The 72089-nt window shown below is 36.0% G+C and overlaps 1 protein-coding gene across 1 annotated transcript; it reads right to left on the bottom strand.

Moving 5' to 3' along the window:
• Positions 1-13883: 13883 nt before the first annotated feature.
• cntn3b (contactin 3b) lies at positions 13884-68899 on the bottom strand. The gene is made up of 22 exons (XM_081380383.1): positions 68768-68899; positions 63658-63802; positions 54434-54609; positions 50802-50897; positions 45278-45481; positions 43256-43358; positions 41500-41684; positions 37514-37650; positions 36199-36328; positions 35579-35729; positions 35369-35496; positions 32715-32890; positions 28559-28676; positions 27741-27899; positions 26979-27128; positions 26568-26638; positions 22890-23124; positions 21325-21434; positions 18938-19124; positions 17127-17239; positions 16005-16170; positions 13884-14128 (listed from the first exon to the last, which is right to left on the bottom strand). Exons 1-22 carry the CDS (start codon positions 68820-68822, stop codon positions 14034-14036), a joined length of 3090 nt encoding a protein of 1029 aa, XP_081236509.1. The 5' UTR covers positions 68823-68899; the 3' UTR covers positions 13884-14033.
• Between the last annotated feature and the right edge of the window lie 3190 nt (positions 68900-72089).

Below are 72089 nucleotides of genomic sequence, written 5' to 3'. Positions count from 1 at the left end.
AAATCACAAAAATTGTTGCTGAAATCTTGAGGCCTCAGCTGCTATAGGACATATTTGGATGTCTCCATTACTAATGCACTGACTGATAGCCTGTCAAATTCCAGGACCGAAACAAACTGTTGTGTAAAATAACTTAAATTGTTGTAGTCTAGTCGTGGCCATATACCACAGCCCTTCATCACACCACATATCAGTTATGCATTCATCTTTCCTACAAGAGTATTTGTCTATTGATCAAAACACCAGCACTATACTGTTTTAATGTATAATCTTGCTATGCTTCACCTCAATTTATTACACTGTCCTTTGTTCTTTGACCTGTGCCATCCAGTCTTTATTGGTACAGCTAAGCAGCAGGGGAGGAATATGTGTTTGTAGGCTGTGCTTTTCCCACAGTGGCTGAATAAAGAATTTTAAATATGATCAGCACCATGGGGACCAAATTTATGAAGGTGATTCAATTCGTTTCTTATTGACACTTGCGTTCCCCCCAGCAAGAATCCTTCCTTTTTATCGATCCAGTGTTTGTTTATGTCCCTTTGGGGTCACAGAATTTTGAAAGATATTGGTAGTCTGTGACCCTTTGCTGAAAATCCAATGTCATCACTTCTTTTGTGTCTTGTTTAACACAAATGACAGGAGACAAGCAGCACTGACCTTGCAAATAGAATGGAAAATGTCCTATGCATGCCCAAACCAGACTTGCTGTGTAGTGGTCATTTTACCCCTGGCTCAGTATGAATATCGTTCAACAGATTTAACTGCTTACATTTACATTTATTCATTTGGCTGACTATTTTATGCAAAGCAAATTGCAGTGAATTGAAGGTAAACATTAAGTTCAGCTTAAAGGAGAACTCCGGTCAATTTTAACATTGTGCTCATTTTTTTGTACAGAGTGCTGTCAATACAGAGAACAACGACAAAAATCGGTGTTGCCTACACCGTGTTATTGTATTTTTAAAATTTGCACCCTGTTGACTTCAATGGGGCAAGTACTAAACCTGCTTTTAGCCTCTTAACATCCTTGATGTGTCATTACAAGTGCACAGAAAATGTGAGTGATTCCTTCAGAGTGAACACGAGTGAATCTGACTGCAGTAGATGTGAAAGATATGTATAAAATATATATATAGGTAACTAAACCTATGCGCGTGAACTCGACAATCGACTACTTTGGACTTCAACCGAAAACAGGATGTAAACAGGTATTTGCGCTGGCTTAAATAACATCATTTTTATACATATCTTTCACATCTACTGCAGTCAGATTCACTCGTGTTCACTCTGAAGGAATCACTCACATTTTCTGTGCACTTGTAATGACACATCAAGGATGTTAAGAGGCTAAAAGCAGGTTTAGTACTTGCCCCATTGAAGTCAACAGGGTGCAAATTTTAAAAATACAATAACTCGGTGTAGGCAACACCGATTTTTGTCGTTGTTCTCTGTATTGACAGCACTCCAAATGTACAAAAAAATGAGCTCAATGTTAAAATTGACTGGAGTTCTCCTTTAACCCATAAGCTTGTGCTTGTGTACTTGTGCCATGTTCTACCACATCAGCTAAAGGTACACAGAACAAAAAATATGTAATGTTTCAAAAATGTGAGATTTTTTTTTTTTACTTAGCAATTGGACTTGCCTTTTTTATCTGGTAGTTACAGTATATGAAAATAACTGGCTTCCGGCAACGGTCGACGCGCGTTCACGGGAGATGGATGCCGGCGTATGACGTAGGACGTAGCGTAGGAAGCGTCGTGACGTACAACGAAGTATAGCTAAATCAAACGCTACATCCTACATCATACGCCGGCATCCATCTCCCGTGAATGCACGTCGACCGTTGCCGGAAGCCAGTTATTTTCATTTATAAAGTTTTAAATATGTATATTTTTACGAAAAAACCGCACAGATTACCCTCAGAAGGCCTTCGTTTATCCCCCTGGAGCCGGATGGATTACTTTTGTGAAGGATGCATGCACATTTTTGGGACTTGAAGGAGTGGACCCCATAACTTGACATTATAACCACTGAAAGATCTAAGACATTTTGTAAAATAACTGAAAATGTGTTTGTCTGAAAAATGATTGACATATGCATCTCGAACGGCTTGAGGGTGAGTAAATCATGAGTTTAATATCATTTTGGCCGAACTATCCCTTTAAAGGGACTTTGGACTGATTCAAACTGGCATGGTCTTTTTAAAATATTCATTTAAAAAACTGCTAATAAATGACTCAAGAGTTTATTGTTTTCACTATGAAAATATTCACTAATTATTCACTTCATTAAAACATCTAGTTTATCCGTATAATTCAGTTAGCATTATCCATGAACATCAGAATAAAATGACTAGCAACTTAAGTGTGCACTTAAATCATATACAAAAAGAAGAGATGAGAAATGCTCGCAGCCTATTAACCTCAGTACTTACACCTGTGTGCCGTGTGTGGCTTACTTTGCCCCGCGGTTAACATCACAGAATGCTCAATGGGATAACAGGCACGACCATTTTTAAAACAAGGCAGCTCTTTATGCCCTGGGAACAAGTGGACATGCCATGACTTGTACCAAGTACATTTTTTCACTTGGGAAATGTCCTTGGATTGTTTTATTGAGTTACGCAGCATGTCATAGCTAAGGACGGAAAGTTCAAGGCAGTCTAGGTTTGCCCTTGTTCAATGTTTTTCTGTTCTGTGCTGCCCAGACATAATTATTTCCTGGAAAACATTTTTTTTGTGTGTGCATCGTGCATTATTTATTTATTTATTTATTTGAGTGTTGCTATTTTGTACACTTCTTTAAGGTGGTGCACACGTACGACCTTCATCCTCAAATAACATCTGCCCTTAAGCAGATTGTAACAGACCCTGAGCGATTTCATAGGGGATAAAATTAACTCAAAGAGACGTTCAGCATCTGAATGGCTAAAATTGGTTCTGGTCCCGTTTAGATGTATGCATAGCATGTATCGACCTTAAGCAATATCAAGTTTTCATCCTTGTCAGTATGAGTTCATTGTGTGAGAATTGTTCTCTCTCTTGATTTAATGGTGCCAGCATGTTGTCAAGAAAGGGTATCAGGATGTCTAGCAAGAAGCAATCTGCAAGATAATTACCCTGGTGGGGAGTCTTTCAACACTCAATATGGTAAACTGCCTCCTTCATGTCAGCCAGAATAACATGCACAATGCTAAATCAGTATATTTATTGATGCTTCAAACTAAAACCTATGATCTGTATTAAGCCTTTGCTGTTGTTATATACAGGTCGCATCAGAGGGGACGGTAAATCGTAATGAAAACCCAGTAATAAAAGGCTTGACAGTAAATAAGGAGAAAGACAATTGTGATGAATTCACACAAACCGAGGCACATGTAAATGATTCCTCAGAGTAGCTCTAAGGAAAGTTCTTCTTAATTAAGATTTAATCTATCCCAAAAAGAAAATATATTGATTATGAAAAAGGGATTTGAATGATCTCTTTGGGATTCTGTATGTTCAAACACCCTCATGCGCTTTTACTCATAATGTAGGCTAATTTATTATAGGAATGTTTATTTAGAACTTAAAGTGTGACTTTGACGATTTTCAGCCCGCTTTGTATTGTTACAATTACGGTAGTATACGTAGTGAACTATATTTACTTATTCACGTTTATTTGTCAGCAAAATCCAGCCCTTGACAGCTCCAGGGCTTATGAAAGCTACAGATTAAACAGTATTTCTGCATTTTTGTATCCTGACCCAAGCGCTGACGGACAGTCGGATCAACAGAGGGTTATTAATAGAACAGTTATTGTAAGAGTAGGTTTGAAAACTGAAAACTGTATCGTATACTCTTTAAACCGCATTATGGTATAATGTAACGCTATAGTTTTCTTACCTGTTCGCGACAACATTTTGCTTCTGACTGAACGGCAGTTTCTTTCAGTTTTTCCCCTCTTTTTGGCCTAAAACACTGTGTTCATGGTAATACAGTTTGAAAATGCTGAGTACTAATGGAGGTTTTTCGGATCCATAACAAAGGGGAGAAAGAGTTGGAAGTACTAAAGTAGCTAAAAAAAATAAAATAATAATAATAATAGCCTATAGACATATTAATAAATGATAAATACAGTGCTATGCATAAGTTTAGACACCCATGCTAAAGTTGACTAAAAAGAGGAATAAAAAATCATCTTTTGGAAATTGAACTTAATGCCTTAATTAAAAAAAATAGGAAAAATCCAACCTTTAAGGACACCAATTTTCTTTGTGAATGAATAATGTATCGTAAATAAATAAATGTTCTTCCTTAAAATACAGGGTGCATAAGTCTGGACACCCCTATGTTAAATTCCCATAGAGGCAGGCAGATTTTTATTTTTAAAGGCCAGTTACTTCATGGATCCAGGATTCTATGCATCCTGATAAAGTTCCCTTGGCCTTTGGAATTAAAATAGCCCCACATCATCACATAGCCTTCACCATACCTAGAGATTGGCATGGTTTTATTTCAGATAGCCTAATAGCTGGTTTGATTTGCATTGAGAGATGATCTTATGGAAAGTACTCCATGCCAATCTCTAGGTATGGTGAAGGCTATGTGATGATGTGGGGCTATTTTAATTTTAACATAGGGGTGTCCAGACTTATGCACCCTGTATTTTAAGGAAGAACATTTATTTATTTACGATACATTATTCATTCACAAAGAAAATTGGTGTCCTTAAAGGTTGGATTTTTTCAATTTTTTTTAATTAAGGCATTAAGTTCAATTTCCAAAAGATGATTTTTTATTCCTCTTTTTAGTCAACTTTAGCATGGGTGTCTAAACTTATGCATAGCACTGTATGACAAAAACTTACAACAAAATTAATAAAATGTTAACTAAAATTAAAATGAAAAACAGAAAATATAAAACCAAAATCTAATTCAAAATTATAATAGTATATAAATTATAATAATACTGGTTGAATAATAAAATTAGGTGTATTAGCGAGCAGTTGTTAATTCAACAATAGAGTACAGTAAATGACAGGAATTTTATTGAGAAAAAATATTCCATTCATATTGTTCCTGTAAAGCAGTATCTCTTTTTTATCTATTAATTTACTCTGTTATAATTTTTTGTACAATACTTTTTTAATCAAAATGTTTATAAATACATAAAATACCAGAACATTGTAGACCTACAAAAAGGGCTTGAAGGGTTCCCACGTCCAAAATCCCAAATAACCTTTCACAGTAGTATCCATACTTTTTGCCATGAAATAAAATCAAACATGACTAGAATTTAAAGTAATTAATTTGAGTGATGGGTCGTCTGAGCAAATGACTGCCGATTGTCTCAATGCACATCAGGTACGCAAGCAGATCTTGTCTTGCAGAGTCAAACTAAAGATGTAGTTCTCTTAAAACCCACACTAAAGAGTCTCTCGCGCCAGATACGAACCAGTAAGCCATGATAACGAGGAGCATCGCCCCACGTTCCTCACTCATACGACTACTTCAAAGGATCTACGTCTGTGCCAGCAGACCATGTTGATTAAGAATGTTAGCCCTCACCCTAGCAGAGCCCTAAAGCAGCTCTCAAAACGCCAACATGTCAGGCTTTTTCCAAGAAAAACTGGTGCCAGCATATGATAGAATCTATCATGAATCATATGCTGAATTTAAACTGGAAGCAGAGTGCATGCCTGAAGACCTTAAGGCTAATGAGTGAATATATCTGTCCGTTGAGACAGACAGCGAAAGACTTACGAGAGAGATTTTATCTGGATAATAAGGACATTTGGGCAACTCACTTTGACAGCAGCGTGATGAACCACTCAATGTACTTTCACTCCGTAACACAAACTTGTTATAGTTTTGAGATGAAAAAATTAAGTGTACATATCATGTAGAGTAATTGTACAGTAAGATCAGCATGGAATGATACATCCATTATCATATGCAGTTCATTTTTAAATTTATAGTCATAAAAACCCTATGAAATTAGCTAACAATCACCATTCTCTTTGTTGACATTTTTGCTTGAACGGCGGGGGTGGGGGGGGGGGGGGGCTGGAATGGGACACACTGAAGGGCTTGTATTAGTTTATGTCAAAATTGGACTTGACAGCTTGTTCTGTCTAAATCAATTTAAACTGAATTTAAAATACACTTTTAAAATTTTAAAATACACTCAGTTTAAATAAATTCCAGCCAGTTATGTGCAACTGATCAATGGGTGGGAAATAAAGTCCAAGTGTTAATGTACCCAATGATGACACATCGACAAACTATGATTTGCTGATAGACTATTTATAATTTAGGGGGAGGAGATGTAGAGATCATTATTGGACAAAAGATTTTGTTGTGCAAGACGAGTCATTCATATTTTTGGTCCATTTTGAGAGACTGCACATTTTAAATGCATTTTCTTAATTTTTTTTATGGTGAAGTTCAGTATGTAGTTTCTGTGGCACCTAGCGGAATTACACAAATGCAGTTATCATTTTATGGTTTTTATTATATTCAGGAAACTTTTATATGTAAAACAGGAAACTTGTAAATGTCCTTCTATTCTTTAGACAGTTCACACACTTTTGGTTACCACCATTTTGTTATCATCTTTTTGTATATGTGATGAGAAAAATATAGATTTTGCCACCCATATCTGATTAGTGATGTCTGATTTGTGAATGAATCATTCTGTTGTTCAGATTCTGCTCTGTGAATCAGTTGAACTGGTTCACAAATTAGACCAATGTTTTGTTCAGATATTGTAGTTTTCCAGTTCATAGTCAATGATCTGACCATCATGTTTGACTTGAAATGAACAAGAAAAAAGTAAACTGTGAATAGGTTATAATGAAATGTAATTGAAAAATAATTTAATTAATTGAATATTAAGGATATAAAGGAGCATGACATAAAATAACTGGTTCACTGAAACAAACATTTTGAATGGAATGAGTTACCACCACCACCACTATTTATTTTCAATGCCAGTATTGACCAACTGCAGTGGTGCGTATGTGTTTCGTCAGTGTGTATTTGCAATTAGGGAAGAGATGCAGACTTCCTCCAGACATGCCGTTCAGTAATAAAATCTCTCGCTGGCATTAAGATGGAGCCTGGGCGTCTTCCTGACGAGCTTGGCATTTATACTTAATTAGGAAAACACTCTGGTCTGCTGAACCTTTAATTACATACCATTCATCCAGCTGCTGGAGATGACCCAGACCAACCCTTTCCACACTCATCTGAAATTAGGCTTGTTTGGGGAGTGATACATCACTGCATATCAAACAAAGCGGCGATAACTGGCCAAAAATAAGTCGGTGTGACTCAGCTTTATCTGCAGCGAAGGTTAGAGTCCAGACATCAGCTCCCAAGCTGCTTCAAATATTGATTAGCAAGTCCAGCTAATTAAATTACCATTAGTAGGCTATACTATTATCAGGATAATATCGCTTCTCAAAGGAGCTATTAAACTCTTTAACTACTCTTGACATTTAAAATGAATATAAGCGATCACATGACTCTTTGTTCTACTTTGTTGTACAAGCAGCCATGGCAAAGCTTAATCCAGTTTAAGTCCTGCAGATTAAAAAAAGGCCGGTGTATTATTCATGTACAGTTTGAGGCTGGCCCAGGAAAGATGCTCTGAATTAAACAATCTTGCATTAGATTACATCTAAGAAGCTACATATGAGCTAATTAGACATTGATTTCTCTGTCCTGCACAGGAAATATGGCGAATAAAGACATGACATCAGCGCTTAAGTGGATTTTCCCTTGATCAAATTTGTTTACAATACAGTGTTTTAAAAGTAGTGGTACTTTCCCCCAATTAATCATAATTTTATTATTTTAATACATGCTCAACATTTTAAGTCTTTTTTGTAGTAATGTACAAAATAATTTAAAAATAAAACTTATCAAAATGATTAATTATATAAATTAGTATTATTTTTTTAAATATTTCTTATCTTTATAATTTATTATTAATATTATTTAAAAGTGTTTTGAAATTGCAGAGTATTAAATCGAATGATGCCTGTAGTTACTGTTTCAGGTCTATTAGTTTTCTGTTTAATTGGTTGTATTTGGTGTAAAACAAATGGCATCACCTGAGATCCTCATTGTTTTTATACAAGATGAATACTGTTCTGATTGCAAAATAATGGATATAATTTCTTAAATGATATCCTCTTTTTAAAAAGAGGACAATGTCAATATGTTTGATCTTGGCAGAATATATGCTGCTGCAGAGCAAATACGGGACTTTCTACTGCAATGTATACACAGAACGCTGTTGTGAGCAAGTAAGACATGCTGCTGCACAATATAGTGTACATGAATTACCTGTAGCAGATCTATACTGGTGGAGCTGGGGAAGGTGGAGGGTTTCTGGAAGCAAATGCTGACCAAGTATTTAAAGGTTGAGCAGCGAGCTCATTGGCTACTGATACAGCAGGAACCAATCAGCTGTGATTGTAGGCAGATTGAGGTAAGGACCTATCAGCCTGCACCATCTAGAGTTTCAAGACAGAACTTTGTATTAGACCAATTGTTGTAATGTAACTCTAGCCGTTTACAGCCCCCAATGAGATGTGGCAAGCAATGAGCCAGGCTTTTGACATTTTTATTAAGTTTTTAACAGAATTATAAAATTCAACACATGTTCACCAAACATTTATCCACATGCACAGTTTTAGTATACAAGACAAAACAGTTACTTTTCAATGTGAAAATTTCATGTTATATGCAAGTCATCTCACAGAGATTATTCACTAATACATCAGTATTAAATTCCTAGGGCCGTGTGCAGTAGAAAACGTTAGGTTATCAATGCTGGCCGACTCTAAAAATATATAGTCACTATTTACATCAGGCCAAGGTCTCGTCATATTTCATTTTAGATTACTTAGAAACATAATTGGATTGTAGCGATAAGATCTGTCATTAACAGCTCAGATTTTCATATTATATCAAAAGTTTTGCCAAAGGGAAACCATAATGTGAAGAAATGAAACTCACTGATAATACAGCATACACAAAATTAGGCAAATTAGACGACAATTTTAAGAGTATCAAAGAAATCATTGCTATTAAACAACAATTATTGTTTCAGTGTTTATATGCATCATTAAGCAGAGACTGTAACTGAGGGTTGATGGGGCACATTAGTTGGAGAAAAACAGCAAATGGAAAAACTAACATGTTCTTTGTAAAGAGGGTGTCATAAGCAGCACTATTTTTTAAATTACTGTAATATGAAATACTTATAGTACATATCAAATATCTATTTTCACTTTCCTATGCTGAAAAAAAAAACAAAAAAAAACAAACAAAAAAACAACAACAATGAATGCTATGTCTGAAATAAGACAGCTGTAATTCCAAAGAGATAAACTCAACTACAGACCTGTAAAGAACACTTGGCCATAAAATAAATGTAAAAGTATTCATGATACTGGCTTTAAAATGAAAAGTGTTTGCAACTCACTTTACTTCTGTAATGTAACATAGGGCAGAATTGTATGTAATTTATCCATCAGGGATAACTTGGTGAGATCAGTCGAAATGGAAAGTTGTTGAATGAAACCAGGTATGTGTATTAAGAAATTATTAAATGACTTCATTGATGCTTAAATGCATACTGCCATTCAAACTTTTGGTGTCAGTAAGGTTTTCTTTTGAAAGAACTACTATTCAGAAAGGATTAATTACATTGATCAAAAGTGACAGCAAAACATTTACAATGTTACAAAAGTATTCTGTTCTTTTGAACTTCCTTGAACTTCATAAAAAAATCCAGAAAAAAATATCAAGGTTTCAACAAAAATGATAAGCAGGACTACTGTTTTCAACGTAGATAAGACATGTATCTTGAACACCAAATCAGCATATTAGAATGATTTCTGAAGAATCGTGACAGTGAATACTGGAGTAATGATGCTGAAACTTCAGCTTTCACAGGAATAAATCTACAATAATAAACAGTTATTTTAAATTGTAATAACATTTCACAATATTACTGTTTTTACTGTCTTGTCTGGTCAAATAAATGCAGCCTTGGTGAGCATACGAGCCTTCTTTCAAAAACGTTAAAAAAAATCTCACCAACCCCAAATTTTTGAATGGTAGTGTATGTCTGCGAATCCTGAAATGTACTTATTTTTCCCTCGCACTGACTTGTTACAGTATATGTATCTAATTCTTCTTCAAGAAACGCTTCTTTGTTCTCAGTGTCTTTTTGCCAAATTCAAGTCCATCCGAAAACTGAATGGGAGAAGAGGGCAAGGACATCTCAGACACTCAAAAGCACAAACTCCACACAAGATGGCTGACAGAAACACCGACATCAGTCAATCAAGAGTCTGCACTGTGACAGAGCAGAAAAATCAATATCCCATTGACTGGGCCACTGCAGCCTAATCAAGGTGCCCAGACCTTTATGAAAGCTTGAAGGAGAACAGATAGGCTGTCCTGATTTGGACTCTGCAGCCTCTCTTTTTTAATCTCCCTCACTAACTTTTTAAACATGTCTTCATGGGCTGTTCTGCACCTGTTCTGGAGTCTTGGACAGAAAGGCTATGTCACCGTGGTTCACTACCTTGTGCTTTCTTATGACTTTGAGAAGAACAAGTGCAAATTATGGACTCTACAGCCTGATACTGCCACAACATAATGTCCAGTGAAGGCACTATTCCTTGGCAGCGAACCTCAGCATTAAAAGGTCACCCCCTGAAGCGTCCCGGCCTCTTGTCTGTGAGAAATTCTGAATTCAAGGCGCATTATATGGGCATCAACATGAGATATGATCTCCATATTTTGGTAATGCAATATCATAATGTGACATTTGCACAGTGATACAGGATCAGGAAGGAGAATCACCTTGGTAGGGACCTCTGGGGGCTATCACACATTGTACTTGTTTGCAAGGCTTTCAAATCTTTTCACATCCGCAAGGCCATTAGAGCTATAAAAATTTAATACGAGTCCCACTTCCAGCAGTGTTCCACATCTTGTCACTTAGTTTTTGACAACTTGTTTTGCAGTTTATGCCAGTTTACTAACATGCACCGAGACAAGTACAGGTAGACATGTATGAGTGCCTGAACTGCCTGAAACAAGTCGCCAGTAATTCCAGTCTCACTTCCTGCACAAACCTCTGTAGGTTTGTAATACATTTGCATAATCCCAGCCTACCGTCTTCATTGGCTGCCATGCCAAATTTGCTCAAACACTATAGTTGTAGATGAGGCCTGGAAAAGTTTTTTTTGTGAAAGCAAATCAAAAAGAATAACGACTCAGGCTTGAATTGATATGGTAAAACCGACGCCATCATTACAGTTCCTATCACTGTGTATACAAGTGCTGAGAAAGCATCTGGATCAGAAATTCAGATATGGTAATTGTTGTTTCATTTCTGACACACGCTGTAAGCTGTAGATCAATCACAACAGACAAGGCCGTCTGACCAATCAGAGCATAGTAGGCTCACGGAAAAGAGCGAGAGACCAAATCCTTATCGAACCGTTTCAGACACTGTGATAAAAGAGGTGATGCTGCAATGTATATTTAGCCTGACAAGCCAGACCCACATCAAGATGTTGGGTCTGGGAACACACCATTGGCACGGCTCAATCCGAGGGGCGTTGATAAACGGTTGTCTTTCAAATTCCCTCTGCACACACTGTAAACAATTTCTAACCTCCCCAACTCAATATTTTTTAGTGACTGGTCACATCTAAATTTTTCAATTGGCCCAAGTGAAATTCTGTCAATTATAAAATTAAATTTACAGAATTTCACTTGGGCCAATTGAAAAATTTAGATGTGACCAGTCACTAGAAAATTTTGAGTTGGGGAGGTTAGACATTTTTTACAGTGCACAATAGGATAGCGCTACAACCAACCAAAGCGTTTTCCCACCAGCGGAGCAAGTTGATAGATTAAACTTTTGCCGTATCCGGTCGGCAAAACTCCGAACACATCTTCCTTTTTTAAGAATGACTTCAGTGCCGTTCTTTGTTCTTTTTTCAAAGAAAAGCTTAACTTCAAGTCTTCCAGAGTCGCGGCCAAAGCCGATCTGAAAGACCGCTGTTCGCCAGCAGCAGCCGTCTTCTTTGTTTTCAAGTAGCAGGGAATTCCCGCGGAACCGTCACAACTCTGCCGTCATTATGTTAAGTCCGCCCACCGACTTCATACACGATGTGATTGGCCTGACAAGAATTTGTTTTTTTCAAGTTCGCAAGCCAACGGAGAGTTGCTAGACGACCCTGGCTGCAAAATAAAATTTGCTGCTGCTAGGGTGCGTCTAGATTTCTAAGCTAATGTATATTATGTAAAAATTATAATTTAATAATATAATTTTATATATATATATATATATATATATATATATATATATATACCTTGGATGCATGTATACGGAGCCCCAAAAGTGACCTTTGCAAAAATAAAAATATACAGAATTTCACGTGCTCACAAGAAACTTTCGCATGCACATGAGAAACTATCGCGTGCGCATGAAAAACGTATCTCGTGAGCACGTATAATCTGTATATTCTTATTTTTGCAAAGGTCCCTTTAGGGGCTCCGTACATGTACTGTAAACCTATTGTAGGAGACCTCCAAAACTAAATTAGGAACCTTAAAATAGTATAATAGGGGCACTTCAAAAAGCATGAATGGATTGTGAATTGCAATATAGTTTGGCGGGACTAACAAAAGGAAATTAAAGTGTGAAACTGGTTCAGCTGGATGACGTATAAGGAGCAAATTCTCACAGGAAAAGTAAGCCTTAATTGTGCAGAGTGTCTAATGCTTAATGCATCAATAATTTAACTGTCATGAAGTGTCGAACAAAATGCTAATACCCATCAAAGAGACTGAGGGAGCCTTTGGAGTCGATGGCACTGTAATCAGGACGGGACAGCGACGCTCATTTCTTAACTAATGGAAGATTTCCATTTAGACAAATCAATGCTCAGCTTTGTTAACCCAGACCCAGAACTTAGTTCAGCACAAAAGAAGACACAAACAGATCCAAAAATCTGCATTATATTAGAGCAACTTCCCACCAACACTGGTTTCTTAGCCCTTGTCCTCAACTGCAAAACTATTTTCTATATCTACTTTGGTGTGAACATGAATTTAAGGCATTGATTGTTCTCAAAGATCAGAGGAAAAGATGTTGCACACATTGGCACACTGCATAAAGAAGCGTATTATACAAAAAACAAAAGCTTTTTTTCCCCCTGGTTTTAGAGTGCCAAAGAAACATCATATTATATGCAAAAAAATTATTTTCTTAAACTGTGTGTTTGTCTTGTTTTCCAATTATAAAAATATCTAAACACTCCGAAAACAAGATAATTTTAGCTGTGTAAAACAATACATAATATAATATAATATAATATAATATAATATAATATAATATAATATAATATAATATAATATAATATAATATAATATAATATAATATAATATAATATAATATAATATACATATACATATATATATACTTACCCCACTGAAAAATACATTTTCCTTGTTTTAAGCACAAAAAATTATGATAGCAAAAAAATTTAATAAAAAATTACCAGGGGGTAAGAAAATAATAAAAGCTATATAAAAAAGAGCTGTATTCTCTGTAAAGAAGTCTTATTTTATGGTTAAATTACTTTAATTTGAGATCATTTTAACTCAAGTTAATTTATCTTTTTTTTAAGGATGTTTAGATATTTTTACAGGAAAAAAAAAAAAACACCAAAAAAAATTCTCATTAAGAAAATATTTTTTTGCAGTTTGTTCTAGTCTATCCCAAAACCCCTAATTACTCTTGTGCAGGCCTTTGCCATGTTTACTAAAGATGAATTTCCCAAGATTCCCATGACATTTCAGTATCCGGCTCTTTCAGACATGTTGCCAGAGCTGGGGAATCCCATCAAGTCAGACTGTAATGAGAAACATAAGCATTGTATAAGCAAAGAGCAGAAAGTATGTTTTTCTTGGTGAGGCCTGGTCTGGTGCTCATGGGAGGTGAACATCAGGAGGCACTGAGCGTCGACAGAGCGCAGACGAGGAGCGGAGAGAGAGAAAGTGTGCACAGCCTTCCCGCTCTGGATCCACGTGCACCCATGCCTGTAAGCAAATGCAAACACAACCATTAAGAAACAAACACTATTTAACCTCCCAAAGGAGAGAAAGACAGACAGAGCTTTGTGGTTTCAATTCGCAGACAGCTCTTTCCTGAATCAAAGAGCAATTGTATATAAGGTCAGCTCCACAACCTAAATTATTAGGCAATTTCCAAGAACAAAAAGTCTTAAACAATTACTTTTTTTCTTTTCCAAATAAATGGTCAGAAAATTGTCAGTTTCAGGGAGTCAAAGCCAATATCAATTAATATATTAGAATTTACAAATATATATAATCATATATTTTCAAAATATATCTAAACACACACACACATATATACATTATATTTATTATTAACTTACATTGACCCGATGAAACGGACAATACAATGCACATTTTTGTTTACGTATTTTATTTGAAAAACTATATATATATTGTTGCAGGAATTATTTACATTATTTTAAATAATTGGAAATATATATATATATATATATATATATATATATATATATATATATATATATATATATATATATATATATATATATACAGTGCTATGCATAAGTTTAGACACCCATGCTAAAGTTGACTAAAAAGAGGAATAAAAAATCATCTTTTGGAAATTGAACTTAATGCCTTAATTTAAAAAATTAGGAAAAATCCAACCTTTAAGGACACCAATTTTCTATGTGAATGAATAATGTATCGTAAATAAATAAATATTCTTCCTTGAAATACAGGGTGCATAAGTTTGGACACCCCTATGTTAAATTCCCATAGAGCCAGGCAGATTTTTATTTTTAAAGGCCAGTTACTTCATGGATCCAGGATACTATGCATCCTGATAAAGTTCCCTTGGCCTTTGGAATTAAAATAGCCCCACATCATCACATAGCCTTCACCATACCTAGAGTTTGGCATGGAGTACTTTCCATTAGATCATCTCTCAATGCAAGTTAAACCAGCTATTAGGCTAACTGAAATAAAACCATGCCAAACTCTAGGTATGGTGAAGGCTATGTGATGATGTGGGGCTATTTTAATTCCAAAGGCCAAGGGAACTTTATCAGGATGCGTAGTATCCTGGATCCATTGGCCTTTAAAAATAAAAATCTGCCTGCCTCTATGGGAATTTAACACCCTTATACACCCTGTATTTTAAGGAAGAACATTTATTTATTTACGATACATTATTCATTCACAAAGAAAATTGGTGTCCTTAAAGGTTGGATTTTTCCTAATTTTTTAAATTAAGGCATTAAGTTCAATTTCCAAAAGATGATTTTTTATTCCTCTTTTTAGTCAACTTTAGCATGGGTGTCTAAACTTATGCATAGCACTGTATATAGCTGGATAGAATGGTAGAGCTTGACGAATGAAATGGAACATGATACTTTATAGATAGATGATAGTTTATCTAGCATATCTAATGGTTCTAACCACAACAATAAAAAAACAACAAAAAAAAAACGAGATTTCTGCCTCTAATGCTCATCATACCAATTCGTACCCTATTCTTGGAAAGGGCCATTATTGAGGAAAGTATCCCGTGATGATAATGCTCGGGTTGAATCTGTAAGCAGATATCTGTGAGAAAGGACGGGGAAGTAGAGCATGTTTTGATTGCCGCCTATTTGAGGGAATGAAGGAATTGGGGGTGATTCTCACTCATTTATATGCCACTCGGGCTTCGCAATGACAGAGATAGATAGCAGAGGAGTGTGCATTTCTTAAAAGGTCGGATTCTATGACTCGATGAAAGACTGAAACGAACAGAGCAAAATATTTAGGCGTCCAAACCGACTGAATCCCCATTAAGAGCTTATCAATGCCAGCGGAAGATGAAATAAAAGACGGCAACAGGAAATGAGAGACTTACTGAGTTGGTGAATGTGGATAGGTTCGCTTCCTTCCCCCAAGCCCCCTTCACTGAGGGTCTTGATCTGAATGACGTAGTTGTCATTTGGATTGAGGGTCAACTCCACCGAGGTTTTGTTGGTGATGACAGAGTACATGCCGTTATTCCGGTGTCTTCTGTACAGCACCTGCGGATGAAGGCACCCCAATCAATCAAAGTTTCATTCAAAAGAACTAAAACTAGGGCTGTTAATCGTTTAAAAAAATAATAATGAATTGCGTTATAAGTTCATCAATTAGATCTATTGTAATTCGTCACATATTTGCTGAGAAAAGCCCCCAAATGTATATAATTTTAAGACATTATTGTGGCATTATAATAGACATACCAGACTTGTAAAAGTGCTTATTATTATTTTTTATTATTAATTACACTGAATCAATGCATCAAATTGACAGCTCTAATAAAAACTGAAATGAATCACGTTCCTCCTTCAATACAAGCCTATTTTATGAACTAGCCCAAGTCAGATCGCTTTGAAAAATAATAACATACCTCTTCTCAAAAAGCTGCATGATTTGAGGCATCATTCGTGTCTGTAGCAGTTTAAGATTTAGAGAAAGTGGTTCATTAAAATCTCTATTCCTAAGTATAAGCAATAGCAGTTATGTTTGCCATGAAAGGAGTTAAACATATAGGTGATGCCCTGTTATTCTAGATAATGTTTACTGATGCTAATGGCTAGTACTTTTCCCCTGAGCTTCATGACTGTTTTCCCTTGTGGGGAAATTAGTACTGTGAGAGCTGTTAATTGCATGCATGTGTAATTAAGAGAGAGGTGGAACGAGACATGAAATAGCATATGCTATGCCCTTATCTATGAAAACACACAAATGAATGGGTTTCGGGCATGTAACTGCCATATCTTTGTAGCTAAATTACTGCACTCGACAACCCTTATTATGTATATCAATAGTATCAGACGCAATAATGCATTGTAGTTCCTGCCATCATTGTTTGGCTCACAATGTAGCAATGGATATGCCTGCATGCTAAAGGGAAAACAATGAATTACCTCCAGTAAAACTCTCATAAAACATCCTAATGCATTTTTTCCAGGTGCAAAGAGATAATGTCACTCACTATGTATCCGGTGACCTCAGATTCAGTTTCGAGAGCAATGACGGGATCCCACTGAAGCAAAAGCTGAGAGTCAATCAGATTCCACTCTACATTCTGAGGGGGCTGTCCAGGCGCTGAGGTTTGCGTGTGTGGGAAAGATATGGACAGAAGAAGAAAGAAAAGGTTCACAATGTGCAATCAATTGTGTTATTGCATTCAGTGACACAAAAATGTTTGACAAGCACATTAGTACCGTCAGCAGGGATAGTTATTTCAGCCCAAATCCATTGCTAAAACAGTTTATCTCATAGACGGACTTGGAAACTGTGATTCATGCCATACTAATTAGGCAGAATTGATTTTGGTTTTAAGCCTATACAGTTTGATACTGTCTGATATATATATCTCCTGTTCTGCCCTTTGGGTCAATTTCTGCTGCTTTTAAATGATTTATAAATAAACATGACTTGACTTCATTTGACTACTACAAAAATAGATGGTTGAAAACTCCTTCAGTAGGGAAAAAACACACCTTCAAGTCATGTCTCAGCAGTTTCTGTGAACGGTTTCAACAACAACACAATAGAAATTTACAAGCAATATGTAGATCTGTCCAAAAGTTATAAGTTATGAATATTTCACAGACATAACTCACAGCACAATTCTGCTAGTTTATCTACTACTCTGTGCCTCAAGCAAAAATGTCTTTGACAACTTTAAAAGATTTGATGATCCTTAAAAAAAAACTCTGCCAAATGTTATGGGAGTTTATTCCTGCAGCAGAGTAAATAAACAAAAAAGTTAATTGAGAGAAGATTAAAAAAGGGGACCAATTATTCTCCTTTTCAAAGTCTTGATTTTGTTTTTGGGGTCTACTAGAATAAGTTTTCATGCTTGAATGTTCAAAAAACACCTTATTTTTCACATTTTTATACTGTTGCTGCACCTCTCTTCCCCTTCAGTCAGTAACACTCTATTTAGTTCCTGTATCTATGAAGCCCCTCCTTCAGAAAAGCGCAATGTACTCTGATTGGTTGGCTGGACCAGTGTGTTGTGATTGGTCAGCCGCTACGAGCACGTTTGGGAAATGTCAAGCCCCTTACTGCATGCCTTTGGTGGGAATTATTTATATATTTACTTATATACTTTATAATTATATAAAGAATAGTGTGACATATGTTTCTGGAAGAAAACGCAAGACTACAATCGAGGCGTTTCAGGGAGTTCAGAATCAGTGCGCACTGATATAGAGAATTACTCCCTTTGGAGTGAACTCTAACTTTGCAGACCTTTTTCACACTCAAACAGCAACATAACACACTAGAGAAAGTGTAAAAAAAATGTAGGCATAAGGCATAATAGGACCCCTTTAAAAAAGAAATACATTCACACCTGTGAGATATAAAGTCGCAGATTATTTCTAATTTTGGTAACACTTTAGTTTAGGGTCAAATTCTCGCTATTAACTAGCTGCTTATTAGCATGCATGCTACTATGATATTGGCTCTTTTATTAGTACTAACAAAGCACATATTAATGCCTTATTCTGCATGACCAGATTCTACATCATTTAATCCTATCCACTACCTAAACTTAACAACTACCTTACTAACTATTAATAAGCAGTTATTAGGATATTATTGAGGTAAAAGTTGTACATAATAGTTAGTTAATATTGAGAATTGCACCCTGAACTGAACTGTGACTATTATTTTTATTCTGAGATTGAGGGCTTCCATTGAGCCTTCTTCTTACATCCAACAAAGAATATTTTACCAATATCTTCCAAGTAAAATCCCATTCATTGAATAAATGTCTAAAAATGGACTCACGTGGTTTTTTGGTGGTAACATTGACAGGTACAGACTGGGGGCCAGTTCCTGCAGTATTGAAGGCACACACCGCTAAATAATACTGAGTGTTCCCCTGCAGGCCGCTGACATTCACCGCTGTGTAGTTTCCAGTGATCCGCACTTTACCCACTGTATCCGGCTTGGTGTCATCTTCCCAGTACACCACCTGTTCGCCAGGACACACAACAAGGGCATTTTATATCCTTGACAATATTTTTACATGTAAATAGCTCTCTGCCAATATAATTACTCAGTCTAGCAACCCACTGTGAACCTAAACATTGCAGATTTTTCACAAAGTGCTACTACGCAGATAAGAGTTTTTGGCATGTTCATTTAACTCAAAACCTATAAACTGAAATATGTTAACTGGGTTTACAGTGTTAAATATCAGGATAATATACAAAGTAAATGCCACCTTTTTTTAATCTGCTGCCAAAGAAGGTGAGACATGATATGCATAAATTGCATTACAGTCATTACACTTGGCATGAGATTTCTGATGAGTCTTTCAACATGACATGGTTTTACGAGATTTCACGATATTTGACTTCACCATTCACTTCATTCAGCTTATCATTTGTTCTTTTTCCACAAGCTTGAGAACATTTCTCTGGCTGTCTGGTAATATGATATTTTTGTAAAATTGTATGGAGATTCCCTTAAGGATATGAAATTTCAATTAACTTTTAGCTGTGTGTGCTAGGTGAAAAACAATTAGATCGCGGAAATGAAATAATCAATTATTAACCCTGAGTCCTAAGTAATATCAATATTGAGGCATTAAGTATTTGGTTAGATAATAATGAGATCCAGCCAAGGGTGGAATATTTCTAAATTATTTCTTTTCTACTTTTAGAAATGCTGTCCATACAACAGGGTTGTGCGTCTGTCAGACTTGAATTGAGAATTCAGTTATTCATTCCAATTCAGTTCCTACATTTTAACTGAGACGGCAAACAGGTTGCATAATTTTAATTCAAACTTGAATGTAAGGAAGCAGAAATCAACAAATTCAAAGAAAGTCGTGTGATTGTTAGACAGACAGAAATGCTTTTGAAATGCTACCTACACTATAGAAATTTTTGTTTACTGTTCAAAAGTTGTGAGTCAGTAATATTTTAAAATATTTTGGAAAGAAGTGTCTCTCCAATTTATTTGATTAAGAATACAGAAAAAAGTAATATTGCTAAATATTATTACAATTTAAAATGACTGTTTTCTATTTAAAAATGTAAAATATTTCTTGACGGAGCTGAATTTTCAGCATCATTACTCCAGTCTTCAGTGTCACATGATCCTTCAGAATAGGTATTATATTATGTATGTATTCTGATATGATGATTTGGTGCTTATTATTTTCAATGTTGAAATCACTTCATCTTTTTGTGAAAACCGTTTAAAAGAACAGCATTATATATTGTTCTGTAACAAAGTAAAAGTCTTGACTGTCACTTTTGATGAATTCAATGCACCCTAGCTTAAAAAAATTATTCATTTCTTTTAAAAAACTGAACTCCAACTTTGGAACGGTGGAGTATTTTATCATATTTCATAAACTTTTGTAGATCAGGGAAGACGAACACTTTCCCAGAATGCATTACCTGTGTTGAATTACTTTGCAATTCAAAGTAAATCAAAGTTTGCAAAGTAAATTCTTATTTCAATTATTCCAAATTTAATTAAAAGTCAGCTTCCCGTGGGTGTGACTGAAAAGAATGAAGTCATGAATTGAAAAGTAAATTAGAAAAATGCAAAATAGATGCATTTGCATTAGTGGTCTCAGACTTTTGCAGCTCACATTTGGGTTTTGTGAAAGAGGAAATGCAGTGATGGTTTATTTTCCATTTCAAATATTGCAGGTGCTTCAAAGGACCTTGAGCACAAATAAATGGTATATACGGCATACAGCGCAGTTCCTTGATCCATGCTGCTTTGATTTGGTCTTTCAGTCCTTGCTAACCAAAGACGAGACAAAAATAAAATCTAGAAAGTTTTCTTTTTTCCCCCTCATCTAGAATCCAGTGACATGATAGTTCTATTCTTTCCAGACAATACGGCAGCTACCATGGCAACGTGGCTGTTGTGTGCCTCAGCGCAGGGGTGACAAAGATGGAGAGAGTGGCTTGTGAGAAAGCAAGGCTCTCTTTGCTTTCTTGAAAGGCCAGCGGAGACCTTTCATCCAGCTTCTGAGAGACGCAGACATTTAACAAAGCACTGTCTAAACTCTGGCATTCTCGATGTTTGAGGTGGCATGGGAGAGGTGAGAAGCACTTTTAATAATTGCTTGAGATCTGGGATTGCATTATTACAGGAAAAACATGACATTTAACGTTACCGCGAACGGCAAGACAATTGAATCAAACCTCATATCCAAGAACCCTTTCAGGGGTGACCGGAATCGGCTCCCAGGTAACTTCGATGTCGGCCGCCGACAGACTTTTTGCTGACACCCTCTCTGGCGGTACGCTCGGCACTGCGAAGGAACAGAGAAATGTTGAGGCTCTTATTCAAAAAGCTTTCCAAAGCCAACGAGGTAAAATTGGATTAAGTCAGAGAATGAAGCCCCGGTCTCACCTGAGAGAGGCCCTACTTCATTTTAATGGGAACTGTGACTGACAGAGAAGGAGACAATCTGCTGGGAAAATTCAATTAACACTCTAGCACATGAATAGGCCTGTAAGTGTCTAGCAGGATTTGTTGTAACCTATAGCAGCAATAACTAATATGAGGTTGTCATTCGCAGCTTGAACGAGGGAGGAGGGACGAAAGCTGTCTCAATCAACTTATTCCATTATTCTCATTCAAGGTCACACCTGTATGCGTGAAGGGAGGGAACCGAGAGTGTTTGAGAACGTGAAGGGACTATTGCTGAGTCGGAATGTGTTCCTAATATTTTAGCTCCACAGGCCCACACAACGTATCGTTGACTGGCCTATATTAATATTTCCTGTTGATTAGACTATGAGGCTTGTATGTAGGACTAGCAATTTGGGCTAATTGTACTATTTTGCTATTATTTTCTATAGTAAATATTACTATTAATGTAATAGTAATATTCCTCTCTTAACTTATTGCTTTTTGTAAATGTTTCAATATATGATTTTACCTCTAAGGGGTGGTTGATTATGATTTCACTTTTTAACTTTAGTAAGTGTGTAATATTGCTATTTGCAACATCTGCAAAGTTACAACGCTGAAAGTTCAAAGCAAAGAGAGATATTTTATTTTACAGAAATCACTTTTTAAGGACTTCAACAAACGGCTGGTAGGGACTACAATGAGCTTTATGGGTTAGTGAAATCAACAGGATTTATAGATTATCATGACAGAATATGCTAATCAGTGACTAGAAGATGGTTAACTCCACATCAGCTACATAAGTTTATCAACTAACCATTCAGAAATGTCCTGTTGCATTCTACATGTTGTCTTTTTTTCTTGAGTCTCTCCATCTTTGTCTGACTCCGGTTTGAACATAGAAGGCTACAAGTTTTTGAAATTTTCAGTGCGTGTCTGTGTGAGGTAATCTGAGCTGATAACACCCAAGCTCTTAAAGCTCCGCCCCCTCTGTGCCGGGAGCAGCAGCTCATTTGCATTTAAAGGGACACACACAAAAACAACATGTTTTTGCTCACTCCCAAAAAGTTACAATTTTAACATGCTATAAAAAATATCTGTGGAGCATTTTGATCTAAAACTTCACATACACACTTTGGGGACATCAGAGACTTATTTTACATCTTGGGAAAAGGGCATTATAGGACCCTTTATAATAATGGCCATCACATTGTTATATGGTCATTTAATTATATATTTATGACTGATAAGTAATTACCAGTTATCACTTCAAATCTGTAAAATAATAAGGTTAAGAAAGTTATTATATACACGTGTTTGTGAGTGTTGATGTACATAAATCCAGTTCTACCTTCTTCTGCTGAGAACACTGTTGCAATAGTGCTGAAAGGTCCTTCTCCGCGGTTGTTGAACGCTCCCACTTTGACATTGAAGGGCGAGAATGGTGGAATGGTGTCATTGCGGAAAACGTAGCGGGTGACGCTGGGTGCCGAGATCACAGCGCGGGTCCAAGTCACCATGCCCACTGGCCGGAAAGCAATGATATAACCAAATCCCTCTCCGTTCTGCAACTCCTCTGGAACAGGCTTAAAGTGGAACACAAAACTATAGTGATATTAAAACAAATTGAGGTCAACACACCAAATGACCCACATGACAACAGGGCTTTATTAGCACTTAGTTTAAAGACCACTTTCTTTCTCAATTGTCTTTTTTTTTTTATTATTGTTATGCATGCAAGTTTCATAAACTCAAAGAGAGACTATATGGAACATTTAAAGGAATTAACTCACCTAAAAAAAAAAAAAGCGATATGGTAATAAATATGGTTAAACCCCAATACTTTGTACATGCACTGCTGTTCAAAAGTTTGGGGTTGGTAAGTTCTTTAATGGTTTTGGAAGTCTTTTATTTTCACCAAGGCTACATTTTGTTAATTAAAATATCTGTTTTAGTTCAATACATTAAAATGTAATTTATTCCTTTGAATTTTCAGCATCATTACGCGAGTCTTTAGTGTCACATGATCCTTTAAAAATAATTATATTATGCTGATTTGCTTCTCAAGATAACATTTATTATTACAAACAATGTTAGAACAGTTGTGCTGCTTAATATTTTTGTGGAAACTGTGATACATTTGTTTAGGATTATTTGTTGAATAGAAAGCTCAAAAGAACAGCATTTATTTGAAACATAATTTTTTAACATTATGAATTTATTAGTCACTTTTGATCAATTTAATGCATCCTTGCTGAATAAAAGTATTAATTAATTTATTTATTTAAAAAAAAAATCTGAACTTTTGAAAGGTACTTAATCAAATCAAGTAAGACATTGAATTGTTGTTGAATAAGCAGCATTTCAAATGTCTTTTACTGTTTTTATTACTCCACTTTTGCTGAAATTGCTATTGTGCCACTCCACTCACTGTTGAACCAGGACAGTTGCAGAGTAGTATGCAAAAATGGCCCTCCGACATGTGATAGTATTTAGTAGGGGTGTGCAAAGCAGCCGGTATTTGTATCTGTATTTGTATTTGTTGAGAGGGGAAAAGTATTTGTATTTGTATTTGTATTCGAGTAAAATTCAAAATAGGTGTAAAAATCCATTTTTTTGCATTACACTTCTAATTTACGTTATAGTGTAAGTATTCTTTAATTATATCCATTATAATAATTATGGATATGCAATATTGGTTGATGTTTTTCCATAAATCCAGCAATGAACATGTAACAAGGAACGCCATTGAAAAGAAAATAACATAACAGCCATTACCTACGTTAACGTTACTCTGTCAACAGCCTATTGTCTAAATTACCGAGCTAACAGAGCTACTAGTGTTGTCACGGTACCAAAATTTCAGTATTCGAGAAGTGAGATAGTTGTAAGAGAGTGAGATAATTTCTGATTATCGCGTTTAGGCTAAAAATAGGTTCGGCGCTTATCGCGGTTTGGAAAGAAACTGCATCTTGCAGTAGGCTACATTTTAAATATAGCGATTTGGAAACGTGGATGGAGCAGTGAATAGGTTCAGTATACAGCAAAATGACATGACAAACTCACGTTTTGGAAAAGAGCTCTACATTTGTAAATTAAAAAAATAATAATCATGTAAATTTCCTGCACCTGTCATAGACGTCCAAATAACGTCCAAAAAAATTACCCAGTTCAGGTCCAATGTTGAACGTAAATATGACGTCCAATTTGGGTCATGGTTGGACGTCCAAATAGTGGACCTAGTTTGGACGTCGAAAAAAATTACCCAGTTCAAAGGTCCAATGTTGAACGTAAATATGACGTCCAATTTGGGTCATGGTTGGACGTCCAAATAGTGGACCTAGTTTGGACGTCGAAAAAAATTACCCAGTTCAAGGGTCCAATGTTGAACGTCAATTTGACGTCCAAGTTGGGTCATGGTTGGACGTCCAAATAGTGGACCTAGTTTGGACGTCGAAAAAAATTACCCAGTTCAAAGGTCCAATGTTGAACGTCAATATGACGTCCCAGTTGGGTCATGGTTGGACGTCCAAATAGTGGACCTAGTTTGGACGTCGAATAGATGTTCAGAATTGGTCATGGACCGACGGACCCAATAAAGACATGATCTGCACGTCTATCCGACGTCCAATGTTTAGTGGGTTAGACTTTTCACTGTTTGTATCACTCCGCTTGTCTGTGTTTGCGCAACTTGCATCATTAAGCCAGAAGGTGGCACAAGTGACTGTCTTTATGAATGAGCAATTGAACCATTGATTAAATGAACATATTAGTCCAAAAACATTGATTAATTTAGGAAAGAAAAAGTAGCTGAAACTGATCTTTGATACTCATATAAATTGCTCATATGCCTCTGGTCTGGACTGCATTGGCGTTTGTTTGAAATGTAACATCTATGCAAAATAATCCTTGAACCATTTCTTATTTAAGGCCATTCCCGTTTCGAATATGTGATTGTGTATTGTCAACAATAAGCATAAACATTCTGCATTTCCATTTTGTAGTGTGGATCATTCATTGCGACATTTAAACTGATTCTCATGTTTAAAAATATCTGATAAAATACTTCATGCTACTGCCCTGACATGCTTTTAAAGCTACTGTTGTCCATTTATTTTGGCCTTCAAAACACCTTAAAATGCACATGTCGAGATCAGGAAAATCTATATTTTCTCAAGGGGGCATGCCCCCGAACCCCCCTAGCAAAATATTTTTTGGGACCTCGGTTTTTATAAAACCCTGCGTATGGCCCTGCGCCCAGTAAAGACAGTGTTGCAGTGATCCCTTGAATAGTCGTCCAATTTTCATATGTGGATGGACTAAGGAATAGTCACTCAAAATTCATAATTATTTAGTATTAATAAATAATTAAAAGCCAGTATTAATTACAAAAACTGCACCTCTTCTGTGGCTAATATTAATTTTATAATGATCCTTTTTCTGTGAAGTCAAGCAGCAAAAGTTAAGTGATAATGTGTAAATACTATACTGGCCCATTTTGGGGTGAACTTATATGCAAGACTATCTTACATCATTGTTTATAACACAGAGCGTTCATCCTTTCCTGGGGCGCTTAAAAAAAATTTGAGGCATAAATTAAGAGTATACCCACTTCTCCAGGCACCACTACATCACTGTTTGTGCCTTTCCGAATACCGTATTCGGGTTCGGCTCCACCCCTAGTATTTAGGTTAGCTTAAATGCACTACATCACTGCTACAGTTCACAAAAGGCTTTGCAAGTCAAATATAGCAGCAAAAGAATGTCAGAATGTTCCCTTGCTAAACCCTTACTCCTTCCATTTTGTATCTGAACAGAATCAAGCCTATTTGTGAGTGAAATAAACTTCTAAGAAACTCTCTGGTCTTGAGCTGACTTCCATTTGGAGAAGTAGTAAAGTCTGGAGTCCAGAGGGCAGGAGGGAGAGCTACAACGATCATAAAATGGCTACATTTCATTCTACACAATTAAGCACCGGCATTTAGCCCAGGCTGGCCGAGATAGCAGTAAAATCTGACAAATGACTTACCTCCCATGTTATCACTAATTCCGATTTGGTACCTCCTCCGCCTCCAACATCAGTGGGAGCCGTGTCAGGTACTGCGGGCAAAAACCCAAAGAAGAGATTAAAAAGCTGCCGGCAGAGCTCTGATTGGGATTTTTCATTGCAGGTTTGAGCATTAAAAGTTTATTTAAATTTTCATCACATTAAGACTCTAAACCATCACTCTCACAGAGGTTCTACCTTCTTTAAACCACCCCCTTTAGAAATTTGTGAATAAAAGAATGCATAGATTTGAGTGTTGCATGTGGAGTAAAAGTGATGGATGTGACAGATGACGGGGGAATTGAGGATGCATGGTTTGCTCCAGTGCTTTCAATTTTAGTGCCTGTCTGAAATAGAAAGAGATCCAGTGGAGTCTCACACTAGCATACTCACCAGCATCTTCTGTTCTGATCTTGGTAGACGGGGGACTGGGCTCTCCCATGCCGACACTGTTACTGGCCAGAACTCTGAACTCATATTCCACCCAGGCGTTTAAACCCACAACGGTTGCAGTCAAAGTATTCCCATTGATCACCTCAGGAACTGAGGACAAGAAGAACAGTAAAATACAATAGCAACTAACTTAAAACAAGTTCAAGTTTAAGCACAAAAATTAAAACAGAAATACAAATAAAATAAAATAAACGATGGAAACTTGTTTCCGCCACTGAATAAAAAATAAAAAAGGTAATTGTGACTTTTTATCTAACAATTCTGCATTTTTTTTCCTCAGAATTGAATAAAGTCGCAATTGCGTGTTATAAAGTCAGAATTGCAAGATATAAACTTTCAATTCTCACTTATCTCACAATTCTGACATTCATAAAAATGTATATTGAAACCTGTTGATTCATATCTCACAATTCTGACTTTATAACTCACAATTGCAAGTTTATATCATGCAATTCTGAGAAAAAAGTCAGAATTGCAAGATAAAAAGTTGCAATTACCTTTTAAATTTTTATTCTGTGGCAGAAACAAGCTTCCATAGAAAACAAATATACTAAAAACTAATATTACATACATTGTAGGCTTTATATGTTTATAAATATATATAACTTTAAAAATAAAATCATAATTCAGCTTTTTCATTGAGATTGTATTTTTTATTGTATTTATTATTTCCATGTACAGACAAAGAGTTGGGCGATGTACCTGTGTCCACAGCTTGCCAGCCGACAGTAAAGGGAGTCCTGCCCTGGATGACATATCCTGTTATGGGACTTCCGTTGTCCTGGCCTGGGCTCCAGGACAGCTGGGCCGTGCTGTCTGTGACCTCCTCCACCACGACCAAGTCTGGGGGGCTGGGGGGACCTGACTCAATCACATAGCCCATAAGGAATTGAATTAATTAGGAGCATTTGATTATACTTCACACCTGCTCAAATGTTACATTTGGCCCATGCACTGTGCATATTGATGACTTGGAAACTGCCTCACTCTGATTAGAAGAAGACTATTGTTTAGGAGTGTGTGTTCTAAGCTAAGGTGTTAGACATGGCAAGCTTGTGCTTGTGTATGTTTTCATCAGTTTTAGCAAGGGCAACAAGTTGTGTGTATGTGTGTACGCTTGTATTTGCACAACTAAATGATTCGCATTTCTGCTCCAAATAACTCTCTGCCATTAAATGTTTTCTCTTCATTTGCACTGCATTCTAGGGCCTGTCGTGCTGCTTAGCCGATGTGTAAATGAGCCAATTAAAGACATCCTCTATGATAAACAGTTCCTCTCCAAACACCTGGGACAGAACCGTGATGTGTAATGACCATGAATAACAATGTGACTCACAAAAACGCAGCAGCAAAGACGAGGCCCCATAAAACATCCCAAGTGACACATTTAGCACTCTCTGAACTCTTGCTACATTAGCAGTGGCCTTTTATTGAAATACACACCTCGCAGGAAGCTCTTCACTGTGGAAGAAAGCAAATATTGTGCACGTAGACATAAACCGAAGACAATTTGTTCCTACCTTTAACAACTAATATTGCGTCAGCAGACAAACTCTCGACGTCTGTATCAACAAGGCAAACGTATTTCCCTCCATGATTAAGCTGGATGTTTCGAATCATAAGATCACCGGAAAAGCTCTGTTGGAAAAGTGGAAACACAATTTAAAGCGTTCTGCCTTAATAATTTATCATGTTGTTACAGCACAAGACACAAAACCCTATCTCTAATGATAAACACTAGTTTTATAATAAGTGTGATGCATTATTATTCATAATACCCAGGCAGCAACATAGAGTCGGTCATGGAATCCACATGTACAAGATGTGGGCCAGATATGGCCCCTATGTTGCTGTCTGGGCATATTTCATGAATCAATGCATAACCTCAAGCACTGTAATTTTTGGCTCGTGCCATTCAATTCTGATACTATTTCCAAAAATGAGAGAAAGGGAGACGCAAACAGGTACTGTAGACTTGGAATTAAGCCTTTTTCCCCGTTATTATTTGATTGAGGGAACCGGACACCAGTTATCTTGCCAAGAAAAATCTTTATTCTACACACTTGTCAGCATTGGAGAGAAACTTGAGAAGATGTAGTATTTGTGCTAGGTCTATGTGTTCCTGGTGTTTCTCTGCCGCAGTACAGTAAGATTGAGCTTATATACACCACTGAGCGACTTTCAACTTCCTTGTAAGGTAGAAAAGCATGTTGCTTATTTTAAAAAATGGAACGTATACTTCATGCTTACACATGGTACAATCCACTTTCCATATTAAGAAACTATGCCTCGGTGTATACATTCTTAATACATTTGCATCAGTTGAAAAACATTCCTTTCCTTGTAAAGAACATGCCAACTGTACACATTTGAAGTATCATCATCATTGGAACATCTCTGCTCAGTGAAAGTTGCATTGTGCACATACTTATATGCAAAATATAGCTCATCCCATATCTCTGCTCAGCACACATGTACAAACATACTCTGACTTCACAAAATATATTATGAAATTATTATGAAAATTATAAAAAAAAAACATTAAACGGTACATTTTTAGTCTTAAGGTACTACAAATTAAACAGAATTCAATATAAATTATTTTATGATTCACACCAATGGTAAATCAAGAATAAAATACAGTTGAAATTGGCATTAGATTGATGTCAAAAATAAAATAAAATAACAAATAAAATGCATGAGCCAAGTGTTCACACTAAAGTCAAACTACAAAAAAAAAAACGATACTTCAGATTTATTGTACACATACGTAAAATGTCAATAAATAAATAAATAAATAAATAAATAGGTAAATGTCACATCCAGTGATTTTTACTGTGAAAGTCATCCAACAAACCAGATCTGTGTCACACACATATTTGGGACACTTGCAACTGCAGAGTTATTATAGCTTGAGTAACAAAGTACCTGTTTTCAACAACAACATGTGCTACCATTTTATTATGTAATTATCACCAAAATAAAGGCAGGTGCAATAATGTTCCCTGTCGTGCTATCTGCAGATTTCTGCATACTCATCCATCCCTCTAAAATGGCTGCTGTGCACTTGAGATATGTGTGGACCTTCATAAACGGCCTCGGTGACTAGCCTCAGGGATTCACTCAGATCCAGCTCTCTCAGACACACAGGAGCTCAGCAAAACACACACACTGTGGCTAATTGGTAAGACGATACTAATTATTCCACAATTACATAAGCCAGGACCAGGTAAATGAACAAAGAACATGCAGAGAGAGAGAGTGAATATTGTTCCAGATAAGCATAAGCAGATAAGTCATAAAGACTCTGCATTTCTGGTACAGACTTCATTTTAAATGAAGACACAGCTAAGCATAAGACAGCACAGCGTGCGAAAGAAGCAAATTAAATTAAATTTAAAGACTTTAATTGACAGGGTTTTCTGAATGAATGCTGTTGTTTTGATGAAAAAATAAATACACATTTCATTAATAATATTTTTTTCCTATTAACTTTTTAAATAATTTTTAAATAAAATAACACAATTATATTTTTTCTTAAATAAAATAAATGATGAAACTCCAAGACTGCAGACACAATTTATCTACGTGTTTCTCCCTGGCTTTTAAATAAGTATGCCCAGAAGTTCATAGAAGCTAAATCCTACATATCACATTGATGTCTCTAGTGGTCTACCATCCCCAAACCACAGACCACTACTCTACTGTAATAGTTCATAAAAGTGTTTCTGATGCCCTCCATGCTCTCAAAACATGACCAGCACTTATGTTTGACTGGGGTTTCCTCTCAATCAAGTTAAATTCCTATTAAAAAAAATGACTTAAACTCAATCAATATCAATAAGAGAGCCCATTCCATGGTTCAATGGACTCCAAAATTTCAGGAAGACTGTGGAGCGGGTGATGTTTAATTATGGTAATGCACTCATCAGAGGCTGCTAAGACGGAAGGCGTAATCTTTGGGGGCAGAGAAAGTGTGAATCCGAGAAAGCCATATCTCATTATAACCCCCATCTGCATATGTCAATGTCATGTGTAATTGCCCTTGAGAGAAGCCCATGTATGAACTTTACGGAGCCACCATCACCTGACAATAAAAGGCAGGGCCTGGCCATGGGTTTGAGTGGCCCGAATCAAGATCATGATAATGGGCCCAAGGCGTGTGGGGGGAAAATGCAATATTTTATTTGTATTTATTTTATAATAAATAATATTAATATTTAATCATTTATTTTATAATATTCTACAAATATTTTAATATAATATAATATAATATAATATAATATAATATAATATAATATAATATAATATAATATAATATAATATAATATAATATAATATAATATAATATTCAGCTCAATAAAATTTAGGAAGTTACGATTTGCCTATTAAATGAACCATCTAAAGGCCATCTCAGACAGGCTTTCAAGAACCTTAGACTGCACCCAGGTTTCAAATCCTTGATTCTAAATGATCAAGAGCTGTTTATTATTCTGTTCAAACCCCTAGCCAACCAAGGAAAAATCTAAACTAAAACAGCAAAATGGAATGTGACAACACAAAGCATTTCTTTTAAGGCAGGATTTTAATTCATTGGAGTCCTGCTGCAATACCCTGAGATGTAAAACGTCCTGTGAAACTGGAGGGGTAAAATGGGAACAAGACTCTTAATTGATCTGGCCTCTTTCCCTGGTTGAGTTTGTAAAGAACAGCTGTTTGGTAAACATGTTGAATCATTCACATTCGATGTAGTTCAGCAATAGAATGACCCAGAACAAGAAGGCAAAATTCATCCCAAGAATGGGATGAATATCAAACGACAGACATAACAGCTGGCAAGTCTCTTTGAGGGAGAGCATTCAAAGTCCAAATAGCTTGTTCCTGTCCAGCACAATGATTAGATTAAAACCCAGTTACAGTAGTCCAAGTGCTCGTGTTTGAGATTTATTCAATAAAATGAACTGCATTACAAGCTGGGTTCTTTGGATTGATTCAACTGATGAGCACAAAAAACAAAACAAAACAAATAGATTTTTTCCTATATCCTCCGGCTCAAATAAACTCATCTTACTTTGAATTTGTTAAGAAATTACAAAACGCAATTTATTGTACAGATTTCTCCTGACAAATTTCTTGTACTTCATTAAAAGGACCATATGATACGGAGCCATTAAAAGGACATGGTGAAGAAGAAAAAAATTAGAAGGGAGGATCACTTACTTGGCAATGCTTTTGCATTCAATCGCAAATGTTTCGGGTTCCCCCGAGAAACGCGAACGCAAGGGGAACGCAAAACTTTTGCGAGAGAACGCAAAAACATAGATTTATTATTTTTCCTCCCATCTCATATTTTTTTCCACCACCATGTCCCCTTATGGGCGTAATATTCTACAAATTCGGAGCATATTTATTTTTTTATGAAATACACTTGTGTTGCGCTGCACTGCAATTTAGTCATTCATTTCAGACCTGTTTGCTACTGTTGCAGTCGAGTCTTCATAAATGATTTGTGAATGTTAGATTATGTCTACACAGTACATCAAACCCTTTTTTCAAAACAGCAAGGAAAATCCTGTTTTCCAAGATACGCTCCTTATAAATGTTTCATGTTTGGAGGTGGTGGTGTGGGATGAGGGTGCTGAGGTTGCCATATTGCCCTAAAACCACAATACTCACCCCTCCCACTCGCTCGAAGTGGTTCACGTCTTGATGGAAATCGATGGGCTGACCGTTGAAGGCCCACGAGAAGGCCACGTCCAAGGCTGGATCGGCAGTCACCTGGCAGAGAAGCACGATGCTCTCCCCCACAGTGATTTCCGTGCTGCTGGGGCCCTGGCTGATCCTCGTGGGCTCTGTTAGTTACAGTGCCAACACAGTCTGTCAGTTTAGCTCTGGGACACAAACTAAAGCGAGAGAACTTCTTCTGTGACCTGGCAAATAACAAGACAATCACTCTGTTCCAAAAACCTAGCGAGCTGTCTCTGAAAGCATTTTAAGGCATCATGCTCCTGACCCAAAGGCTGTTCCAGAAGGGTAGGCTGCATAATTATTCTGCATTATAATACTAAAATCCATCCATTTGAGACAAATGTCAATTATAAATACATTATTTATGTGTTTATATTTAAATATAACTATATTATTTATTTATATTTTATATTTTCATAATGATTTATATTTCACTAAATAATGAAATGCATCAATAAAAATATTTCAAAATAGTTAAAAGTCACATTTTAACCCAACATTGTATGCAAATAATACACTAATAAATTCATTTATTTGTAATACAAGGTTTGATTGGATGAGCCACATTTAAACTGTTAAAAAGTAAACAAAAGACTAAAATTATTATATTGAGGACATGTGGGGAAAAAAAAACAACATATAAATGAATCATCAATAATAATAAAAACATATTCCAGAGGAAAAATGTGCTTATAACATATGATATAACATAAAATATGCATACATTTAATTTTTACAATTTAGAATTACCAATGTCATTTAAACATTATTTATAAATTAATTCAAATATTTTTGTGATAAAACAAAAACTTCCATCAAAGAAATTGTTACAATATTTTACCTATATAATATATTAATTCAAATACTGTATGATTGGGACATAAAAATAATTAGCATGGTAAGAATGATCCTATTGTGATCATTATTAATATAAGTATTAAAAAATCAGTGTATTACATTGCTATGGTCCTGATGAGCAATAGGCCATGCACTCGAGGCTGTGGGTTAGCAATTTTACCACAGCCTGCTGTGGTTTATTGCTGTAATAAATAATCATAATTTCTAGGTGCTATACTTAGATTTTTGGCTGCTGTCTTTCCATATGGGGACTATTAATTTGAGAAGAACATAAAGTAGATTTTAATAAGAGCCAAATGAATTGGCAGCATGTCTACTGTGTGCAGAATACAGTTGGGTGAAGGCACTTTGTGAGGGAAAGGTCATTTTAATTAAATTACATTAAGGAGGTCAACTGCCGGTGCATGACAAAAACATAATGAGAGAAAAATACAAGGAAGAGAAGAAAGAGAAACCCTGCAAAAGACGTATGTGCTCACGCAGAGGTCTCGATGTTACATAGCTAATGAGTTTCTTCTGATTTGCCATGAAAATACTGCTGATTAAACCCGTAAACTATATGATGAAGAACAAAAGCGAGGAATAACATTCATGCTATAGCTTAACGAGAATATAACAATCCACATGGATAATGGCCACAGCAATTAAGGATGACCTTAACAATGAGTAATTAGTGTAACATGGGCTGAACTGTGTGGAAGATTGAAGCAAGAGGGCATATGAACTAAACTAGAGAAGAGAATGTTACATGTCCACAATATAGGCGGCTAACTTAAAGGGCCAGTTCACCCAAAGAGAATATTTCTTTCACTCAACTTCATGTAGTTCCAAAGCTGTCCAAAACCATGTATTTCTTCAGTAAATCACAAAATGAAAAATTAAGACTGTTTTTCATGCAATTATAGTGAGTCCATTCTTCCTATTTTCTCCTTTTGTGTTTCAATCATACGAGCTCTGAACAACATGATGATGAGTAAATGATGACAGAATTAACATTTTTGGGTGAACTATTACTTAAATTAGAGTTTGAAAAGATCTCTTAAAACTTTTAGACATAGAGACTTGACAACAAAAGCTATTTGTCTTGAAACAGCACAGAGGCATTGTGTGAGACTTCTCAGTCTGCTTGATTATATAAAACAAATCGTATGCTTTGTGATTTTTTGACTTGAAAGGCTGACAGTGATGACAACAGAAACTTAGAAGAATGGAGATGTCAGTTGGCTAATACATTTCTTGAAACAGCTGAAGCAATGCATTTTGATACGTGCCAGATGTGGCATTTCATTCAAAGCTAATCAAAGTTAAGCCATCAAGAGTACAGTATCTGAGTCAACAATAAGAGTGAACTGGGCTGTGTATTTTCTGCACAGCAAAAATAAAGCTGTTATTCATCCAAAGCTACTTTAGAGTCTAAAGCTAAATGTATGATTATCAAAAGAATCCCAAAACATTTTTGAGAGAAATGAATCAGCTTCTTTTTTTTTTTTTTTACAACAAATACATTATATTATGTCTTTGCTAGGAGAATAATATTTTTTTCTTTTTGTTTGGCTTTTTTTTTTTTTTTTTTTGTAATGGAAAATAGAAAAGGGCCACAGTAAATAGTGGGGTGAGAGAAACAGTGGAGAAACCGGATCTGGAAAATATTGCAAGAAGAGTTCGAATCTCAATATGCACTAAAATTTACACTTTGATCGAGAATATAAAACAGAATGACTCACCTGTGATTATCAGTCTTCCTGTTGTGCTAGCTGTGCCAAACTGATTTTTAGCGATGCACGTGTAACTACCTCCATCTCGCTTTGTTACGTTGGCAATCTTAAGAGTTCCATTGGGGAAGAGGGAAATCCTTGAGAATAATAGATAATTTATAAATAAATAATTGGCCAAAGTCTTCAATGTGATCAAATATAAACTCAAAAGCTAAATACCTTTCGTTTCTTTGCAGTATCTCAGTCCCTTTTTTCCACAGGCTAATGGCTCTGGGCGAAGCATGTGGTCTGCAATCTAGGCTAACGTCACTACCCGAGCGAGCCTTAAGCACTCGGCTCAAAGGATTCTGGGAGAAGCTGGGAGCAGAGGCTGTAGGAGACAGAGAGATTTAGTCCTCAGACTCACACTCAATGGAATCTGTGATGAACAGCAATTGACGTTCAAACAGCCTCTGGCAAAAAAAAAAAAAAAATGGAAGAAAGCCTTTTAGAAAAGTCTAAAGGACTTAACAAATAAAGCTGTCCACTTTCACTGGCTGCTTCCAGGCCATTTGTCTTTAACTAAACCTACATTTTGCTGTGCCATTCTGTGCTGTATCTTAAAAAGACGCCATTTATTTGACACTGGCCTCGCACGAACAATACTGACCAATGTGTTCTGATTAAAATGTATACATTTCAGAATCAATATAGGGGAAATATGAGTGTTACAATGGAGCACTTAATCACATGGATGTTTTCAGTGCTGCCTTGTAATTTGAGCTTGGGCTGTGACTACTCAAAGTTTTATCATTCAAATGAAGGATGGAGAGCAGGCAGTGGAAACGCAGAGGTCGTACCAAGCACCATCAGTTCGGCGCTGGAATAAATGATGCCGTGCTTGTTCTCCGCCACACACTGATACATCCCGCCATCTGAGAGGTTTAGCGAGGAGATGGAGAGAGCGCCGTTCTCTATTTGCACTCGGCCCTGTAGACACATTCACAAAGAAATCACAGGAAAATGGTTGCTATGCGGTTGCTGGGTTGCTTAATTTCATGGTTGCTTACTGGTCAAAAGTCAAAAGATTATTTTGATTTGAATTTAATTAAGATTAAATTGATATTCTGGTCACTAGATATGGTTTGGGTCCCTCATTAAAAGCAGGGTTATTATAGTAAAAAAAAAACTTAAAACCTATTTTATGTCAGCTAGTTGAACATGAAACCTCTCGTTTTTATTTAGTTTAACTTGATGTACTAAAATAACTTAAACTAAAAGAAAAACTATAAAATAATGATAAATAAAAGTAATTAATATGACAAAAACAACAAAATTACTAAAACTTAAAAATGAAAATGAAAACAGAAATTATAAAAACATTATTTACTGTAAGTCTATGGGATTTTGTCGAAATAAAAAATGTAAAACTAAAATCAATAATTTAAAAATCTACAAGTGAAATCATCCATTTCAACTTGAACATTAAAACTATGAAAATGGATATTCATTTTAAGATTTATTATTTATTAGTTATTAAATGATTTAAATGTAAAAATATGGGAACTGAAAAATTAAATATCCAATATCAGCCAATGTATATCCAATATCAATCAATAAAAACACTTTAACGCTGAAAGTCTGTTGGGTTGAACATCTACGGATGGGTTTGGAGAGGGTGGAAGAGGCTACAAAGCAGAAAGAGGAAAAAAAAAATGCTGACCCTCTGCTCCGATGAACAGAAAAGAAACGTTGAACATAACAGTAAAATACTAATGGCCAATTCATTTGGCATGGGCGCCCAGTCGGAAAAGTATATGAGACAGGAAGGGAGGTGTTGAGTTGATGGTTCTGCTAATGGAATAGCAGACATTTAAGCCTATCGGCTGTTTTTAAGGGCTGACCTCAGCACAAAGAGTCATAAGGAGAGATTGACGTGATGTGTGATGGAAGGGAGGGGAGGAGGTGCGGGTCACTCTCGGCTTGAATGCAGGTCACGTCTAATGGAGTCTTTCAGCTGCCTTATAACTGCTTTTGTTGGTTGATGGGAGTCTCTCCTACTTAAACAGATTTTACTTCAACTTTTTTTCCCCTCGCTTTTATGTCAGCAATGAGAATATGTTTGCATTGACCTTGAACTACAGTACAGTATGAGCAGATAAAGCCCTAAAGTACCTCAGATATTAGAGTTTCTCCATTCTTCAGCCAGCTATAAGAGGGCTTTGGTTTCCCATTGGCTTTGCACTCCCAAAACAGATTCTCCTCAATGGACAATGCTGTGTCTGTCGTTGTTTGCAGCCAATGAGGTGTGGCTGTGGAAAGAAAGCACATTGATCAATCAAACAATGGATAATTGGATAATGATTATGGACATATTAAATAATACACATAAATGAAATGTTACACTTGCATATTCAAACCACCCACATTACCCAAGGCTAATAGATTCCCAAGACTGCCTTGATGACAGAAACAATTAAAGTAAAAGTTCACCCAATAATGAAAAATCCATCATTGTTTTTTCACCCTACAGGTCATTTCAAACTTATATGACTTTCTTTCATCTATGCAAAACTAAAGGAGATGCTATAGGCTTCTCCTGGTTGCTTTTTCCCCATACATTTAAGCACATTTACATACCCCCCCCCCCCATACATTTTACTTTAAAGGTCCCGTTCTATGCCCCTTTTCACAAGATGTAAAATAAGTCTCTGATGTCCCCAGAGTGTGTATGTGAAGTTTGAGCTCAAAATACCCAACAGATCATTTTTTACAGCATGTTTAAATTGACATTTTTTGGGGCTCAGAAAAACGACCTGTTTCAGTGTGTCCCCTTTAAATGCAAATGAGCTGCTGCTGGACGGCACAGGGGGCGGAGCTTCATGAGCTCGCGCTCAGTCTGTCAGGACAAATTCATCTCACGGAATGATGATAATATCAGAAACTCTCAGTAACGGCGTTCATTTCGAGTCGGACAATAATGCCTACAGAGTCAGATTGCTGTATAGAGATGAAACAGGTATGGTTTAGTAGTTTAATTACGGTTATTATAACGTATTTGTCATCTGCTTGTAGGCTATGTATCCATTATTTATTAATAACCTACAAGTCTGCTGTCTGAATGATGATCAAACATGTACTGATGAGTTTAATAAAGTTTATTGTACATCACACAAAAGATGAAGCGTCAGATTTACTTCAGAAAATCACCGTAAGAGCTGAGTAAACACAGTAGGCTAAGCTATAAGAAGTGTGCAAGTAGCCAGTAGAGTTGAGGGAGCATTCCTGTGGGCGAGGTTAGTCAAGAAACGGTTCTGGTGATGTCACTAATGCAGGATGTAGAGGGGTGTAGTCCAATCGAGCCGTTTTTTGTAGTCAACTTCTGTTAAATAAAATATCTCGCTTGGCATTGAACTTTGAGCTTTATAATTTTACAGATATTATTTATGCTCTAACAGCAACATTACACACTAACTAAAGTTTGAAACATGGAATCGCATGCAACGGGACCTTTAAAAAAATAAAATCTTACTTCGCCTTAAACTTTTAAATGGTAATGTATATAATTTATCAATGTTTACAAGGATATAACCCCTTTTGTGTGCCATAAATCAGATTCACAAGGGTGAGCAAATGATTACAACATTTCTCTATTCCTTCAAAGTTAGTTGACTTACAGACAGCAAATCCCACATTTAATTAAATTGCTCTAATCACACAGTGTGACCCCTGAATTATTAATTATCATTATCAGAAAAGGCTGCAATATGAGAATCGCATAATCCGCTTCACCACCTCCAAAAAGGCTCGCCATACACTCATTCGCTAGTCTGTATAATATTGACTGCATGCTTGACACTCCTATAACAACAAACAATAGACGACCCATTTCACAAGAGCCATGTGAATATGAATCTAACTACTGAAGTAAAATGTTCAATGAATAAATCAATTCAATCACATGCTCACAATTCACATGCTCCGTTCCGAGCTACAAATCCTTTGACCTCCTTCTGGAAGCTTTATTATCCTTTTGGCTGGCAAACACTCCGGTGCCACGTACAGAGTCTTGAGATCAATTAACACATTTGTATGATTGCATTTCTCTTCACAAATGTTCATTTAAATAAACCTAGGATAAGACCTATGAATCCTTTAAGACCGACACCAATCCAGTGCTTTTCAAACTGCTTGTTTTCTGCACAAAGTCAAATAGTGGAACAGGCAATCTACTTTGGTAAGGCAAACTCCCGTTTTCCTTTATCCTACAGAACTGCGTTTCAGTTTCACGGCATACAAGTGCATATTTATTCATACAGTCATTGCAAAGACAGAAAATCCAAAAAGACTTCAGAGTGTGTGTTGATATCTATGGAAGCTTGCTTCCGCCACAGACTAAAAAATTACAAAAGGTAATTGCGACACTTTATTTCACAATTATGACTTTTTTCTCAGAATTGCAAGACTCGCAGACTCTCAATTTCAAATTATAAAGTCTGAATTGCAAGATATAAACTCGCAATTCTGAGAAATAAAGTCAGAATTGTGAGTTTATATCTAACAATTCTGACTTTATTTCTCAGAATTGCGAAATATAACTTTTTTCCTCGTAATTGTGAGTTTATATCTGGCAATTCTGACTTTTTTTGTGGTAATTGCAAGATTTAAAATCCCAATAAAAACTCGGGATTGTGAGCTGACTTTCTCCCCTAAGAATTGGACCTAATAAATTGCAAGTTTATATTTACCAATTCTGAGAAAAACAAAGGGAATTTCTAGGTGTGTCTTTGTGTGTGTATGTATGTAAGTGTGTTCTGCATTTGGGATGTTCTATGGTCGTATCCTTTCATTTGTGTGTGTGTGTGTGTGTGTGTGTGTGTGTGTGTGTGTGTGTGTGTGTGTGTGTGTGTGTGTGTGTGTGTGTGCATGCGTGCGTGCGTGTGTGTGTTCTGGAAAGTGCAAATAGGCTAATAAAAAAACATTTTCTTAATTTCCCATTCATTCCTATGCCTGCGAGGAAACAATTTGTTACTATTATTATTAGAACAACTACAAAAACTCCTTGAATCCAGTAAATGTTTTTGTGTGTGTTCCAATTTCTATTTCAAAACTAAAGTTTTGCACCACTCTGATAAACACTCAATTTAAAAAAATTAAAAGAAAAAAGATTTGAGGAGAGGATAAAGGTAAAGGTTATTAATACAACAATGCCATACATTTCAAATTAAACTTGACTTTTCATGGAATGCCACTGTGACCTTCTACAATGAGGTGCTCATTGCAGAAGGTCACAATCACATGAATCATGAAATGTCATGTCTCTCAAGGACACAAGTCAAATGAGACACTTGTTATGACGTCCTCACTGTGAGTTATGACATATAATGACAGTAGACAATGTCATAATTATGCCACTCCAGGTAGTACAGAACCTTACAAAACTGTTAATGAATCATGTCAAACTTACAATAGCTTTGCTTTCTTTCTGGTAAACATTATGACATTTTATATTTTTTTGTTTTTACTCTAAAATAGCTTCAGTAACAGAAAGATATATTTTTTTATAAATAAAATACAAATATATTACTTTAAATAAATAAATCAAATTAACAATATAAAGTGGCATTCTGTGCTGTCTTAATATAAAATGTTTTTATTGATTAAATTAATGTCTTTTTAATACATTTATATGGAGGCAGTTGGATCTCCTACAAACTCAAATTAAGTCAACCATAATAATTTATCCTGTGTTCATTTTTCTCAAAAGATGAAACATAAATCATAATGTTCTTACTGCAAAAATATAATTATATTTCTATAAAACACCTCCAAATGAATACATAACTGCAGTATAACTGATGCCACTGTCTACTGATTTATTACTCTAGTTTCAAGGCGGGACAGAACTGCCAAATGGCAACAGACATATTTTTTCAAATTACTGTAAATCTAAAGTTGATCTCTCAACAGAAGCATCTATTTATACTTATCAAATAACAAATTCAAAAGGTAGAAAAAATACACAAAAAACAATGAATTTAGGGAAAATGATGTTGACAATGGTGTTTATGATACAAGATGGAAAGAGAAAGAGGTATTAAATGACAAATACATATAAGAAAATAACCTAGAAATCGAGGGTTAGTGTTGGAACAACTCACCATGGAAAGACACGCGACCCCTTGCAGCATTTTTTCCACGACTGTTTTCCGCTATGCACTCATACGTCCCTGTGTCCTCTTGTTGAAAACTCGGAATCTCCAGGATGGCGTTCGAATTTTTCAGTTTGACCTTGTTTGGGAATGAAACGTCACTGGTTCTTCTCCAGCTGATCTTAGGAACTGGACTGTGAAACCGAAGCAAATCCACCATTAGTAGTTAGACAAATTCATATGAAAGATACTTTCACCTATAAAGCAAATATACTTTTTGAATTAATATGTTAATTGCCTGGAAAACAAATCCATGACCTTGGCATTGCTACGGTAGAAATGTTTGACAAGCGCTTTTATCCAAAGCAACATACATTGCATCCAATATACGCATTTTATTATGAGTACATTATGCATTTACATTTATGCATTTGGAAAAAACTTTTATTCAAAGCATTCAAAGTTTTTAATCATTAATGTATTCTGTAGGAATTAAATGTACGGCCTTGGCATTGCGAGCTTCATTTTCTACCAGCTAAAGGAACTTTTTTTCATGCACACAATTCCATTTGAGGAATTACATGGTCTAGTTCATGAATATGGTTAAATGCAATGTTTGGTGAGTGGAAATCCATTTAGCAGATGCTTTTATCTAAAGCATCATAACTATACATTGATCATTTTTAATTATTGTTAATAATTATTATCAATTTATAAGTTCAGGGTCAGTACATTTTTTATTTTTTTTTAAATGTATACTTTTATTCAGCAAGGATGCATTCAGTTGATCAAAAGTAACAGTAAAGACTTGTGTATTGTTATAAAATATTTCTGTTTATAATAGATTATGTTATTTTGAACTATCATCAAATAATCCCCCCCAAAAAATGTATCATGGTTTCCACAAAATTATTAAGCAGCACAAAATCTCTTAAGCAAAAAATCAGCACATCACAATGATTTCTGAAGGAATTTTCAGCTTTGCCATCACAGGAATAAACTACATTTTAAAATATATTAAAATAGAAAGCAATGAATTTAAATTGTAATAAAATTGCACAATGGTTTCTAGAGACTTCTTTCAAGAAATGTTAACAGATCTTACAGAACCTAAACTTTTTAAAGTGGTAGTGTACATATATGCATTCGGTTGATGCTTTTATCCAAATTGATTGAAATTTCATTCAATTTGATCAGTTCATGTATTTCATGAATCAAATCCATGACAGCAGAGTTTCTAGAACGATCTACAGGAACATTGACTGAGGAACTGAAATACCATAATGTTTGGCAAAAGAAAATCCATTTCCCCCTTATTTCTTCAAATATATACCCCATTAAGGAAATCTGAGTGTGAATGGATCTTATTCAGAATTGAATCTATGGTGATGCACTCCTTGTATAGTTTGAAAAGCCACCATCTCCCGCTTTTTGAAAACCTGCATTACCCCCTTTCTAAACGACAACCCTTCTGCTCTTCTTTTGAAAAGAAGCTTGCAGCTCTATTTCCACACTATTTAAGGAGGGAATCTTGCAGGTCATTGCTCTCTGCAAAGCAGGCCATTATAGTGAAAAGGCGTCTGTAAAAAGCTTCCGTGACAGATTGCAAATCGCATTAAGAAAGAACCTGAAGTGCTGATCACAAACTTGGTGTATTTTATAACGCAGGATAAAATGAAACAGAGCTAAGCAAGGGTGTGAACTCGGGCAAGAGTTTGTAAAGAGAGGACGCAGACAGACCCAGGTGTGTGCATGTCGGACTTACTTTCCCAGGGCGAAGCATTCTAGCTTCAGTGTGGATCCTTTAGCAGCTGGAATGGTGTCTGGGAAATGAAGCTCTATTTTGGGCTCGTACTCTCCCATCGCTCCTGCCATGGGCAGACAATACACCACAGATGCAAACGGCTTTGTCATTCATGATTTACAACATACAAGCTTTGTACTCCAGAATACAAGCAAAACAACAACAAATGGCAAAACACAAAGACCTGTCAATGAGCTGGGGAACCGAGAAGATTGTGCCAAAAATACAGAGACACGTTATTAAAGATTTATGGAACACACATAATAAAAACAGGATCCATCTCAAATGGAAATGTGGCCTCCTTTGAGACATTGTCAAGAGTGCAGGTTAGTGTTCTTAAAAGAGGCAGTTTAGCTTTCAAGACAGCGGCATAAATACATCTCTGACATTTACGAATGAAGATCTCTCAGACAATGCCACATGCTCTTTTGACCCAACTGAAAAATATCTGTGAAAACTGAAAAAATGTTGATATACCAAATACTAAAATATTTATATTTATATTTTAGTATATAAATACTAAAAAAATCTAAAGTCACACAATCTTAAACAAACCACCATCATGGTAACACTAAAATAATGTAATAAACATTAATTTAACAGCATAAAATGTAACATAAAACCTAAAACTAAAACTAAGAAGAAACAGATATTTCATTGAAAAACGTGAGCTGTCACACCGAGAATTCTGGAAAAGTCTATTTACTTCAAAAACTGTATATTTAACTGTATTTTACTGTAAAATTGCATTAAATGTCCCATTATATCTATTACCGTTTTTTTAGGTGGCTTAAGGCCCCGATACATAGGGGATATTTCTTCTTCGTTTTTTGCTGAGGGTTAAAAAGAAATATGTGACCCTGGACCACAAAACCAGTCACATGGGTCAATTGTTTGAAATTGAGATTCATACATCATCTTGATGTATGGTTTGTTAGGATAGGACAATATTTAACCGAGTTACAACTATTTGAAAATCTGGAATCTGAGGACTCAAAAAAAATCTAAACATTGAGAAAATCGCCTTTAAAGGTGTCCATTTCTGTTCGATTGTGCTGCATTCACTCACAAAAATAAATGTATTATACATTAACGGCAGAAAATTTACAAAATATCTTCATGGAACATGATCTTTACTTAATATTCGAATGGTTTTTGGCATAAAAGAAAAATAGTTATAATTTTGACCCAAACAATGTATTGTTGGCTATTGCCACAAATATACCCGTGTGACATGTGACTGGTTTTGTGATCCAGGGTCACATATATGAGCAGCGGTATACTGTTAATGAACATCCTGATGCTGCCCAAGCTGCTGAGAGCGCCATTTAGATGAATATGTTAATACGTGCTGCACGCTTTCCTCCCAACAACAAAATTAACAGACAACAAAAATGACAGCAGTGAGAAAACATCTGAACATAGCGATGTGAATATACAGTATATGCACCAGCTCTGCAATTTAGCATCACGTCACATTTACTTGTATAGCACTTTATGCAATATATTGCTTTAAAGCAAGCAGCTTTACAATATTAAACATGAAAAACAGTGACAGTGTCGCTTTCAATTAGAATTACGACTTTATTTTCTACTATAAAGCAGCTCTTGTATAAAGCAGGATGTCCAACCTCACAGAACAAATGAACCACAGAAGATATCCACGTCAAAGAAGGGCAGGGCCTCATCGCACACCTGTTACGTAATCGCCATGGACCAATGGTAGTACAAAACAAACAAGCAAACTTTTATTAAAAAGGTTGCTTTGGCAACGACAAACGTCCTTCGTTTTTGCCTGATTTTGTTCGTAATGACTTCAGTTTGTAGATATCGTTTGAAGTATATCGGGGCCTTTCCCGTTAACCAAGTAACAGGTTTTTCGAGTATAATTTTTACGGTCTTTTATCTTTAAAAATCTTTTTTACAGTGTACGCTCCTATATGGTTCATAAACTGTACAGTATTTGACAGACAACCCTCTTACCATCGTTTCTCAGCACTAAAGGTGTCGGCGAACTGAAGACCCTCTCCTTGGTAATAGTGTTATTAACCACGCAGGTGTAATTCCCTACGTCAGATGGTTCCACTTTAGCTATGTAGAGATTCCCCGTCTCCTGGGACACAAAGCGCCGGCTGTCTTGCAGGACGAAGTGAGGGTACTCGTTGAAGACCCAGGTGAATGTGAGGTCTAGAAAGATGTCAGAAACAGAGAGTTATATTCTGACACAGACATTTATATTTTCAGAAAGGTGTAGAGTCACTTTGTTCGGTAAACTATAATCTCGGCCAGAAAGCGTACAAAGTGTCTGTATTACACCACTCGCTTTGCCTCGGGCCGACCTCCTTAGGGCAGGTGAGGTTCAGTAAACAGAGTGACTCTTCCTTTGTGAGGCGGCAGGAAAGGGAGCGAAACAAACTAGATTAAAGCGCCTCACTGGCACTCTTATGACACATGCCCTGTCCGGCTTCACCGTGGCTAGGGACGAAGGCTTCTCTGCTGGCGTCATTCATGCATGGCTGGCTCTTACTGAAAAAGGCTGAACCAGAGAAGACCGAAGGCCCTGCCACAGTGCATTAGCGTGTCATCTACAGGAGACTAAGAGGGGGAAGGGAATGGGAAAGAGAGGCTCGTGCACATGATGAAACTGTTGGAAAGGTGTACAGGATGGCTGCCACTCAAAAAGTGTCCCCCGAGACCGGGCCGCCTATCAAAAGACAGGGAAACACGCTGGCAGGCTGGATGTTGTGAAGTTAAAAGCAATTCTTTATGATCAGGTTGGCCCAGGAATCCTTGCATCAGAGCTCTTTGTCAAATGCGCTGATCGTCGAACAATCGAAAAGAGAGAATTGTTCCTGAAAACACTAACAAACCTGCAAACTACAATGATAAAGAGGCCACCACTGGAAAAGTGCATGACATGTCCTCGGTATTGTGATATCCAATATAAGAGTTGTATTGATGCTCTATTCTGGCAATGTAAGGAAGTGATGCAAAATGGCCTACAGCTTTAAAATAATGACAGACAAGGTCAAAGTCAAGAGATAAATGCTCTGAATGCTCTACAATTCATTCAAAATATGAATGTCTATACACGTAATTCATAAAAAATATATTCAGCAAACAAAAAGAGCCACAAAAACTACTCGAATGCTACATTCAAAAGTTTGGGGTAGGTAAGAATGCTTTTGGAAAGAAGGCTGAATTTATTTGATCAAATATACAGTAAGAAAAGTAATATTTTAGAATATTACTGTTTTCAATGTGAATTTATTTTAAAATGCAGATTACGGCTGTGATGGCCAAGCTGAATTTTCAGTATCAATACTCCAGTCTTCAGTGTCACATGATCACGATCCTTTACAAATCATTCCAATATGCTGATTTGATGCTCAAGAAATTATTATTATTATTATTATTATACACAGTTGTCTGTGGAAACCATGATAGTTTTTCCACCCCCAAAGGTTTATTTGAAATAAAAATCTTACATTGTTTTTACGGCCACTTTTGATCAATTTAAACATTGTTGAATAAATGATCAATTTCTTTAAGAAAAAACGTACTGATCTTGAGCATTTGAACGGTAGTGTATGTGGATTGATACTGTGCCATTTGATTTAGCAGATGTAGAGCAGAGAAAATGGTTTGATAACACACTATATTTTCAACAGATAAAACAGTTGCCCTGGGATTTAAATATTACTAGTGTAGAATAATATAGCTTCCTCCACTATGACAAAACAGGTTGGTAATAATAACCAATTTGTTTTTTGAGTTCAGCAATCTCAATAGACAGCTAGATCATGGGTACCAAGATAACAAGACATTTTGATCTAGCAGGAAACTGCAAATGTGGAGCAGAGAAAACTTGCTTTTAAAATGTTTGATCACATGCAGTTTTACAACAATGAAAATCTTCAGCATTGCTCTTAGGGAAAATAGCTTAGATGTTTTAAATATTACTAGTGTAAAACAATATAGCTTCTTCCACAATAAAACAGGTTGGTAATAATAACCCATTTGTCTTTTGAGTTCAATATGCAGCCTAAATCTAAACAGATAAAAAGCAATATTGTAATTCTTCAACTTATGCACAGCAGAAACTTTTATAATAGAATCAGTTCGAAATTTGCAAAGCTTAGCATTCTTGTTTGCATTCTTCAGTGATAAACAATTGATTACCTACTCAGCACAAAAAAAAGCATTCGTCAAAAAAAAAAAACATGTTTCCTACTAATTGGGTTGAGATTTCAATTTCAGGTCTTTATTTTCATTTGCCTCCAGATTCAGGTCTGATTGAAAAGAAAGTGATCCAAATGAGAAAACAAATTGAAGCCAAACAAACGATGGCAGGATCTGTAATCCACAGTAAATGAGTTTCTTTAGAAGGTCTAATGCTAACCAGCATGCTTACTCCAAGTAAAATGACCATCAGTTGTTCAGAAACGGGTCTGCTTCACAACAAAGCATTTTGATTACATTTCTGCCTTCTAGAGCTCTTTTGAATGATTTATTTTTGGCTTTTTAGTCATAGTTAGCTTACGTGTTCAATCGCTTGTGACATTAAAGCCAAACATTAGAGTATTCTCATATGAAATGCTTCTCTTCTGGGTTCTCTAATTAAACAAATGGTTAATTACAGATTTATCTCAGCAAACTATAATTGCCAGCCTATCAAACAAATTCACATCTTCTAATTTCTGACATCTCATTTGTCGCAGTAATAGTCACAACCTCTAATTGATATTGATGTTTCTCACTGCCTGGTTCTTGTTTGCACTTGGGGTCTAATGACTTCTGTCCAATTACAGCTGGTTGAATTACAACCTCAGTCTTGTCTAAGGATAGGCGCATATATGCCTAAGAGAAGCACAATTACCATGCGAACATGCATTTCCACCACTCCTGGTTCCAGCCCGTGAAACAACCAGGGGTGGATCTCGAAAATTATTTATGGGGGTGACATGAGGACTGTGAGAGAGTGGGGGGAGAAACACGAAAGCAAGCAAGCATTCAATCATCGATACTCAATCTATATCATATGCTACATCTATACTATAATTAAAAACAAAATCCAGCCGCGAGCGGCAATCATCGGGGTGCAAGCACCAATGTCCCATGTAAATGATTAATGATCCCATTGAAATTTATCTTATGATGTGGTTTGATTCAAGTGGGAAAAGTCCATCTCGAATCTTCAAAGAAAGTTAGGCAACAGCATATATAGCATATATCATATATATATATATATATATACTGGTGTCTAAAGGGGCAACTGAATTTCAAAAGAAATCACTTCCTCTTACTGTTAGATTAAAAGAGAAGTAAAAAAAAAAAAAAGAAAGAAAGAAAGAAGAAGAAACCCAAACCCAGTATAAAAATGTTTACTGTCATCTTAATAGATGTGGTGTATGTGTATCAACATTTAAAATGAGATTAATCACATTTCACAGAACAATTTCATATCATTTGTAGCTCAAAATCTTGAAGCATTTTTTAAGACTTACTAAAGCACCATTTCATTTCATTTATTTCTATAATATGTGTAGTCTAACCTTATGCTTGCAGTTTAAGTGTTTCCTTTATTATTCCACAATAGAAAATAAGTGTCTTATTTGTAAAAAAAATATATATATATTATCTTGAAAAAGACAAATAAAGTGGTCTCATTTTAAATGGACAGCGTTATATTTAATCATGTCTGTCAATAAAAGTAAAATATTTAATGATCTATAAGCATCACATATTTCTATGTACACTAATTATATAAAACTATACTGCCAGTACGCAATAGTTTTACAAATGAACTAGATCAATGCATTTATTTTCATTCAAAGGGATGAAAAATGATAGAAAATGTGGCTTAAAAGATTCCTTATCCTGTTCATCTTTCAGTTGAAATGGCAGATAGATTAGAATTTGCAGTTAGCAATATAAATTCATTTGGGGTCCAATTCACTTTCAGTGTTTGGACCCCTAAAAAAAAATAAAAAAAATAATCACATTCTAAATGTCTGAGCTTGTTAGACTATCGGTCTGTCATTACTACATAAAGAAGAGTTTACTAATATTATGTAGGCTACTTGGATGACATAAAAATCAAGTTTTAGTGCATCAAGTTTAAGAGCTACAAAAACGTTTGAATTCGCTAGAAAAAAAGAACGGCAAAAATATCAAAGCAGATATGAGACTTCTGAGACTTCCAACTAGTAACATCTCAACAGTAACAACAAAGTCAAAATATAGCGAGAAGCGTTGCGCAAAATAATACCGCAATACCAGACTATACGAACGGGATTGGATTCACGAACAAATGGAAAAACAGTAAATTTGTTCGTGAACTGAGCTACACTGGTTGTGCTGTGTGTTTTTGACTCACAAAAATTGCCCGTTCATAAGAGTCGATGAAGTTGACTACACACATCGTGAGCAGCCGTGGAGCAGACGTGTTTTCATGCCATTTTTACAGAGTACATCTTTCTTTATGTCATCACATTAAAGCGCAGCTGCTAAAGATGGAGTACAGAAAACACTATTTACATTTATATTTTATACTGGGATAAATCTGAGGTAGCAGATGGGGCGGCAATGCTTTTTCTTAGAATGCCATCCTCCCCGGTAGATCCGCCCCTGGAAACAACATTGGAGTGTTCTTTATTATACTTCTTTTTAATGGAGGCAAGATGAACAATTGTTTTGTTGTTGTTGCTGGTGTTTTTTACAATTTATCACTAACATTTCATCTAAAAAAGCTCTTTGCAAGTTTCATATAATTTCCTAGGGATGATGAAACAAGGGGAAAAAATGGTTTTATGTTATGCAATGGGATAAAAGGAAGCATTTTATGGTTTTAAGAGCAAGCGCATGTATGTTTGCAGCACTTCACAGATTCTAACTACTTTTTTTAAGTCAAAAGTGAATCGCCCATTTTACTTCAATAATTTGACATTTTCAAGTAAAGCAGGATATTAAACAAGAAAATGGTGAGAAGTGTGTGTCCCTACCAGAGTGTAGCCAGACTGAATAAAAAAAGTTCACAAAAAAATTGCCTAAATATCTATTTGGCTATTGGTTAACATTATTTAACAACTTGTGCAACCCAGTGTTGTTATTATTAACTAAAACAAACTAAACTTTTAAAATAATTTTCAGTGATTGAAATGAAGCTGAAATAAAATAAAATCAAATATAGCTGCATTGACAAAGCTACAAAGTAACACAAAAAAATAAAAAATATCAGAAACTGATAACAAAATTACTAAAATTGTACATAAAATCAAAACTGAAAAAACAAAACTACTGTATAAAGTAATTGAAAATATGGATAAATATTATTATAGTATATAATGCTAAAAGTGGCATCAAATTAAAAGCAATGTGATTGCAAAAGGAAGAGCATTTTGATTAAAGATTATGAAAACAGATCTTTTGCTTGACTAACCAATTCATTATTCACTATATGACAAATTGTTCAAATTGCTTTAAATGGCGAGATGTACAGACTTACCTCCAGAATGCAAAGGTGTGCCACATAACAAAACAACCCCTTGGCCTTTCCTGACATTGACAGCACTTCTTGTCTGCGTTTTGAAGTTTTCTAGATCTGTAACAGTAAAAAAAAAAAAAGTAAGGAATGAAAAAGCAATGTTAACTGAAATCGTTTAGTCGCGCTCATATTTGAGAAAGTACAAAGAAGGAAACGGAATCAAAAGTCCAAAGCATACAGTGGGTGTCTGACAATGCAGTCTAGTGAAACAATATGAGGCTGTATGAAAAAAGGAATGCTAACGTTGCCTCCACCTACCAGCATCATTACCAGAGATATCTAAATCTCACCCACTGAGCCAGCAGCTTCCCTGTCAATACATGTCCACACGATTCATCCTCGCAAATTAACAGGAGGAGAGGAAGTTGGCAGCCTGCTCGTATACCTGGCATGATAAAAACCTCGTCCTTGTATCGTGACAGAGAAGGCCTTCTGTAACTGTGGCCTGCTGTGCCAATTCCACACCCTTAAGCAAACAAGCCAAGAGCCAGGCTCCCCAACACAAAGAATATAGAGTCAATGTGACCGATAAGACAAATTACAGTAGCGGGGATAAAAACAGAAAAACAAAACAAGCAGAAGAAAACATCAGGATTAGGGAGAGGTGGTGGAAAACAGTGGGAAAGATTAATGAGAGATTCCCTGCCGAGTCCTGACTGAAAAGAAGTCCCACACAGTACGGAGCCGCGGTTGAAGTGGAAAGAGCAGGACTTGCTCGGCTCATAGTAACAGGATGAATGGCTTTAGAGCCTGAGCGGCAGAGCCACAGATGCTGATTAATGGTCTCTTGTGTTAAAATCTATAAGGCTGGACTCATGTGAAGGCTGTAGACTGGGTGGTAAGTCAGACATCTTCACAGTGAATGCCGTTGCTTCATAAATGAAAAACATTCATATGTGAGGGTCAAGATGTGAGAGTTAATGGATTAATTCTGAGAACTTTTATTGATACTTTCTAATGAGATTGCAGAAAATTCAACTTCAAGATCCTAGCTGTTAAATTGCCCCCATTTATGCTTTTTCGAATATTACCTTTCATGCAGTGTGTAATATAGCTGTTTGTGAATGTACAAAGTCTGCAAAGTTTTAAAGATCAAAGTTCACGGCAAATAAAGTTATTATCTCCTAAAGAAATTAAATGCGGAAATGAGTCATCAGCAATTCCGGTTGTAGCATTGTAACAAATTTGCATAACGCCAGCCTATGGTCTTAATTGGCTGCCCACGAAAGATGTCTACTCTGACCAGCCCTCAAACGCTGTAGTTGTAGCTAAAGGCCTGGAAGAGTTTGGTTCGTGTTGTCGACATGTCGAGAACATGCTGTTTTCAGTGCTGAAAATCCACTTTGCATGCACTTCAAAAGGTTAAGTACTCGTGCTGGAACTTATACAGAAAAATCTACGCCATCATTAGTATAACTGTGTTATCAAGCCCTGGGGAAGCTTCCGGAGCTGAAATTTACATATGGTAATAGACGTTTTGTTTCCAACATGAACTGCAAATGGTTGACCAATCACAACAGACTGACCCGTCTGACCAATCAGAGCAGAGTAGAGTCGTGGAAAGGAGGAGTTTAGAGAGACTGAATCTTCGATCTAACCATTTTCAGACTTCTGAGAAATTATGATGTACAATGTATGTTATGAGAAAACTAAACAAACAATGATAAATTGGAAACTAACGAAAAATAAATTGAAATGGCAAATTGTAAAACTAATTAAAAATGAATTAAATTGAAATAGATTAAACCAATAACAACCATAGTTGCTAGGGCATTGTGGTTGCTGTTCTAATCATTATTATGCGATTGCTAAGTGGAGTGGCTGGTGCATTGCTAGGTTTTCTGGGTGGATGCTGGGGTATTGAGGGGTGATAATATACAAAAACACAAATTAAACATGCATATGACCACCCCATCACAATATATATGAGAGTCTACTGGTTAATGATCCAACCAATCCCAGTTGTCACAACTAGGCTTTGAATTCTAGAGCACTTGCGTGAGCCACGGTTTGTCAGGTCACAAATCTCCTCTGCTGCTATTGCACCCTTGAGAAAGGTACTCATTTCAAACTCGCCCCAGGAGAGGATTACCCCAGTACACAGCCAATAGAAAGCCACCATGGAATAAATCTCCCAATGACAAATTTTACAGCATGTATTTCACGCTGGCTTGCAAACGCAATGGGATGCAATTTTCAACAGCTGTCTGAAAGATAAGAAATGCCACAATGACATATTATCAAAGCCAGCGGCATTATCATCTTATTAAAATCATAATTCCCCTTTGACTAACCAATGATCAATATAGGAAATAAATGTCAAGCAAGTCCTGTTAACCAATCCCCTAAAGTGAGATTCATTATCCCACCCATAAAGATGATAATCTGTCTCCTAGGGGGGACGTATGATGCTCTGTGTGGATCAATAGGTAGACGGCAAGAGAGTGAGGAGTCTTCGCGACAGACAAAAGAAGTCCGTGACCAGGTGTGTTCTCTTCTCAAACAATCCCGTCTTTGAGAAAAGATGATTTGAGCATCTGATTTCTTTAAGCATGCACAAGGACAGCATTTTAAATCAAAGGCACAGAGGCCAGGTGGATAGATGGCTATTCTCATACTTGGCAGTTTACTTTGAGGAGCAGACAGTACGGGTATTAATATTGCGAGTCAATTCGTAGCATACAAAGATGCTGTTGAAGCTGGTGAGTAATGAGAATGAGTGATGGAGTTTGAAGTCGATGAAATGGTGCTTCACCCTGTGAAATTGTCACATTTGACAGCTCGTTTGATTGCTCTTTCTTAAGCAATGCCATGTGAATACCAAATACCAAAGCTGGTGCTTTTGTCGCTTATATACATCCAACCGCTCCTCCCAGATGCCATTGATTGGACAAATTTTGAATCCCGCCCCAAACTCAATGGCATTGGTTGAGCTAATGTATATACACACATAAGTCCCTTTCACACATACAGTCTTTCCTGGTAAATTACTGGTGAAGTACAGTTGGCATGAATGGTATCTTTCTGGTAAAAAAAAACGGTTGTGTGAAGAGCGCGCTTGTATATTTTCTGGAAAAGTCATTCTGGTAATTTTATGGTAATTACTGGGATTGCTGTGTGAAAGGGGCTATAAACTACTATTCAAAGGTTTGGGTTTGAAAAGTTTTTGAAAGTCACTAAGCCCAATAAGGCTGAATTTATTTGATCAAAAATACAGTAAAAACAGTATTTTAATATATTCCTGTGATGGCAAAGCTGAATTTTCAGCATACTCCAGTCTTCAGTCACATGATCCTTCAGAAATCATGAAGAAACGTTTGAAAACAGTTGTGGTGCTTAAAATTTTTCTGGAAACTGTGATGCATTTTTCTCAGGATTCCTTGATGAATATATTTATTAGCATTTATTCACTTTTGGTCAATATAAAAGTTTCAATTCTTCAAAATTCGTCAGTGTTTCAAAAAACACTGACCCCAATCTTTTGAATGGTAGTCTATGTAAATGTATGTATGCATGTATTGTGGCTTTGGAAAAATGCATTGTTGAATACATAAACTGACATCTTTAAAAATGTATGCATTTACATTACTCACATGCAAATTGTAGTGTGGCTCTCTTGCTGAGAATGGTTCCCCGGGCGTTGGAGGCAGTGCATTGGTAGACACCACTGTCTTGGTCTCGATCCAGGCCAGTAATGATCAGGTTACCTCCAGACAGGCGACGCCTCTCGTCACCATGAAGATCAATGAACGTTCCGTTTAGAGACCATCTGGAGAGACGCAAACACAATCAGGAGTGTGGTCTCCAGAGAAGCTAACTAACCAATATTCATCACATGCATCGATCTGATGAAGCCAGCTTCATTATACAGCCAGATTCAGCATAAAACAAAGCTCATTGCTGACATTTGTTTTCCTTCTTTGTTCTTCTGCAGTACAGCCAGACTAACAACTGATGAAAGCAAGCAAAACAGCTCTCAAGAATCAGAAATGCCTAATTATTTATTGACCCTGAATATGTGCAATGTGTAGTTGTGAGTTGGTTTTACTGTTGATTAACCAGTAGACTCTTTATAAAATAAAGCTTTCACACTCAACTGTGAAAGGTTCATTATTTTTCAGTTATGTAGCTACACTTGCATGTGTAATATACAAACTTTTCAACATGGAGTGTGAAGAAAAAGAGCAAATTAGCACATCGGACTGCTTGACAAAAAATAATGTGATATCTTGAGAATATTCGGAATGCAGTAATCATTGCTGGTTGCTAAATTATTATTATTATTATTTTCATTTTATATAAAATGTATGAACATCTGATCCCAACTATTACAGGAAGTATAAAGTTGTAGCAGACATGATGGACTATGGACATATAACATTCAGAAAACAAAAAATGTTCAAATACATTTTATGTTCATTTTGATTTTATGTTCATTTATGTTCAACTTCTTTTTGTAAGATAATATGCTTCAAAAGTGTGCTTGAGCTGTCTTTCTTTAAAATAAGTGCCATTTGGTTTAATAATTTGTTATCTAATGCAATGAACATTCCTTCTTTCTGGGCCACTGTACATCCAAGAAGGCTGTAATTTGTGGGTTTATATTGCCTTCTACTTAAACAGTAGGAAAATCATATTACAAAGAGGAACATTTTCCATCAGAAAACCAACATAATCAATGAGTGCAATCATAAAATGTATACCAACTTGAATAAATTTGAATAAATTTGTACCGTTTCAAGTTATTCAATATCTAGAATTCAGAATTGACCTTAAAAACTGTTGTGCTAAATCAGGCATTTGTTGTTTGAGACAGTCAAAACTTGGCAGAAGACCTTAGAATTGACAGAAACAATGGGGGAAAAGGTGTTGGCAGGATCTACATTATTCCACTTGTGTGAAGAAAAACAAATGAGCGGGGTGGACAACGTGGTTTCTCCCAGATCTGACAGACAACAAAGCGTAGATCTACTGCAGCTCTTCGAAGCCCATTTCTACTGCATTATTTATTGATCTCAGTGTGGCAGTCGAGTTAATCTGACTCCTTTAGTCATCATTTGTGAGTCTAATATCATAGCCAGCCACTGTATTTGATATCATTTACTGTGACATTCGGCCTGCAGGGTTACACAGTTGATTACTGCGAGGCTGCTTGCTGCAAATACAGACAATATTTGTGTTCTCACAAAGTAGTCAAATATTATATTACAACATCAAACTAATCTAGTTTTCCATTACACTTTCAATAGTGTGATAAATCAACAAAGCTCCTACATCTAACATACGGTGGGGTCTTGTGTATATAAAATGAATGAAATAACCGGTCTATTATCCTGAAAGAATATAATATCATCTGTGTTGGTACATATTCACCTGCACAAAATAATGTTGTCATCTATTTCTTTGGTTGTCAAACAATTTAGGCAACTTTAATCGAACCAGAACATTCACAGACCTCTTCCAACCTTTCTTTCATACCCCTTTCTCTTTGTCTTATGCAAGTGTTCATATAAATCTAGTTTTTTCAAAAGTGCAACACATTTTATTAACTGTATATTTTCTATGGGATTACTAGTAAAAAATAGTATCTTTAAAGTCGCAATGCAATGCAAGTGGAGTCTGATCTTTTCTTCCGTACTGTATTGTGTATCCGAGTGAAATGGTTTATCAAAAAGAAAAAAAATGTAGGGCAGGACTTCAATCCAATGGTTGTTGATTGGATGAAGGCAGAGATGTATTTGTAATAAAGGGGTGGGGTTTATGAAGACAAAATGTAAGTTCAACATACTGTACATTACAGAAAAAATAAATTTCTCAATGAAGATTACAGTAAAAAAAATGCATGGATGAATAGTTATAATAAAAAGTTACAATAAAATCAATAACATGCATTTAGAAAATAAGGGTGCAATACCTTGTTACTGGGGCAGTACCCTCATATCTATCTATAAAGGGTACATATTAATACTTTAATGGTGCATATATCCGTTTCCACGATGACACCTATAGCTTCATCCGTGCTCCTATTGGCTGTTTACCTGATTCGAACACTTTTGGAGACTAACAGTTGCATGTTACCATTACCAGTACATATATATATATATATATATATATATATATATATATATATATATATATATATATATATATATATATATATATATATATATATATATATACAGTATATATATTTGTTTTTGTTTTTTGTTTAATCTGGCCATCTAACAGTGGTAGGTTAAAGTAACAGAATTCAGCCTGATGGTAATTGGTGCATGAATGATCGTTTTTAAAGGCTAGACAAAGAATTACAAACAATCCAGTCTCCAAGGAGCTCCTTAACAAGAATCAAAAAGGCTTAGTAGTGACAGGGAGCCAAAGTATTTTCAGATAATGAGTATAAAAAAGTTATCTGAGAAGTTTAATGGACAATTATGCTGCCCCCGCACAGCAGACTGTCCAAGCCTCCATCAGCATCACTGTCGTTATGATCCTCACAGCTATTATTACTGTCACTATTAACGTCACCTCAACATAATTATCATTATAATCTCTGTTATTTCAGACTACATTAACAAACTGCCCAGAGACAAAGCCTACACCTGGGGTCTCATTTATAAAACTGTGCGTAGGATCCTTACTAAATGCGTACGTACGCCCGAACGCCAAAAATAGCATAAGGTAAAAAATATTCAGACTTATAAAACCGTGCGTACGCCAGAACCTGTGCTAATTCCCTTTATAAATCCCAGTCAGCGGAAGATTGTGCGCACATGAGTCTCCTCCCTGAAATAACCATATATGGAGCTTACAACGCCTGGTCTTGCTATGCATATCCTCATCTGCATATCATTTGCATATGCATATTCATCCATGTGATACCATGTTTAAAGGTACAAGACATTAGGAAAATATGAGATATGGATGTGCTGTCACATTACATTGCTAAAAATAATTTAGTAGCCTATCCTTGCCTTGTTTCTGAATAAATAATGTAATAATATAACATCAAATAATATAAAATACATTTCAGAGAAAGTTTTTCTCAATTTTTTCACTGGCCAAATAGTATTTTTAATAGCTTTATATTTTTAATGGAAACAGATAGGCCTTATTGTGCATTGTTTGCACGAAAATATTTTTTCGGACAATCTGCTATTAACATGATAAGCAATTCTCTCTGTAGTTAAACATTAAAACACAGAATGCCACAGGAAAAGTGTTCCAAAGCATTGCATCTACTACATATTTATATTTATTAGAATTTTTTTTTTTTTGTAACTTCCCAGTAATGATTTAATGTAATTTAAGTGTCAACTCCATTAATGAGGATGGCATATTTAATTTAAATGTTTATATCAGATGTAAAACATAGTTTAAACATTATTTTATTTATTTAAACTGTTATTGTGAATATAGACTGTATTTATGATTAGGACTCATAATGAAGATTTACGGTTTTCCTTCATCTGCAGTCAGTTTCACTAAACGGCCCAACGCGCTTGCTAGCACGGACATTTAAGAAGGGATGGATGTTTGCTTAATGTGATAGGCTTGGTGAGTGAAATTATATTTGCATTATCTTACTGTATATGTATAATTTTCTTTAAATTTTCTGTCTAAAAGTGATCAAAAAGCCATTAACTCCAGCTCACCATCGGTGCCGCCAAACTCCTCCGTCTCCAAAATGTTTGCGTATAGGTGCGCAAATTTTCCAGTCAAGTTTGTTTTTATAAAACTTAAGCGTCGGAAGTGGCGTAGGGGAGAGCGGGGCACAAAGTAACGCTTTTTGACTTTCTCAGTTTGTGTAAATCTACTTATGGTTCAGAGTATTTATTTTTTTCCCACATTAATTTCCCACATGTCTAGTACAATTATGTGGTTTTTTTTATTAATACAGTATATACTTTTTTCTTGATATACCCCGAAAGAATGGAAGTGAAATGTGACAGCATGCCCCATAGGTGGGGGTACATTGTAACATGTGAGGGGCACATTGTAACATAACATATGACAGCTTAAAATGTTATCTGATCTAATAAAAAAAAAATATATACAAAACAAACTAAAATATTTTCTAAATAAAATACAATTAAAAAACTTTTTCATATAAAATAATGGCAATTTTTAATAGTTAAATATAAACTCATTTTTGAGTTTTGACTACGAACACATGAAAACACAGCTATACAACATAGTTCAAAACAAATAAATAATTATATTATTTAGAAAAATAATAGGGGCACATTGTAACGCAGTGTTACAACATGCCCCGCCTGCACAACTGGGATTTAAACCCTGCTAGTGTCTTCTGCTAGTTAGCGAAGCATTAAAGAACTATCTCAACTGTTAAATAACATCTTGGAGATTAAAATAATATCAGATTTGTCTTATTTTAAATAAACACAAAAAATAGAGATGAAAAATTAACTTAAGTAAGAAATTTACTTTTGCTATGGTTTAATAAATGTCTATGGATATCTTCGAAAAAAAAAAAATTGGCGGAATTTCTTTTTCTATATATGGCAACTAAATACACAAAGTTTCGTCATCCAAGCATGTGCGGAAGTATTTAAAACAAGCGTGTTACAACTAGCCCCGTGTTACGTTGTGCCCCACGCTCCCCTACGCCTTTTTCAGGGCCTGTTTTGTGCGTACGCAACGGTTATAAATGAGGCCCCTGGTCATTAGAAGAAAGTATCACGAAAAATAGATTTGAAAAGTACAAAAAATAAAAACAGTCAGCTCCAATTATCTTTCCAAAAGAATGCTCCGCACTTCTTACAACCGTGAAAGCAACCAGCATTCAACAAAGATCACGGTAGAGCCGAGCTAATGAGGGCCGACACAGGAGCACCTCTGACTTGCTCAGTGTAATCTCTGCATTTTAACCAGCTCTCCTTCACATTCTCGTCTCTGATGACTGCCTGCTCCATGGACCAGGTTTCATATCCTTACAATCTCAAAAGCATGCTAGGCTGGTTGAAAAACCTGTCAGGTTAAGTGCAGGTTGGGAAAACAGATTCTTGGCTTTTTCAAAGGATTTAAAACAGCACCGAAGGGAGGATTAAAGTGAGTAAAACAGAACTTTTCATCGCTAACAACGCCAAGGTCATGGGTTTGATTCCCTAGGAATATAGCCTGAATGCAAGTAGTTAAAACTAATGTAAAACTTATATGTAAATTCTTCCTGTATGAGTGCTTGTCGACCACAAGAGCACACAAAGGATTGTGTCAGGGAGTCATGGCTGTCCTATGGCCTCAATTTGCCTCACAGCTTGCCTTATCCCTCCCTGTGGACCCACACTACCACATTAATGCAATTTCACTTTTGCTGGAACAAAAAGAACAAACCACAGAATACTAGAGAGATACAAAGGTCAGGGTTTTTACTGCATTGTACATTTTCGGCTAAATGTTGGCATGCTTTTGCTCTGTGCTTTTATATGATAAGCGCTAAATGTTCTTCACAGCGCGGACCAATTATCTAAGTGGGGCGAATGAAGCCTTGTTGCATGCAAGGGTCGCATAAAGCACAGCAGCATGTTCTGTAGATACGCTAAAATATTATCGCTTTAGAAACACATCACAGGAAACTAAACTTTTTATCTTTAAAGCGTTACTGGGGAAGTCAAACAACTCTGCTAAACACCTTAAACAGCTAGACAGCCTTAGCAAACAGCATTGACAAAAAGTGGAGAAACACCAACAGAAATTAAGGCTTTTCAAACTACACATCACCACCCTTACAACAACTTATCATGGTTAAACCTTAGTAACAGTAGCCGGGCTGTTTTCAGAGGAGGAGGATATCTATTTAATTGTTATTACTGTGATTCTACAACTGTGATATTTAGAAGGAAGGCTTTTTGGCCTTCAGGAAAACATGAATTTTCATTAGAAGCAAAGTCAGTTGTGGTCTAGTCAAGGGTCCAGTCGGAACTAGATTTAACTTAATTAACATACACTAATATAAACTACCGTACAAAACTTTGGGTTCGGTAAGATTTTTTTAAAATAAATCAATACTTAGTTATTAAGCTATACAATTATCAAAAGTGACAGTGAAGACTTTTACATTGTTACAAACTTTTTTATTTCAGTTCATCAAAGAATCCCAAATTGGTTTAAACAAAAAATATTAAGCAGCACAACTGTTTTTAACATTGATAATAATAATAAGAAAAAATGTTTCTTGAGCATCTAATAAGCATATTAGAATGATTACTGATTAGTGTGACTGAAAATTCAGCTTTGCCATCACTGGATTTTTTTTTTTTTTTTGATTGTAATAATATTTTACATTATTACTTATTTTTTTACTGTATTTTTGATCAAATAAATGCAGCCTTGGTGAGCATAAAGGAATTCTTAAAAAAAAATTGGTATATAATTTCTTATATAATCCTATAAGTGCAAAAGACTACAGCAACTCAATTTTCTTTAAAAAGCTTTCATGAGATAAGAGCCGAAGCCAGCCAAGTGCACTTCTCTGACTCAGCTCTGAGTTACTTTTCTATGGAATCTGAAACTGAGATGCAAAATAGCCTGGCGCGTTGTGTTCTCAAAGTTCACACCGGCCCCTGCAGACACTGAAATACCACCAGTCTCTGTTGGAACACTGACTATTTCTTTTGACAAAGAAAGTAGCGGGATTCTCATTGGAGACTCTTCTTCCTCTTACTGTTTTGAAGCAGAATTGGACAACCTTCAGACAACATTAGCTGGCTCTACTGTTCTTTGCTAACACACTTGAAATGACTGCTGGGGAGGACTGAACTTTTCGGGTGCCTCTTGACCAGATTGGATGTTATAAGGCAAGCCTTGAAGAATTTAATGTCAGAGAGAACTCAGCAAATTTCTTTTTTAAGGTCAAGAAATTATCTTTAGAGTGTCTTCAATCTTATCAGTGTCTGGGCGTATTGTTGTAAAGTTCATTGAATGAATGGTGTAGGTTTTATCAGACACAGAAAGAGAAAATGTTCCCAGAAAGCAAGACAATACACAGCTGGTACATGTTGGGGAAACTTCTTTGAAACTATAGCTTACCAAATTATTATTAGTACATTTTCATAATAAGTACAGTAGTTGAAGTATATTAACACGTAAACAAAAAAAAAATCAGTTATACAAACTACTAAAAATATATAACTATCAAATGACAATTTATGATATTATCAAAACATGGCACCAAAAAATGTCAATTAGGGTGACATGTTAAACTTGAACAGATACATTTACTCTAAATACAGATTTTTTTTAAATGTGAAACTTGAAGAGATGCAACTAAAAAGAGAGAGTTGAAAAGATAGCAATGTACAAAATTATAAATAATTATATTGAGGATTTATTAAGTAAATACATTTACATTTTTATTAAAAAAACTTAAATAATTAATTAAATGAAGCATTAAAGAATTCAAATTGTGCACAGAAAATCTGTGATTTTTTCATTTACAAGAACTGTACAAACTAATTCATTACAACTTTCCAGTACTTTGAATTTTCACATAAATCAGATTTTCCATCAGAAAGGGCTGTTTGGTCATGCAACATTATTACTCATTCGACAACTGAACTACTGTCATGCTACTGACAAATGTAGTTAGCAGTACTACTGTATATTACCACTACTTTTAGCTGCTTCATGGTTGATAGACAGTTTCCTCTCTTTTACTGTACAAAAATTAAACAGTTATATGTACAAAATGTTTAAAAGCAATCACACACTCAGCTGGTTCAGCTGGAAAATGATTTTTATGACAATCCAAAACCAAATATACTTAATATCTGTGAGAAGGGAATTAAAGAATTAAGGGAGTGCAGTGTATTTCAGTGTGACAAAGCTGGAAATTACTATTTTGCATGTTGTTGAATATATGCATAAGCCTCTTCATTTCCTTTCCACCAGAGTTTATTTATGGTTACATATCTGCATAAAAGAAAACAGGATCTGGGTCGAAAGTCAAACTTATTCGACCTTGGAGACTCTAGCTGTATTGTTTGTTCAAAAGTAAAGGTAGCATCATGACTTAAACTGTCAGTGTGCTCTTCTTCTTTTTGAACATTGATACTCTCGTAATGTTCAGTTAAATTGGTGTTTTACGCAAAGATGCGCTAAAAGGAAATGTAAGCGTTTAAATCGAATGTCACTCACAAGGTTATTATTTCCCTCCCTAGTGCTTGCCTGAGCATTTACATGATGCTGACCCAAGCTACGAAACACAATATACCACAGAGCTAGAGCGCACTGCTATTTTCAGAGCAGACGCCTCACCAGGGAATATGCGGGACAGTATCTTAGAATCTCTAGCACAAATTAGTCATTTAGATCCCTCCCAATTTCAAAGCCAATTTCCGTCCTTACAGTAGCATGCATACCCCTCTCAGAATGATAAATTTGGAATGCTAATCCCTAAAGCTCTTGCTGAGATGTGTACACAGAGTAATGGATTGTTGAACATATCTTCGGAAGTAGGCTAAATTGCCTTTTTGTAATTTTTTTAGATCAGTCTTTAGCGAAGCTAGTTGATGCACATTTAAAATTGTTGACATTGGTGAAACTCTAGAAAGCAAATGAAAATGGGTCACAGTCAATACCACTGGGATATAGGCTGACAGGAATACAGTAGTTTACTGGATTTATGCAATGGCAAACCCGAAGGACAGATAAATTGCCTCTCTCCTGGAAATCAATAGCAATCAGTGCCAATCCTTTTCAAGTTGATCCTTATGGGAGTAAGCTGCCAATTTGCCAAAACCAACTGCTTAAATGGTTTGTAATAGCAATGAAAGGATGCATAAACTGCTAGCATTCCTACCTGTACTGAGGGGAAGGGACTCCAGAAGCCTCACAGGTTAAAACAGCCTCCTGCTCAGGGGAATGGATGGGCAGTATCAGGTCCTCTGGTTCCGTTTTCCAGCTTGGACCAATAAACTTTGTGTCTTCTGCTTGTGCTGATGAGACTGAGACAGAGGAAGTAAAAAACTATTTTTTTAGAACCCAATGTCAAACTTTATTGTTTATTAAAAAGTTTATTATTTTGTATTATTTATACATCTATAGGGATAGTTAGGGATAGTCATCATTTACTCACCTTCAAGTTGTTCCAAACCTGTAAGACTTTCTTTCTTCTGCTGAACACAAAAGATGATATTTTGAAGAATATGGGTAACCAAACAGTTGATGGGCCCCATTGACTTCCATAGTATTTTTCCATACTATGGAAGTCAATGGGGCCCATCAAATTTTGGTTACCCATTTTATTCAAAATCTTCTTTTTGCGTTCCGCAGAAGAAGGACATTAATACAGGTTTGAAACAACATTAGGGTGAGTAAATTACGACAGATTTTCATTTTTGGGTGAACTATCCCTTTAAGGAAACTCAAAGGATTGGATGCATAAATATATCTCAATGATCCATTCAATATCCAAATCTGGTGTTTGTTTGCGATAAGTCTTTAACCACAAAGACAAAACAGGGATCAAAGCATTATTACAAAAAGAGTACAGTGCTTGTATTATAAAATATAGTGCTGTAATAGATATATAAAAAATGTAAATGATGCAAAACGGCAATATTGTTTGATTATATTGTGCATGCTTTGACAGCTGCTTTCATTTGAGAAAGTTTAACATATCCAGAACCACAGTAAATGCCATTATTTACACATCTTTTGCAGCTCCATTTGTAAGAATTTTATCTAAATAAATTCAAAACACTTGCAGCCATTATATTCTCTGTATTCACTAACATTATACAGGGATACACCCTGCAGCCATATTTGTGAGACAGCCAGAGAATTCTGCAAACATGCTGAAACACCACACTACAGGAAAATACACTACTGTGTCAGCTGCTGCTGTGGAAATATCAACAAAAAAAGTTGTGCGTTTCATTTCTGAAATTACACACCATTACTATACGTTATTTGATGCATGTACTGGTTATAATTGTTCTGTGTTTTGGTTTCATGAATACAAGATAAAAAAAGAAAATGATAAAGTCTTTATTTCTCCACATAATAGCATCTGCACTCTCATTAATCAAATGTTACTTCTGTTATAAATACTGCCAACAATGAACAAAAATAAGTGGCCTCTGTGTTCCATTTGTAATCCATTGCATCCAGAGAGGCAGGAAGAGGCAGCAGTTTATAATAAGATACAGACAAGCCTCCATCCCACTCCATAATCATCTTTGACAAACACGGGTATTGGGTCACAGCCTACCTGCCTTTGTGGAGATCAACCTTAAATAGATGTATAAAAGGACCGGATAAAGAAAAAATATATTATATATAACCTACTGTTCACATGTTTGGGTTCAGTAAGATTTTCGCTTTTTGAAAGAAATTAAAAGGGTCCTGAATTGAGAAATAAAATTATAACTAAATACAAACTAAATATTTTGACATGTAAGAGGTCATTGTACTATAAAAACATCCTGAAACTCAAAAAACAGCTTTTATTGAAACCAATCTCTGAGGACGACTTGATTCGGATTTGGTCACATTATTCATAAGCAGCAGCACAACTGTTTTCAGCATTGATAATAATGTTTGATTTCTGAGGAATAATTAATGATTTCTGAAGGAGCATGTGATACCGAAGACTGGAGTAATGGCTGCTGAACATTCAGTTTAGCTATCATAGGAATAAATTGCATTTTCAAATGTATTTGTTACATGTGAGGCTTCCTCTCCGCTTCCTCCGGATCACCAGAGGGAGCTCTCACCAGAATATTGACTGTTGCTACTTGGACTACAATTCCCATAGGCCCTCAGACCTGGGATGGATTGTGCACACACCTGCAGTTCATCACACACACACTATTTAAGCACACCACACACACACACACACCACCATTGCGAAGTCTTGATTTGCTAAGGTTGTCACTTCTGAGAGTTTCTACTGTGGACTGTTATTCTGTGTTTGATTCTCTGCTGCCTGCCTCAATCATTGCCTGTCTTTAGGATTGTGATTGTCAGCCTCCTACCCGGACCTCTTGCCTGTCCTTTTGAAATATGTATGTTTTCTGCCTGTCTCGACCTAAGCCTGTCCCTGTTTACGATTCTATATTGCCTTCTCCATTGCCCCTGCTGTGTCTCGACCCGGTATTGTTTGACTCTGACCAAAATAAAGCTGCAGATGGATTCTCACTCCTCTGATTCCTCATTACAGTATTAAAAAAAAAACAGCGACTTTAAGTGGTCAAATTTTTTCTCAATATTACTGTTATCACTGTATGTTTAGTTAAATAAGTGAGAAAAAGAGACAAAAACAATACATATCTCAACAACACCAAACTTTAGAACAGTGCTTTTATATATATATATATATATATATATATATATATATATATATATACAGGGTGCGATTTGTGAAAAAAACAGAGGGGGGGATGTTTTGAAACATTTTTATTCATAAAAATAAACCATGAGAACATGAACTTCATTCACTGCATTTGCTGCTCTGGACCCTTTTCATTGTTCCCAGCTAGCTAGCTAGAGTTTTCGCGCTGAAAAATTAGGCTACATAAATATTTAGGCTACTTGGTGACATTCTGAAAAGCCGTACATGGATCAAAGCTAATGGACAGGATCAGATAAATCAGAGTTTAGATTCTCTGCCCGAGCTGAACTTGACCCGACCCGGGCCGGGCCCTTGATCCAGCACTTGTGTTACAAAATGCAACACGTCACGTGTCATGTTCAGCGTCTCCTCCACTCGCACGCATCACACCGGGCCCGGGATAATAAACTTTAAAAATATTTATTTTGTTTAAAAAATATTCTATATTCTAAAACCTTGTTGAATTAGAGTTGTAGCCTACTAGGCCTACTCCTCCTAGGCCATCCAAAGTTCATCCAAAGTTCATTCATGTTTATTTTCTGTGTTCATCATTGTCCACGTTTTTTTTTTTTTTTTTTTACATTTCTTCATTCGGATCCATTTGCGATCCATTTCATTCTGAATAAACAAACAAGACAGTTACCATGATTTGTCCTTGTTGCATTATTAATTAAGATAATAATTAATAAATCCACGCACAATTATCCGTGAACTTGATAAATGTTGCAGATATGTTTTACTATGCACAAACAAATGCCTTTCAACTTGTGTGTAAAATTCAGAAGCAGTAAATGAATGTGCAGAAATTTGTACAGAGATTCTGTAGGCCTACTATGTGTTGTAGCCTAGCCATTAAATAATAAATTTAATAAATAAATAACTAAATAAATTTAGTTGCATATTTGTTAAAATATTATAATGTTTTTTTTTTTGTTTTTTTTTTTCATCTATGTTGATTATGAAAAGTGAACAGCACGAAGATAGGATGTGCAGTATATCGGGAGACTTGGAGTGGGTCAGACATGATTTTGACCACTTCATTAATTTTTGTTTTGTAGAAAGCATTTCTTTAAAGTGAATTTCGTTTTGTATAAATTGTATCTTAATTTTAATACATTTTTCATCAACGAATTGCATGTATTTAAGAAGCAAATATAGCAGACATAGGCTATAGGCTAATCATGGAGGCGCCCGCGCGCCCCGGTCACTTGCACTGCGCATCTCATCATAAATTAACCGAAACTCAGTGTATGCCTCACACAGAGAATATTAAGAAATATATCTAAAGAAAGCTTGAAATGTCTTTAAACGAAACAATTTAAAACGAAAAGAAATAGGCAACACTCTGATGTAATTCATGCATTTCTCCATATATGTGCATTCACTACGGAGATGGCGATCGTCAACTTCATCTTTGCTTCATCTCAACTTCCCTGGCGCCACCTGGTTATAACGGCCCACGTATTAAAAAAAATGTGTGTAAAACTTCTCTCTCTGGACGGGTTTAAATCGGGCTCGGGCTCATGATTACAGTTAACGTGTCGGGCAGGGCCGACAAAGTCAATTCGCCTCATTCGGGCTTCGCGTCTACCGCGCCGCAGGATCTCTAGACGCGAGTAAACGCGTCTTTACATTGAAATCACTCGCGCCAGAAACTCAAGAGTGAGTGAGTAATCAAAAAACCTTTGCGTTTAGTCTCAATTGATTAAAACACCGTATGTGTAACTTCGGCCATTCTCAGTGGTGTGACTGGGACACTAACCCTGCTTGTCATCATAGAAACAGATAATCAGATTGTGATTTTTATTCCCGCTTCAGTAATATGCTGAATATACGGCGTAAAAAAAGACCTGCAGCCGTCTCGCAAGTGTTGATAGGCTATTACTCGTGAGGTGTAACCAATCATATAGCGCCGTGGGCGGGAAATTGAGCAAGTCTTCAGAGTGGTGATAGAGGCTGCGTGGAGCCAGTCAAAGTAGCGCATTTTAAAATAAAATGGAGTTTAATCAATTAAACCACGGATCCGTGATAAGTTTTGTGATCCGCCTCGCCACTAGTGTAGTAGCACTGATCACTTTGAGGGGGGGATAAATTTATCCCCACTGGGGATAAAAATAATTAAGCAGAGGCAGGGATACATTGACCAGAAAGGGGGAAATCCCACGCATCCCCCCCGGCAAATCGCACCCTGTATATATATATATATATATATATATATATATAAATGAAAAATAACTTGAGGCTCAAAATTAGGGTTAGGTGTTATTTATATTGTGTGTGAGTGGTGATTTCCTGTTAAAGTTTAGTATACTTAAAAATAAAGGATTACTTCCTCAATATATTTATATTTATTTTCTGGATATAATATGATAATTCAATTCAACGATATTCAAAACAACAATATTCTCAAGATGAATGCGTATATCAGCTCATCACACCTTGTCTCAAACCTCCACCGAGGACTGAATGAATCGAAGGCTTATGATCATAATGAAATTGTTTCTTGCATGACAGTCCATTGCAACACATTCAGAAAAAAAAGAAAAAGAAAAAAAACAGCAGGACAATAATTTACCTGTGAGGCAGCCAATGATTGATAGCACCACAAGTCGTTTCCATAGTAACGTCATCTTTAGTTGCCAAGGGCAAGTACGACTCTCATCCAATTGCTTGTGAATGGAATGATTTCTCCCTTGAATGTGAGAAGTATAATCTGTGGGGGAAAGTAATTACAGAAATAATTAAAATAAGACATTTTGAATCATATATGACAGACAGGCTGCTTCTATCGACAGATCTGAAAGATCACTTTAAAAGTGATCACCTTGACTGTAGGGACAAATGCTGGTGAAATGTTGTTGGATCAAAGAGAAAGTTAACAACTGAGATGTTTTCAATGTGACGGCAACTAAAATATTAAAGCACTGCAAACAAAAGCCCTGAGTCAAAAATGTGCAGATCAATGCAATGATATTTTGAGTGTAAATGACAGATGGAAGTGTCGCTTCGATGGAAGAATAAAACAAGAAAGCAGACAGCTAGAATCTCCCAACTGTTAACTCCTTAAAAATATTCATTGCACATTTAAAAGAAAGTAACAACTGCTTTTGAGAATTTCTGCTTTTGTTGTGAAGCTTGATGCAGTCTAAATTATGCATTATTATTCACAATACCAAAGAAACAAACAGAAACCTGCAACATCAGAGAATTCAGGGGGCTGGAATTTGTTGACCTCAAAAGCTACTTTCTCTTGACTATTAATAGGAGCTAGAAGCCAACCTAAATACTGTTAGTCGCTTTCACTAGCACATAGAATTCCACCCACATATACAGACAAAATGACATCTTCGGAGGCCCTGCGTAGGGTTGAATCTGACACAATAATTCGCAATGACTTCTCGGAGGACCTTTCATTTTGATTACCAGAAATGCAGCCATTTACATATGAGGTTTATGCATATTTCAATTACAAAGTGATGCCATCTTGCAGGAAATATTCTTGCATTCGAAATGGGGCCTCAAAGTTTTTTTTTTTTTTATTAAAGTTGAAATACTTTAAACTTAACACATCCTCAAAATACCCATATACACCTGGTATTTTAATCCATCTCTTTTCATCTGTCATTAATTTCTTCTAGGAGGGTCTTTTTTTCCCAGATCTTTCAAGCTAATGGACATAATAAGCTTGTGCAAATTACATATGAACGAGCCCAGGGACAATGGAAAAACATATTGAGGGCATCAGCTTTTGTTTCTGCTCTGATAGCCTCAAGACCATGAAGAACGCTGTGAGTGTGTGTTAGAAATCAGGAATGGTGAGAGAACATTGTGCTTGGTATGTTTTTTGTCAAACCAAATTTGGGTCTTCAGATTGAGCCCCATGTTTAAATCCCATCTGGCTAGCGAGCTTCCCATAATGTTCCTCGCATTAGTCTTTTGTGGCTATTCGAACGCTTTTGACCACGCAAGCTTTTACATTACGAAAGCAATCCGGTCGAAACGCGTTTTCGACTACCTCTGAAAGTGGTTGAAAGTGGACAAGCTCAAAGAGTTTTAGACCCCATTTACACCTGTATTTAGTTTCATCCACTTGTGATCTGATCGACCAAAACGCATCTTAATACCAGGGCCTAATAACAGAGCCTTAGTGAATTATCAGTTTTCACAGCAATGCCATAGATGAACCATTTTTGGTTCCCCAAATAACCTTTCAGTGAACAGCTCTTAGAACCATTTTTTCTTAGTGTGAAGAACATTTTAATATCTAAAGAAAATAACCTTTTTCCTCTATAGAGATCTCTCTGTAAAATGGAAAGGTTCCAGGATGTTAAAGGCTCTATATGGAACCATAGATGCCTAAAGAACCTTTATATTTAAGAATGTATATTGATAACAGATCATCTATTTCACTTATTATTCACAATATAGTAGCGATGCTCTTTTACATGCTATCATATGGGCATCTGCATCAAAAAGCTACATTTACTGTATTTAATTAATACTCAGATGTTTTCTTGACAGACTGGAATGCACTTTGGGATTTTTTATAACATTTCATGAGGAGCTCGCTCCTGTTAGTATTTGAGATTTTTATTTGCTTGATTTTGCTTTGAAAATCCCTAACTGTCACAGTTCCAGTTCTATGGCCTGAGGCAATATGATTTTTTTTTTCTGTCTACAGATTCAGTTAGTTTTTTAAACACCCTGAGGTTTAAAACCATTTGTATACACTCTTTTCTCAGTTCAGATTCATAAAGCTTACTCATTTCTGGTATACTGGCCCTTTAAATCAATAAACGCATGAAGGCTTAGAGGAAGGGTAATCTGCTATCTTTGCATTATAATTGCATAATCTTCAGAGGAGCCCCTTGTTTAGCGCTGTATCCTAGTGGGGATAACCACTGGGTGTCTGTCATAATTGCAGGGACAGGGGGTCTCTGGGAGGATTTGCCTGGCGTCTTTTAAGTTTGGGGAAGCATTATGCCGCAGGAAACTCTGTCAGATTGGATTACACAGCTCGGCTTTTTACACAGGACAAGAGGGAAGAGGAACTGTAGCTACAGTCCTCCCATGAAAAGCATTTCAGTTGTCATTGTTTCTCATTGTGACCTCTGTATGAAACCTGAATGCAGTGGCGTTACTTTGTTTTAAAAAGTCGGTGGGACAGGAGTGTGTGTGTGTGTGTGTGTGTGTGTGCGGAGGGGGGATTTTTTCCATGTCAATAAATTAAACTCAATTTCAGAAGTACATTGTTTCATTTATTGACATAAAACCCATGTTTAATGTCATAGTTTCATCCTTACATCTACTACTATAAAACAATATACTGTTAATCTCAAGAGTATTTACATTAGTGAATATGTAGATTATATTTGTTTGTCCAAATGGACTGGTGGTTGCATTTTTGTTAAGAGTGCCAGAGGTTCTGGGGTCACATTTGTTCAGTGATTGTATATCAAGAGCAGGGACACGTTTTGTGCATTTTGTTTTGTGATTTCACCGGAATGAATAGAGAGTTAAGCGATGTATTGAAGCGCTCGTCTGTGTGAAGACATGCATTTCATGAGTGCCAAGAGAACACTGTTGCCTTCCGCCACTGATAACAGCGGCAACAAGCACTCAGCATGATTTCAAAAACAACACATTCCACCGCCAGAGCGCCTATTATTTAACACTAACGAACAAATTGCTAATCAACTAGAGATATTTATTTTGTATTATGTACTTCAGTGCTGCGAGATGTTTAAAAAAAGTGGTTGGGACAATATCAACCCATGGCAAAAAAAGTGGTGGGGTGTCCAACCCGCAAATTACGCTTATGCTTGCATGCAAACCCCCAAAAAGTACACTGACAGGCACATCAACAAAATAAAGGACAACTCACACCCCACAGCAAG

Source organism: Scardinius erythrophthalmus (genome assembly GCF_964197995.2).
Source record: "Scardinius erythrophthalmus genome assembly, chromosome: 12".
Taxonomy (NCBI): domain Eukaryota; kingdom Metazoa; phylum Chordata; class Actinopteri; order Cypriniformes; family Leuciscidae; genus Scardinius; species Scardinius erythrophthalmus.
Note: the sequence above shows the minus strand (reverse complement) of the source record. Positions and strands in the feature narration are given on the sequence as shown.

What these genes read in the sequence shown, in the direction of transcription:
- cntn3b (XM_081380383.1), bottom strand. Translation starts at nt 68,822, where the DNA reads ATGACGTTACTATGGAAACGACTTGTGGTGCTATCAATCATTGGCTGC. An exon ending in ATACTGCAAAGAAACGAAAG is followed by an intron (nt 35,497 to 35,578) that starts GTATTTAGCTTT and finishes ATTATTCTCAAG; the next exon opens with GATTTCCCTCTTCCCCAATG. An exon ending in CTGAGGTCACCGGATACATA is followed by an intron (nt 16,171 to 17,126) that starts GTGAGTGACATT and finishes CTTCATCCGCAG; the next exon opens with GTGCTGTACAGAAGACACCG.